The sequence below is a fragment of the Erigeron canadensis genome, chromosome 4 (genome assembly GCF_010389155.1).
Source record: "Erigeron canadensis isolate Cc75 chromosome 4, C_canadensis_v1, whole genome shotgun sequence".
NCBI lineage: Eukaryota > Viridiplantae > Streptophyta > Magnoliopsida > Asterales > Asteraceae > Erigeron > Erigeron canadensis.
Genome location: NC_057764.1, coordinates 5,421,179 through 5,493,267, shown reverse-complemented (window position 1 = coordinate 5,493,267; position 72,089 = coordinate 5,421,179). Strand labels below are relative to the sequence as shown.

The 72,089-nt window shown below is 33.9% G+C and overlaps 7 protein-coding genes and 1 pseudogene across 7 annotated transcripts; 3 read left to right on the top strand and 5 right to left on the bottom strand.

Annotated features, from left to right (window-relative positions):
• The first annotated feature begins 4,846 nt into the window (after window positions 1-4,846).
• On the top strand, window positions 4,847-5,835 carry LOC122596679 (glycine-rich protein 2). The gene has a single exon (XM_043769299.1). The coding sequence runs from the start codon at window positions 4,939-4,941 to the stop codon at window positions 5,509-5,511; it is 573 nt and encodes a 190-aa protein (XP_043625234.1). The 5' UTR covers window positions 4,847-4,938; the 3' UTR covers window positions 5,512-5,835.
• A 7,990-nt stretch (window positions 5,836-13,825) lies between these two features.
• On the bottom strand, window positions 13,826-14,986 carry LOC122596884 (proline-rich receptor-like protein kinase PERK2). The gene is made up of 2 exons (XM_043769528.1): window positions 14,839-14,986; window positions 13,826-14,655 (listed from the first exon to the last, which is right to left on the bottom strand). The coding sequence occupies exons 1-2, from the start codon at window positions 14,984-14,986 to the stop codon at window positions 13,826-13,828; spliced, it is 978 nt and encodes a 325-aa protein (XP_043625463.1).
• A 485-nt stretch (window positions 14,987-15,471) lies between these two features.
• Window positions 15,472-18,419, bottom strand: LOC122595719 (eukaryotic translation initiation factor 4B3). Its single transcript, XM_043768147.1, has 2 exons — window positions 17,169-18,419; window positions 15,472-15,818 (listed from the first exon to the last, which is right to left on the bottom strand). Exons 1-2 carry the CDS (start codon window positions 18,335-18,337, stop codon window positions 15,749-15,751), a joined length of 1,239 nt encoding a protein of 412 aa, XP_043624082.1. The 5' UTR covers window positions 18,338-18,419; the 3' UTR covers window positions 15,472-15,748.
• A 6,047-nt stretch (window positions 18,420-24,466) lies between these two features.
• LOC122596883 lies at window positions 24,467-28,226 on the top strand (annotated as a pseudogene).
• A 2,389-nt stretch (window positions 28,227-30,615) lies between these two features.
• On the bottom strand, window positions 30,616-33,103 carry LOC122596882 (3-hydroxy-3-methylglutaryl-coenzyme A reductase 3-like). Its single transcript, XM_043769527.1, has 3 exons — window positions 32,725-33,103; window positions 31,833-32,358; window positions 30,616-31,420 (listed from the first exon to the last, which is right to left on the bottom strand). The coding sequence occupies exons 1-3, from the start codon at window positions 33,101-33,103 to the stop codon at window positions 30,652-30,654; spliced, it is 1,674 nt and encodes a 557-aa protein (XP_043625462.1). The 3' UTR covers window positions 30,616-30,651.
• A 2,070-nt stretch (window positions 33,104-35,173) lies between these two features.
• LOC122596881 lies at window positions 35,174-36,349 on the top strand. Its single transcript, XM_043769526.1, has 2 exons — window positions 35,174-35,925; window positions 35,995-36,349. The coding sequence occupies exons 1-2, from the start codon at window positions 35,174-35,176 to the stop codon at window positions 36,347-36,349; spliced, it is 1,107 nt and encodes a 368-aa protein (XP_043625461.1).
• A 3,098-nt stretch (window positions 36,350-39,447) lies between these two features.
• On the bottom strand, window positions 39,448-40,207 carry LOC122595648 (peptidyl-prolyl cis-trans isomerase). The gene has a single exon (XM_043768061.1). The coding sequence runs from the start codon at window positions 40,155-40,157 to the stop codon at window positions 39,642-39,644; it is 516 nt and encodes a 171-aa protein (XP_043623996.1). The 5' UTR covers window positions 40,158-40,207; the 3' UTR covers window positions 39,448-39,641.
• Window positions 40,208-53,168: 12,961 nt separating this feature from the next.
• Window positions 53,169-69,543, bottom strand: LOC122596031. Its single transcript, XM_043768531.1, has 32 exons — window positions 69,379-69,543; window positions 69,090-69,263; window positions 66,216-66,305; window positions 65,123-65,195; window positions 64,525-64,658; window positions 64,225-64,365; window positions 63,979-64,136; window positions 62,874-63,042; window positions 62,702-62,800; window positions 62,536-62,613; window positions 62,384-62,443; window positions 62,136-62,293; window positions 61,765-61,966; window positions 61,515-61,634; window positions 61,289-61,347; window positions 61,040-61,150; window positions 60,849-60,947; window positions 60,625-60,713; window positions 60,373-60,521; window positions 59,268-59,411; window positions 59,078-59,182; window positions 58,821-58,931; window positions 58,613-58,720; window positions 58,374-58,484; window positions 58,141-58,256; window positions 57,634-58,063; window positions 57,296-57,403; window positions 57,099-57,157; window positions 56,592-56,976; window positions 54,652-56,088; window positions 54,051-54,255; window positions 53,169-53,543 (listed from the first exon to the last, which is right to left on the bottom strand). The coding sequence occupies exons 1-32, from the start codon at window positions 69,484-69,486 to the stop codon at window positions 53,443-53,445; spliced, it is 5,691 nt and encodes a 1,896-aa protein (XP_043624466.1). The 5' UTR covers window positions 69,487-69,543; the 3' UTR covers window positions 53,169-53,442.
• Between the last annotated feature and the right edge of the window lie 2,546 nt (window positions 69,544-72,089).

Here is a 72,089-nt window from a genome sequence, read left to right as displayed (position 1 = left end):
ATTAGTCCAAATAGTTCCTTAATCCTCTCCGGTTTTATGCGGAAAAGATATACTTGTCATCTTTCCGAAAATACAAGATATGCATTTGTCAAATGATTCATCATTTGATTGTAAGATCCCTTCACGTTGAAGTTTTTCAATGCTTTTCTTGCTAACGGTAATTCGTAAGACACGCATTTATCAAACGATTCATCATTTGATTTGTAAGATCTCTTCACATTGAAGACTTTTAATGCGTTTCTTGCTAATGATAATGCCAAAGACACGCATTTATCAAATGATTCATCATTTAATTAGTAAGATATCTTCACATGGAAGTCTTTAAATGCGTTTCTTGACAAAAATTAAACAAGATGACCATGTCAAAGATAGAGTCCAAGTTAACTTGACTTTTTTGCTATTGAATTTATCATTTGAATCTCATCAACACTTATAATTCAGTTAAGAAGATACTTGAAGAACTGGTTAAACCAACTTGCTTCTTCTTCTTGTTCAACTCAGCTAGATACTTAGGACAATTCCTCTTCCAGTGTCTCACTATAGCATGGTGATGACAAGCCTGGTCTTTAGCCGTATGCTCCTTTTTCCAAAGGGTCTTTTAAGGTTTTGAGACTAAACACTTTGTTTTCTCTTACCTAAGTTCTTGCCTTTAGCTTTACGGTTGTTTTGCTTTCTAAACCATTCCCCCCTTGATCATAAGAACTTAGGGTATCTCAGATTTCTTGGAAGGTTTTCTTCATACTCAATCAACTTGATATGAAGTCTAACTATGAAAATCTGCAATTATCTCTTATACCAATAAGAATCGACAGAAGATACGCATAGTTTAATCCTTTCCATAATGCTCAAAGTGACTCTTCATCTTGAGTACATGAGCACTTACCGGTTTCCCATACTCGTGTTCAAGTTATAGAGTGACTCAATTAGCTCAAGTAATTTCATCTCCAGCTTGTTTTCCGTACATAGACTTGAGTTATTTGATCATATCACATGGATTTTGCAATCCGAATTGCTTTTTGAAGCTCAGGAGACATGCTTCTAGCATCAAATAAGCAACCTCAATATGTCTATTGTACCGAGTATTTTATGCTTCCAACTGCAAAGCAGTGGCATTCGTATTAGGAATAGCAGTATCTGAGTTTCAATGACATCGGTTTTCTTTTCAACTCTTAGAAAAATTCTCTATTGACAAAAACAGTCATTGAAATTGGTTTCAGAAAGTTTTCTCTTTCTAGCATCGACCTGAAAGCCGATTGATGTATGTTTTGTGAAGGATTTGTTGCCATTTACAAAACAGATTCAAGTTCAATTCTCGGTATTTTTGATAATAAATCCTTAAGAAATTAATTACCTAATGTTTATAGAATAAACAATTAATTTCATTAAGGCTAGGATCCAATTGACATGCAACCATTTCATCAGTTGATCTGCTAAAAATGATCACACTCAAAAGGTAAGTGGCGATCAGTAATTGCAATACAAGTGCAATTTCTAGAAAGTATGGGACCTACGTAAGACACTCGATTCATCAAGTGATCCTTTGTAGTCATGTTTTGTCCCATCTTTTGCCACGGGTCAAGGTCTCACCGCTTAACTCGCTTTAAGTCGTCCAACTAAGAACGCGCAAAATTGACCACCACTGTGTACCAATGAATGGGTTTCGCCATGTAATCGTCATTTCACCACTGTGTACCAGTGAGTAAAACAACGACCTCATGTGTCCTTGACAAATTGGATGGCAAATGACTTAAGTTTATTGGGTCATTCAATTTGATATGTGATCAAAAAGTTATGTTTCGAAGATTCATGCATATCTTCTAAACATAATATTTAATAAAATCATTTGTATAGTCTTACCAACACAAGAGAGCTCGGTAGCTCCATTTGAACGCACAAAGAAGCGCAAGGGTAAAGGTATGCGATGAACGCGATTTAAAAACCCGCCCTTTTAGAAGGCTAGCGCACTCCGGCTTATACCTCTCTTAGAGTTTGTTCAAATGGGTGAGCCGGTGTATCTCAAGGTTATAGGACTCCAATTTTATTAAAAAATCTTATTTCGATATTGCTTAGTCAAGTTTATCTTTTCTCAAAACAATTTTACATCACAATTTATATCTCAATAAATATGCAAAATTATAAACTATAACTATTAAGCATGCAACGAGTTATGGTAGGCCACCTAAACATGTCACTATGGTTTATTTATGTCTAATCCGGCTCCCCCTTCAAAGAAGAGGACCACCTACATCAAGTTGCCTTGATTGCGTAAGCCTTAAACATGTATATCACAAACAATTATCATATAATCACATAGTTAGCTTTCTGGAAATTCCAGTAGCTTCACGACCTGTTTAGACCTGTTTCTGGTCCGATTCAGATTTTGACCAGAACTACAAAGTTTTAGCCCTATGTGTTGAGAATCTACAGTTCAAAGCACGACCTATAACTCATTACGGATTAAAAGATATGAATTTTTTTAGTAAACTATCGCAAAACAGAAAGTTTATACGAAAAATTCACATTGTCACACAATTAATTATACAATTAACTAGCATAATTAACCCTAATGATCAAGATTTCATATCAATATATCTAAGTAAGAATCATGAATGATTTGCATGAAAAATTCATGATTTTTACTTCTTTTTAACAATTAAAATTAAAGGTACAACACATAATTACAAACAATTTATCACATAAACATGTAATTAATCAAAACTTGGATTAGGAACCCTAAAAAAAACTTTTTTTTTTAATTTTCTGGAAAATCTCGAACCATATATATATATATATTAAATAAAACTTTTTTCTATTTAAATAATGTAATTAAATTACAAAATCAATTTACTATATACATATATATATATATCCGAAAAATTCAATAATCAAGAACCCTAACCCCCCCCCCCCCTTCAAGTTTTGATCTTTTGGTAATCAAAAAATATACATAGTAGGCTCGTGATACCACTGTTGGGTTATATAACTATTTATCATATTAAATCACAAAGCACGCAACGGAAGACAAGATCTATGCAGTTTAATTAATTAACCAAAGTATAGAATATGTACCTTATAATGGAGAGATTAAAACAAGAACAAGGTTTAAATTAACCTCTCTACGATTGCACACTCAACGTTGGAACGTATGTATGCTAGTACTTGATCACGAACCGAACAACCCTTTGTTTCTTGCTATAATTTTTGACCCAAATAAAAACCAAAACCCCCTTTTTTTTCTTGTTGTAGTCGAACGAACCAAGAGGGAGAGAGAGAGAAGAGATTTTTAGGGTTTTAGAAAACCTAATTAATTGTGTGTGAAAAACAGTTAACCTAGGCTTCTATTTATAGTGTTTAGGAAACTTAATAGCCAAGTTTAAGGGTTTTGGAACCCTTGGTCGACCGTCCCCCCTCATAGAACATTCTAGAGGGGTTTCCTAATTGTTTCCTAATTTCAACTCTTCTCTGTTAAGTCCGTTAGTTAAGTACCGTTAACTTTTAACTCTTTTAACGAACCTCTGTTAGTTTTTCGTGATCAAATTAATCAATAAATTACATTTAATATATTAATCAATTTATAGTTACATTCACGTTGAGGTGTAACCCCGTAGACTTAAATACTTTTCGGACATACGTTCATTTTACGTGATCATATTTCAACAGGTTTTATATAATGTAATCAATTATAACCTATTAAGAAATATGTTAAGACAGGAATAAACTTTTAAAATACATGATATGACATGTATTGACCTCTTAAAATCCATCACTACTCGTTGAAATGTATAATAATAGGTTTGTTAACCGGTCTTATCATATCACATTCACGTTTGACTTAATAGATATGTGTCTTAATAGGTTTTGTGTCTTAACAGATTTACATAATCTATTATGTCGGCTCTATGTGGTACCATGGGAGAGATGAAAACACAAACAACATGCTACCTGATTGTGATTTCTTGGCTTTATATTACCAAAATCGATGCTACGTGTAGTTGCTCCCAATGTTTCACTATATCGTCTTTTTTTCCTTTACGTGAGTTTGCTTACCAATTGGGGGTCTCCAACGAGCTATGCTTAACTCCGATGGGGTTTTCTCTTTGTGATGAGCTAGAGTATTTGGCTGGTTCATATCATATTTAAATTCATTATGCTTCCCGAATAAATTGCTTGGAGAAATGGAGATATAAATGATTTATGTTGTGATTGGTTGAAATACAAACTTGTCAAAGTGAAATACACAATCTGTTAAGAACAGATCATGTCATGTTAACAAATTTGGTGTTAAAAATGCTAGATATAAGACTATCTCCAATGGGGATGTTTTTGGGCGCCCTTAGGTGCCCTTGGATATCCTTTGCGGTTGCAGCTTGTCTAAACCTAAAGATTTTTTGATGCATGCCCTTACCCAAGGGCATGCCCTTAGGTGCCATAACTTATATTTTTTTGTTTTTAGTGGAGTTAAAAGATATGTAAGAATGTTTGTATGGTTGGAGCTAAAATTATAGGATTTTAAGGATTTATAAGGATGTGTAAGGATTTGTAAGGATATGATATAACAGTTCAAGTACATCTAAGAACATCCTTAACATTAGAGATAGCCTAATTGTTAGGGTTATGTGTTGCAATGTGATTTAGATATCACCATGTCAATTTTTGGCATGTTGAGAAAGACCCCATCATTCCTCAGGAATCCAACGGTGTAAAAGGAATCAACTACCAACGATTCATTATCCCATCCATTTATCAACTAAACCAGTCAAATTACAATCCTACCCTTATGTAAGAAAATCCGATAGTGTGTATATATATATGCTCAATCACAGAACTAGTGTCAAAAACAAGTCATCCCAAAAAAAAGTCTCTAGAGAGAGACTAGGGTTTCCTTGTGGGGTTTTAGGGTTTCATCCATTTTCAAAACACTTCAAAAAAAAATAAAAAATGGCAGATGATGGTGCCAGGAAAACCGGAACTGTGAAGTGGTTCAATGACACAAAGGGTTTCGGTTTCATAACCCCAGATGACGGCGGCGAAGATCTTTTCGTTCACCAATCGTCTATTCGAACCGACGGCTTCCGGTCTCTTGGTGACGGCGAGACGGTGGAGTATGTGATCGAGAACGGATCCGACGGCCGAACCAAAGCTGCTGATGTCACTGGTCCTGATGGTGCTCCTGTTCAGGGTAGCACCCGTGGAGGCGGAGGCGGCGGCGGAGGCGGCCGTGATGGTGGTGGGTATGGTGGAGGCGGAGGTGGGTATGGCGGAGGTGGTGGTGGGTATGGTGGCGGCGGTGGTCGTGGAGGCGGACGGTATGGTGGCGGTGGTGGTGATCGTTATGGTGGAGGAGGAGGTGGATATGGTGGCGGCGGTGGAGGTGGATATGGTGGAGGTGGTGGTGGGTATGGTGGTGGCGGAGGACGTGGACGCGGCGGCGGCGGCGGCGGAGGAGGATGTTACAACTGTGGTGAAGAAGGGCATTTTTCAAGGGAATGTCCTAACTCAAGCAACCGTTAGAGGAGGATGATGAAGGGGGGTAAATGTGTCTTTTCACATTTTACCTTTTTTTAATTGTTTTTACCTCTATTGTGTTTAAGTACTGTTTTTACTTTGTGTTTGAAGAAGAATCAAGGGGTGAATATACCCAAATGCTTGTTTTTGGTATCAATGATCCACTCTTACAAATCTTGTTAGGGTTAGATTATTTAGGTTTTTAGAATGTTGTGTTAATGGGAACAATCCAAAAGATGTTATGAATGGTATGGTATGGTATGATGACATACATGTATGTATGAAATTTTCAATATCAAATCAATGATGAACTATTAGGGGTTCCCTAAATCTCTGTTTTATTTTTAGTTTTTTACATTTTATATTTTGTGAATTGATTGCTTTGGTTAGATTATCTGTGCTTTGTGTTATTCAAATTCTTTGTTTTTTATGATGATGATTAATTAGATCACGTGACATTGCAAAATGTTTCTATTTGTTTGCTTTGTGCTTAGGATGTGACTTTACCACTTATAATTAGGCGATGCTTGCTAACAAGTTATTGGTCTAGTTGTAGAGGAGGGTTTTGCGTTTTTTGGGGGTCTTAATTTCAAATCTGGTTATTGGGGTTTTATTAGTAACTTGAGGAAAATCAATAACTAATACAGTTACTAATATTTGCCATTAAAAAAAATTTAGGTGATAGTTTGCATTGGGTTTCATATTAAGCCTTATGGCTTGCTTAAGCTTTTTATCTTTCAAGTTGTTTGGATGTAGCTTACTCACAAAAGCCTAAAAGATTATTTATTTTTTTCCCAAAAGAAAGGTTAATAGCACAAGCCAATCACACACAAGAAAGGTTACTTCCAATTTATTCAAGAGAAGTTTAAGCTTATTCGAAAATACTTCAAGCCAATCACTTAAACACTCCCTGAATGTGCTGAATTTTGTTTGTGTTTATAGCACATGCCAATCACTAAAGAAAGGTCACTTCCAATATTAGTTGAAGCTTATTCAAGAAAAGTTTAAGCTTATTCAAAAATAGTTCAAGCCAATAACTCAAACACCTCCTTAATGTGCTGAATTTTGTTTGTGTTTTCTTTGAATTTTAGGCAGGTGTAGTACTACACTACTACTAGTCTATTTCTTTTCTCTTTGTTCAATTTGAAATATGCAAGTCTGTGTATAACTTTACTCTGACGAGGTTCTGTTTGTTTGTAAACTTGGGTTTCCTATGTAAGCATTCTTGTTTTTTTTGGCAATGGGGGAAAGCCTGTGTATCAGACACAACATTTTTTTTCTCACAGGTTTTCTACTTTGAATAGCTGAACAACATGTGGAGTTGTGGACCAAGTTTGATTTTAGCTAGTTTGAAACTAAATAATTGAGGACATCTTGAGAAATGAACTAGCCTTTGCTTAATAGGGGAAAAAAATGTAATTTCCAAAGAGAAATAGGGAATGGTGAAATAGTGAATCATCAGAGAACTGGATTGAATTGCTCATACATGATACGTATGGGTCTTTTCACAATAAACATTTTTATAAAAGGGAAAATTATCTACTTGGACAAATTTAAGAGGTTAGTTCTTGAAATGGACTAGTTTTAGTGAATTCCCCAATTTGGACATAAAATTCGTGAGGAATAGGAGCTAATCACACGGACTCATGATGCCCACTTCGAAAATGACATCTGGCTTTTCTTTTTCTGTTTCATCTATTTCATCTTTCACAAAAGTTCATTTTCTCAAAAAGTTTCCTCCAACCTTCCCATTCCAAAGAAAAAACCCACCCGTCCCTTCATCTTTTCCCCACAATACAATGTCATATTTCATTAAGGTTTAATGTCCCAAAACCATAAAGTCGGAAAAATCAGCAACACAATCCCATGTGAGTTTTGTTGTTTAATGTTCGGAAACCAACTCATGTCCTTGATTAGTCCTTTTCGTTGACGAATGTAATCAAAAGACTTAGATGGGTAGGAAACTAGGATGTAACCATAGAAGCCACTCAACAACACATTTCATTTACTTAAAACTAAGCAACGAGTGCACTTTTGTTTTGGTTCAAAAATATATCTTTCATGTCCAGGTTTATACACCTAAATTGTAAAATATATATTTTTTTTTTAAAAAGAAGCTGAATTTGTTAGTTTTACAACAATATTCTAGCCTTTTATACTGATTAGTAATACCTGCCAATCAAAATTAGACTTCATTGAGAAGCAGAGAAAATCAACCAACATGTGGGTTTTAAATAAGGATGAAGAAAAACCTTTCAAGAGTTTTATTTTTGTTATGTAAAAAGGAGATAAAGAGAAGAATAAGAAAAGGGTATGGAGAAAATCTTGAAAAGATGATTTAGAAGAGACGGAAAGAAGAGGACATGTGTCATCTTGTGAGTTGTGAACTTTCCATCCGTGTGATTTCACACTATTCCTCACGGTTCTTTTGTCCAAATTGGGAATTTTCTAAAGATTTGTCCAAAGCAAGAAATACCTTTAAAAATTTGTCCAAATAAGTAATTTTCCTTTATAAAATCATTCAAAAATTGAACTTTTTGACTATAATGCGAGTGAAAATGTGCAATGGTATGGTCACTCAAAAGGCTTTATATTCCATTCATCTAGTCCATCCAATTAGCTGATGCTATCATTCACTTTTTTGTATCAAAAGACGACCCGTGGAACCGACCGTTGCAATGGTATCGCCACTTAGATCTCCCGTTAACGGCACCTTCTTGGTTTGAAAACAATAAACTATGACGGCATGGTTTGATGTGGATACTGGGAGATCTAAATTCCAGTAGTGGTTAAACGACATTTTTTTTTTTTATTTTGTAATTGTTCTGTTATGACATATGAGATGTAATTTTCCAAAATCAACAAATTAGTTTGAAGATTTTAGTTTTTGAGCATAATGAAAACTGAAAAAAGTGCATTTTGTTGAGCTATGGCTAGGAGGAAACAATAATTTATGAACATTGTACACGTGATGTGTCTAGTGTTTTAATATCTTTACAAACCATTGACATGTGGTTTCTTTGCTTCTACTAGAACGTGGATATTTACACTTTCCTACTTTGTAAGCAAACAGTATTAGGTGCCCTTTTCAAAAGACAGAAAAATTTGACAAAGAAACCTAGCGTTAAATACTTAAATCCAATCTGAAATGGGTCGTATCTCAGTGAGCTTCTAAGGGACGGGTTTTCTGCATAAGCGTTGGCTTAGGTTGTTGTTGGCTACCCGACATTGTTTGTCGTTTGCTCGGTATGAGGTAGCTTTTGCCATTGGGTTGTAAACTCGTAAGTTATAATAAAAAGTAAAACATAAAGTTATCTTTTTTATCTTTCGAGATGTTTTGTTACATGGAAGACTTAGGGCAAGGGTGTAGGTCGGTTTTTTTATCGGCAAAAAACATCGGCAAGCATCGGCTCATCGGCACGTGTATCGACTAGTTTTAGTAAGTTTAATCGGCTAGTTTTGGCATACTTCGGCATGTTTTGGTCGATCCTTATGAACGTTGGGAGCGTTTACTTTGTGACCCTTTTTTTTTTGTTCTTGTGCCACTCGCCGGAAACCTAAAAAATCAATTTGGGGGTTTTCGATTTTGAGGTTTGATCTACGTTTTTCTTGGCTTCTATTGCCGGAATACGTGCCGATAAAACTTGCCGATGCTCCTAACATGATATATCACCCTTTCCGGTGAGATCCGAAACCCCTTTTTGGGGTTTCCGGTCGTTGTCGGCCAAAAACGTTCACTTTTTACGGCCAAAACTTTGTTTGGCTTGTGCAAGGGTGTAGTTGGCTATGTTTACTACTTGTTGGTTCGGTTTTTCGGCGATCCCTTTTTTTAGATTTCCGGTTTAATCGATATGGTTCCTATTGCTTTGGTTGGTTCAGTTTTTGGCGAGCCCTTTCTTGGGTTCCCGGTGAACTGCTGGTGCTCCTGCATGTTGCATCGGTTTTCCGGCGAGCCCTTTCTCGGGTTTTCTGGTGAGACTGCTACTGCTGTTGCTACGGTGGTTGTGGTTATCCGGCGAGCCCTTTCTTGGGTTTGTGGTTAACTGTTGCTGCTGCTGCTACTTACAGCGGTTTGTTTTCCGGCGAACCTGTTCTTGGGTTTATAGTTATACTGCTGCTGTTTATACGTATATTTATGTATATTTATCTTTTTACATTGCCGTTAATTGCTTGTTTGTGATTAGCTTGGTAGTGTTAACTTAGCGGTAGCGTCGCCGGATTTTTCCTTGGTAGCGTTGCCGGATTTTGTTCCATTAAAGCAATAGGTAGCCTGAAAAAGTAGTTCTTAGCCGATGATAATATCGTTGAACAGTTTTTTAGGTTGCCGGTTAAATAGGCGATGATGATACAAATGTTCGTAAAAATGGGACTCGGATGATCCGAGACGTATCTTGGTGGGGTAAACCTTCGGGTTAGCAGCCATGGCGTTTACGACTTCCGAAATTCCCGACCCCCAAATTCTGAGCCCAAATTTTATTTTATACTAAAAAAAGGTATTTTTTAGTTTTCCGGCAAGTTCGATTTAATTCCGGTTACCTTTGCTATGTTATGAAATTGGCAAGTTTTGGCTAGTTTTGTTTGCTATACCACCTCTTTTGGCTAGTTTTTAGCAACGCCACATGTCGATTTCTTATTCGTCAAAACTTGCCAATTTGTTAAAAGATTGACACTACACCCTTGCCCCTTATGCATCAAATTGTTGTACTTATACATTGGTCCAGTCTAATTGATTTTCATAATGGCTATGATTTTCATTGTAGTACATACGGAATGAATTGATGAGCAGATAGACTCTTTTTTTTTCCAGTTTGAAACTGGTGTACTTACACATTGGTCCTGTCTAATTGATTCACTTATTATATTATTGAATTAATGAAGCACTCAACGGTCATTGCAATGTGCATTGCTCCTGGTAGTCTATCTACAAGACTTTACGTGGATAAAAAATTTCTTTAAATTGGATTTCGTGTGTAGCTGGAACTAAAAAAAATGAAATTTTATGGACATGCTTAAATAATTGTAGTTGATGTTTTAAATTTTATTTGTATGTAATCAGTGATCTTACATTAATGATTCTAACTACTTTGTCTAATAATTTTACACAAACAAAAACTTCGCTAATAATCTCTAGACAAAAAGTCTAAATTTAAATTATATATATATATATATTGAAATGTTATTTTGAGAACATTTTTTTTCGAGAACCTTTGAGAACTTTTCAAATCAAGCCCAACCGATGATTATTCTTTACATGAAAATTGTTTTTTGATTGTTATCTGAATAACGTATGTGTAATTTTGAAGTTTCTAATTGTGTGGAGGCATGGATTATCATTCGTTATACAATTATGTGAAGATTTGGATTCTTGATCACATGTGCACGAATATTGCTATGATTACATGTGATCGACTTGCATACATGTGATCATAGCAATATTCGTGCACATGTGATCAAGAATCCAAATCTCCACATAATTGTATAACGGATGATAATCCATGCTCCACACAATTATAAACTTCAAAATTACACATAAGTTATTCAGAAAACAATCAAAAAACAATTTTCATGTAAAGAATAATCATCGGTTGGGCTTGATTTAAAAAGTTCTCAAAGGTTTTCGCAAAAAAATGGTTTCCAAAATAACTTTTCACTATATATATATATATATATATATTGTTGGTAGAGAAAGAATGAATTTTCTCGCTTCTGATTGGCTGAGAGTTTTATTTCTTGTATTATGATTGGTTGGATTATATTTAGGAACTATTAAATATCATTTTTGTATTTGGTAACAAATGAATTTAAAGAAAGACTAAAAAAAAAAAAATAGATTCAAATTCTTAATGAGTTGGAAATCTTTTAATATAACTTAATATTCATAAACTTATACTTTTGTAATACATCTGTACATTAAAAAAATCAAAAGGCAAATTATATTTTGTTTGTAGCTAAAAAAATTATCAATTTATATATACTGTTTATTTATCAACAATGATTATTTATTTTCCCCTACTAAAATTAACATTAAATGAACTAATATTAGATACATTATTTTCTGTTTTAAGATTATAAAATTAATTAAAAAGCCTTTAATCTAATACGGTACGTGTGTTTCTAAAATATTTATAAAGTTGTTTTTGTTTAAACTTTATCCTCGTGACATTTTACACTTTAGTGAAAAGGGCTTAATATAATGGTACGTGTCTTTCTAAAACGTTTATAAAGTTTTTTTTGTTTAAACTCCATCCTCGCGACATTTCACATGTTAGTGAAATCGGCTATCAAGAGTTGAAGAGTTAGCTCTAGTTGATTAACGACCGGGTATTAAATTAGGGCGGGTTAAAATTTACCAAAAATGGAATGGGACAGTCATTCGAAAATGAGCTGGACCCTACTCCGGTCGACCCGAGTCGACCAGACTAATACATGGATTGGCGAGTTCACAAGCCAAACTTATTTTAATTTTCAAATAAAAACATCAAATCAACTTTTTTGTGGTTTATAAAAGGTATGTAGATATGTAAATAACGACTATTGTTAGTAAAGTTGTCAATGAGTTCGAGTTGGCATGTTAATGGGTAAAAAACCTGTGACCCTGACCCAACCCATTAAAAATTTCAGGTCAAAATTTTCAATTCTTACCTGCAACAATCAACCCAAACCAACCCATCAACTTGAAAAAAAAAATGGTTTGGCGTGTTAGCAGGTCGAGTTTTAGGTTGTCGGGTCAAATAGGCTGGTAGGTTGACGGGTTGGCGACTTAAGGTTAGGTCAAATAAGTCATATGAGTTATGGGTTGGTGGGTTGATTTTAGGTCAAATGGGTTGATAGGTCGACCTGTTAAAAAAAATATTATATAAACTTAAAAATATTTTCACGTTGGAGAGTCGACCTGTTAACCCAATAGGTCAGCCGCAACCTAACTCGAAAAATAAGGTTAGTGGGTTGGTGATTCGAGATTTCACAACCCTAACTCGGTTATTTTCGTGAGGGTTCCAGTTCTGGTTTCGGGTTGAGTTGAGTAATGACGGCCCAAATTATTATGGTTGTCAATCGGGTCGATCTGTATCGAGTTGACTTTGGGTCAAGTAATCAAGTGGGTTTGACGGGTCAAGTAGGTTGTTTTCGGATAACCCGGTCTCCGACTGGGTATTAATCTAGTTCAACTTTGATGGTGGTTGATTTTATTCAAATATGTGATTAGAGAATCATAAATCACATGCCAATTAAATTTCATACAATTTGATTACATTTAGGTCAGAACATAAATTTAGATGGTCACAAGTTTTGTAATGGTCTATAATGAACTCACATTTATACAGTTATACCTATGATAAATGATAACCCATAAACAATAAGCGATTGTCATAACAACCTGACTTGCAATTAACTTGAACTCATTTCCATCTCTCAAAAAGTAATTAGCTATTAACTCAGGTTTAGAACAAAGGGGATAAATAATACGCGATTAACTATCAGCCAATATAGCGTTAGACACGGTAACTTTCATGATCAAGTCGTATTCATCATCATAAGTTCATGGTAATAAAGCTAGTTAAAACTGTCATCAGGCGCAAGTACTAAATTTACAAGTAGTATTTCCCATTTGCCCGGAATTTGCCTTTATGAATCGATAGGCTGTGGTAAGGACTTGAAGTGTAGAATTTCCCTCCAAGGCTGAGTTTAAGCGTTGGATGATATCTTGAGGTTGGTAGACGAATTGGTTGCTAGCGTAGGAATTCAAGAGGGCAGTCGTTCCTTCTCTTAGAAGTGTCCGATAAGGTTCTGATCTACCATACAAGGTTTCAAGTAACGTAATGTTTGTCCCGAATTTTGTTGAAACAATTGGTCCGAAAACAAGTGCCACCGTCAAGTTCGGGGCTAATACGTTCCAATAGCATTTGTGTTCGGGCATCACCCACATCCTTTTCAATGAACATAAAAGAAATCATGTACAATATAATTTAGAATAATTACATGGATGGTTCCGGTAAATTTTACAAAATAATGACTAGTCTTCTAGTTATTGAAATTATATAAACAATTTGTACATTTGAAAAGTACTAAATGAACTTTCATTATGTTGGTCTACACTTTGAACAGATGATTAGTCATAAATATATATAAAACTTGATGTATGAACTATTGGTTATTGAATATAGGGAAAATGACATAGGTATCTAGTCAGATATGTTAAACATCATAGTGTAGATAAACTATTGGTTATTAAATCTAGGGAAAATGAAAATGTTTATGTAATATTTGTAGGTAGAATTTGATGTATAAAAACCAAATTAGAATGACAAATAGATGATCACACTTACTGATGTGAACAAGCTGAAGAGTTGAAGAAAGGCTCTATTGGCATTGGGGGCAATGGTGGAAGTGCATGTGACTCAGGCAACGGAGGCATGGAAGGTAACTCGGGTGGTGAAGGAGGCAACTCAGATGAGGGAGACACTGCAGGCAGCTGATCAGTCATTGGAGGTAATGGAGATGCTGGTGGCAATGGAGATACCGGAGGCACTTGAGGTATTGGTGGCGCTTGAGGCACTGGTGGCGCTTGAGGCACTGGTGGCGACTGGGTAATGGGAGGCAACAATGGCGCCAATGGTGGCAACTGTGTAATGGGAGGCAACAATGGCGGCAATGGTGGTAACGGGGGAAGCTGAATCAGTGGTGGCAATGGAGTTGTTGGAGAGGAAGGCGGATATGAAGGCAACGGTGGCATTTGAAAAAATGGTGGTAACGGCGCCATTGGCGTTACGGGAGGGAATTGAGGCAATGGAGGCAAAGGAGGAAGTTGTACTGGTGGCAGAGAAACAAGGGGTGGAACGTTGGGAGGAGGTCGTGAGTCGGGCAAGGGCGAAGGTCGGCGACAGAAGGGAGAAGGGGTTGCAGGTTGAGCAATCAAAGGTTCCACCCTATACATTTGATTATCAAACAACTTATACATGAGTACTAAGTTCTGGGCAGGGCCGCCTGCTGCCCCACAGCCCTGCCCATTGCCGGAAATTTGTGCCCGGCAATTACCCATGTCTATCAAACCTGGAAATGACACTGTAAATGTTCCTAGCCAGCTTGTAGTTTCCTCTCTCATCACTGTGAATTGCCCATGCTCCCCAGGGCAAGCCAGCAATACTCTAACTCCTACACAAGTTGTTTAAGCATCTATTAACAAAACAAATTATCATTTGCATTTTTTCATTTTTCACTATTTTCTGTATTGATAATCTGGTGTATATGTTCGATTTAATAATATAAGGGTGGGAGAAATCCATATAAAATATCAGTCTCTTTTAACATTTGTGTTAAGAGTAAAACAAAACTAACCACCAAGAGGGTAATCGAGAGTGCCAATGTCTCCATCTTTGCATTGATCACAAAAGACGGTGCCGCCAATCATGGTATCTCCACGAGCTCCATCAAAGGTTGCAGCAACAACCAATACGAGGCTTGTCAACGCCCAATCCACCAACATCGTCACAAATACATTTACGTAAACTAGTTAATAAAGTCTGCAGTTTTCTAGACTTAAAATTGATCTGCACAACCCTGTGACGCTCAAGTAGTATATATTTCGTACCGCAAAATTCTTGGATATTAAAATTTAAAGAAAGACTTGTGTTATGGAAGTCTCAACTACCCAACATAAATAAGATGTTAAGTAGCAATGTAATTAAGAATGACAATTTATAAGGAGATGCTATATAGTACTAGTGTTAAATAAAGGTATAATCCTTTGTGTGATTCAAAGAATCATACTCTTTGCAGCCAGAAATCTTGGAATGTTAACAAGAAAAGATCGGTTAAAGAGTACCAGATCAAAAATAGCCTAATAAAACGCAACACACAAGAATCATGTTTACATAACAGATGCTGTTCAACGCAATAGTAAGTATGCCTAATGGAATCATTAAACCATATAACATAAAATACCACCACTGTCTTAGTCGATTCAAAACATGACTCAAGAATGCACATACATGTCCTTGAATAAATTAGAAGTTTGATACATGCACTCATGTTTGAAGAATGAAAAACACGAACAAAACTGAGGTCATAACGACAAATAGAAAAAACATAATAAGTTAACACAAGTATGCTTTTTAGTCCTACAAAAATCACTCTACTAATCATCAGGTCTATCAAAACTTGTAACAGAACCAACAAAAACATGGAAGAACAGAACAAGACTTGCCATCAATCCCATTTCTTATCACTCAGCTGCCCGTTTCTCCAATTACTTCTGTGCATCTTCCTTTTCTTCTTCAGGTTCTTCTGTATGTTGTTCATTTTCACTGTTCTCCCCACTACATATCAAGAAAAAACTTTACCATAAAATGAATCAAAGGGACTTTATACCATAAATTAAAATTAAAAAATAAAGAGTGTCTGATGTTAAAACAATAATAGCTTTCATTAGATAAAACTTAAACATTCAAAGCCAATGGACACTTAATAGGTAAACCAAATGCGTATCTAAACTAATTTCAGCGCTTACCTTTTTCACTCGCTACATTAATAGAAAAACTAAAATGATACTCAAGTAACATCACAATTCATCATTGAAAGTTCGGCTAGATCATTATATAATCAGAACAAGGGACTGAAAAACAAAGTATCCGGGTCCAGTTATACGACCATGATGAAAAAACATTAAGGAACCTGAGCATGTGAGTCTAAGCATATGCAAAATGTCATAAAGAAATTAGTATTTAGTAGTGGATGGTCAATTGGTCATATCGAAGTACTTTGTTATAATTACAAACAAAATCATATTTGACAAGATAGAACACTCTGAATACAACAACATCCAGCTTTGCCCGATGGAGGTTATCAAGAAAACTAAATACACATCAACGCACCTTTCATATATATAAAACAATCATCTGGACAGCTTATTTTACATAAAAGAGACATGTCTGGTTAAAAAAAACATCCAAGCGACACAAAAAAATAAACTTGAAATGGAACTTTGCTATTAATAACTAACCAATTAAGAAAAAGATCAAAAGAAAGAAAGATATTGCCCAACATGTTAAGCCGTTAAGGTGTCGACTATATAATAGATAGAGAGATGCATCCACATGTCTAAAGTAGCCACAACACATCCATATTTCTTTTAGTTCAAGAACGCGACAAAAAAGATTCATCAAAAAAAATTAAAGTTATGATTGCAACCAACCATCATTCTCATAGAAGTGCCAACTAGATATATATTATACTTAGCAAGACTTAATGATTATGGGACAAGTTGAAAAATATTGCAAAATCAACCATATCATCCTTGGCACTTTCTTACTCTTCCTTCCAACACAGAATGCTTGTCTATCTATTTTCACCGTCATAATGATACGTTTGCAATGATTTCAAACAGTGAAATACTTAATCAATCATATACCAAGTAGACAATTATTTCCAAATTAATAGTATTTCATGAACAAATAGCTGAATCAACACAATTGCTTTTAATGGTATTTCTTGCTTATAACACATTAGTTTACCAAAGCTACAAAATTCATTACACATACATTCATTCGCATTCCATGTCCCCAACTTTAACTAAGAACATCAATGCATATCACATTAATAACAACGGCGACATACTATGCTAAACATAACAATATTCGTAATCATCAATGTGTATGAATTAGGCAAACCTTGGAGGAGGAACATCAGCAGCAGCAGCAGCAGCTTCAGTTTGGTTCTTTCTCCAAGTCCTCTCAGTCGAATCCTCATTAGACCTCGGTTTCCCACCACCACGTTTAAACCGATCACCAGAACCCAAATCTTTAATTTTCGTAGCCTCAAGCTTCTCATCAATTTCCTTCCAATCCTCACCCTTTTCCTTCAACACCTCTTCCCTTGGCCTAGCATCTCCAAACGGATTAGTCCCTTTACTCGGTTTCACAATCTCGACTTCCCCAACTGGCAATTTCCTTGGCTGCAAATTCAACTTTGGCCTACTATTATTCAAACTCACATTATTATTATTCACTTCCTCCCTTTTCCTTCCCCATGTATCCGAATCCGACGATTCGTTCCCAATTCTCCTATCTCTTAAACTATCAAACGAACTCCCACCGCCACGTGGCTTCACCTCCACATCTTTTTTCCTCGCCCACGTATCGACACTATCCGCAACCCCACTCGACTCGAACCCGGTTTTCCTCTCCACTCTATCAAACCCGTTCCCTCTCCTAACCTCTTTCTTATTCGACGCCCAACTATCCACTTCATCGGCACGTGAATTCCGCGTGCCATCAAAAAACCCACCCCCACTATCTCTCCTTCCAAACCCACTTCCGGGTTTCTTAGTAGCGGCCCAATCGTCATTCTCATCGGCCCGAGACGGGCCCAACGGTTCCCGAACCGGCCGTCCCCTACCTCCATCTTCATCATTAACCCGACCCTGACCCTGACCCGGTCCCCACCTAGAAGAAGAATCACTCCTATCATAAGATCTAAACCCATTACTCCTAGCCCGTTCCATCTCTTCAGCGGTCCGTTGTCTTGGACCGGTCGGCAGATTTATCATATCTTCAACGGTCAAACCCTTATTAGCCTGATAAGTATTATTATTATTAGATTTGCCAGTAACGAATTCACTTAAGGAAACGGTTTGGGCTTTTTTCTTTTTTGTTTTTGTAGCCGCCGCCGTCATCAAATCTGGGAAATCAGACATCGCCGCCGCTGTTGTTGTTGACGATTTGCCGTATGCTTGTGTCGGGTTTTCTTGTTGTTGTTTGTTGAGTTCTTCTTCGTGTTCTTCGGAATCTAATGCCCATGCGCCAGCTTTCGGCCACGCGCTTTTTACAGTTGCCGCCATGTTTGCCGTTTGTTGGTTGTTTTCGTGTTGTGTTTTGGTTTCTTTAAAGAGATAGGTTTTCTTCCTTTGTCTTAGAAGTGCGTTAGATGAAAGCGTTAAGGTATTGATGTACGAATATATATATATTTTTATTAATTTAATTGATGGACGGTCGAGATTTGTTTGGAGGAATCCTTGTGTGATCCGAATTCTTATTGTATAAACCGAGTGGTCATGGTTTTGGGTTAAGTGTTTTACTATGAAGATATAAGTTAACTTTTAATTTATGAAGAGTATAAAAATATTTAAGGTTTTTAAGTCTAATTTATTTATTAGATAAATAATTTCAAAATATATATATCAAAAATAAATATTAAAATAATAAATAGCAAAACAAGTTATAACAAGATAAATTTAAAATAATAAATCCTTTTATAATAGAAAGAGAAGTCATAATCAAACTACAAATGACAACAAACTAAATTAAAAAAAATAAAATAATAACAATAACATAACAATTCAATATCAAATAATAAATAAACACGAACAAAATATCAAAAATAAAACTAAAGTGATATAAAAAACCATACTTTTTTTGAGAATTTTACTGAACTTGATTTGTATATTAAAAATAAAAATGAGATATATAATATGAATGAGAATGATTAATAGAAATTTAGGTTGTATACAAAATAATTTATTGGGAGAATTTTAAGGATATTATATATTTTTAAAATTTTAAAAGATTTGTTGTGATAGAATAAGATTTGTGTGATAAATTTTCAAATAAAATTATCTATTTAATATACAAATAAAAAATTTAAGAATAAAATAGAGAGTTCTAAAGTAATTAGGAAAGAGTTTTAGGTTTAATTTTTTTTTTAATGATGTCACGTTTACTCCAACCTTCTCTTTTAGTTATAATACTAGATTTTAAACCCGTGTCCAACACTGGACACGGGTTTTACGATATTATCAATATTAAATGTTCATACATTTAAGTCATAAAAGCTTATAATTTTGAAGAAATACGGTTCTAAGTGTTATATTTTGCAAGTTGTAGTACAATAATTATATGTTTGTTACTGTCATTATTAGCCTCGACATATTGATGGAATTGTTTGTCGTAGTCATTCCACAAGCCACATGCTATATATAATAGTTTCTCAATTATAGAATATTTTGAATCAGTTGTACTCATAATGTGATATTATTATGAAAGATAATTAAGAATAAAAGATATAAACATATTTGTGATCCTGTACTTAACATTCAAGTATATGTATTTAATCATGATGCGCGTCCATAACACGCATAGGTTTATTTTTAATCACTTGTTCTATGATAATATGATAACAATTAAGATTACTTTTATATTATTTGATAACAATTATGACTCTTGATTTGAGTGACAACTGTAACTTTAAACATTAATATGTAAAACTAATATATAAAAAAGAAGAAAATTATGCACCTTTTTTATTGAGGGATATAATGAATTTTGAATGGAGTTTATATTGATTTGGATTTAGGATTCAAGTAACCCGCTGTTGTAAATCGTGTTTGGGATATATATCTAGAGGTCACATTGTATTTATATCAAATATTAAACTAAATCTTAATATTTATAATTATAAAAATTTAATCTAATAGTTGTTAATAAGTCATTAGGTTTTAAAATAATTTTTTGTAATATTTATAATTATAAAAATTTAATCTAATAGTTGTTAATAAGTCATTAGGTTTTAAAATAATTTTTTGTAATATTTATAATTATAAAAATTTAATCTAATAGTTGTTAATAAGTCATTAGGTTTTAAAATAATTTTTTGTAGAAAATATTTCATATGTTGAAAAATTTTCTATTTAATTAAACGATTGCAAATTTTTTAAAAAAAGTTGATGGCTAAAAATAAATATAAATTAAGTATTCAGGGCTAAAAAATGTAAATTATTGATGGAAAACAAAAAAAGTGTAAATTAATGAGACTTTTTCTATAAATTAATATAAATACTAATATAATTATATATTTGGATAATGATTATTAGAATTTTTTATTTGTAGTTTATCTAAATAATGACATCATCAAAAGTCAATTTGATGAAATCGAACAATATAATTGGTTGATAAGTCATTAGTTCAACTGTCTTATAGTATATACTAAAATAAATTTTTATTAAATATTAGTCTCTTGCAAAATCAATTAGATGCATCATATTAATTTCTTATCAAGATTTTTAAAATATTGAAAAGATAAAAAATTTTAATCTAGCATGGTGTCCGTGCAAATGCAACGGCGGTGACGACTGATAGTGGTAACGATGAACAGTATTGTAGACTATTGATATGAAGTAATTAATATAAAGGTTAGTACAATTATTTTAAGAGTTGAGGAAATAATGGTGTAATTTATTTTATTAAGAGTATTTTAGATATATTAACGGAAATAATTAAATTGTTGAAAAATGAAGAAAATGATTAAGAGAAAAAAAACGGTATTTTAGTAATATTTTGCATCGAGTTACTTTCAACATTATTATAAATAAAATGGGATATTTGTTTTTATATGTAGGTATAGATATAGATATAGATTACTAGATTTTAGAGCCGTGTCCAACACTGGACACGTAGTTTACGATATTATCAATATTAGATTTTCATACATTTAATTCATAAAAGCTTATAATTTTGAACGTATACGATTCTAAGTGTTATACTTTGAAAGTTGTAGTACAATAATCACAAGTTTCGTTACTATCATTATTAGCTGAGCCATATTGATGGAATTATTTGTCGTAGTCATTCCACAAGACACATGCTACAATAATTCTTCTATTATAGAATTTTTTAAACCAGTTGTACTCATAATTTAATATTATTATTAAAAATAATTAGGAATTAAAATATAAACATACTTGTGATCCTGTACTTGACATTCAAGTATATGTATTTGATCATGATGTAGACTCATAACACGAATATGTTTACTTTCAATCACATGCCCTAAGATAATTAGGTACAATTAGGATTGTTTTCACATTCTTTGATAACAATTAGGATTCTTGATTAGAGTGACAATTGAAACTAAAAATCTAAATATAAATACATTTTGTAACTTTTTTAAAAATCTCCTCAAGTTGATGCTAAAAATAAATATAAATTAAGTATTGAGGGGTAAAAAGTGTAAATTATTGATGAAAAACAAAAAAATGTAAATTAATGAGATTTCTTTTTACAAATTAATATAAATAATAATATAATAATATATTTGGATAATGATTATTAGAGTTTTAAATTAATAGCTAATCTAAATGATGATATAAACAAGTGAATAATTTGATGAAATTAAGTAATTTGATTGACTGATAAGTCATTAGTTCAACTATTTTATAGTATATATTAAAATTAAAATTATGATTTAAGCACAAAAATATACGTAAAATCGCAAAGATTGACATGACTAGAGTGAAACCATGCGATTTGACAACATAATCAACAAGGTTATAAAATTGCCGAACTATCACATCTAAAATCTTTTTCATATTTTTGTTTTTAACGTTCGAATGACAACATCACATTCAATTCTAATCACATTAGATTTACTTTTTACCTCAACCAATCACATTATAATTGTCACATTTTAAGCAAAAACAATAAATTTTTACTACTAGGTTTTCGATATGATACTAGATTTTAGACCCGTGTTTAACAATGGACACGAAACTTACAATATTATCAATATTATATATTTATACATTTAAGTCATAAAAGTTTATAATTGTGAAGATATATGATTTCAAGTGTTATACTTTGCAAGTTGTAATACAGTAATCACAGGTTCTTCACTGTCATTATTAGCTGAGACATATTGATGGAATTGTTTGCCGTAGTCATTCCACAAGACACATGCTGCAATGATTCCTCTATGATAATTTTTTTTAAAACCAGTTGTACTCATAATGTGATATTATTATGAAAGATAGTTAAGAATTAAAATATAAACATATTTGTGATCTTCTACTTAACATTCAAGTATATGTCTTTCAATATGATGCGGGCCCATAACACGAATAAATTTATTTTCGATCATCTGTTCTATGATAATTAGATAACAATTAGGATTATTTTTACATTATTTGATAACAATTAGGATTTTTAATTTGAGTGACAATCGTAACTTTAAACATTACGATATTTATGATTACTAAGAATTAAACATTATGATAGTTAATAATGTAGTCGACATTGATATTTATATGTCTAAATTTATATTTATTTATATAATAAAAAGTCAAAAAAAGTTAAAATTAAAAATTTGAGAAAAGTTGAGAAAATCGAGAGATGTGATTACGCGAATAGTTTATAACATTTTAAAGATAAGATAAATTATTAAATACATAAATTTAAATGTAAAAAATGTAAGTAAAAACAAATTAAAAAAATATACATCTAGAACATTGAACACATATATTGTATTTGAACCTTTTTAAATAATTTTTTGTAGACAATATTTCATATGTTTAAGTGTTTTTAATTAATTAAATGATTAAAAATTATAAAAAAGTTTTCTCAAACTGATGGCTAAAAATAAAAATAAATTAAATCTTCAGGACTAAAAAGTGTAAATTATTGATGGAAAATAAAAAAGTGTAAACTAATGAGACCTTAATTTTAAAAAAAGTTTTCTCAAGTTGATGGCTCAAAATAAATATAAGTTAAGTCTTTAGGGCTAAAAAGTATAAATTATTGATGAAAAACAAAAAAAGTGTAAGTTAATGAGACTTTTCTATAAATATTAATATATATATATATATATATTAATATAATAATATAAATGGATAATGATTATTAAGATTTTTAATTTATAATTACATTCAATGATGACATAAGCGGAAATAAATTTGATGAAATCGAGCAATATAATTAACAAATAAGTTATTAGTTCAATTGTCTTGTATATATTAGGATTTGGAAACCTTAAATTCACAATGCAAACTTAAAGACGTATGGAGTGTAATTAGTCGATTGGTACTTGTAGCTTCATATTACTCTACTTGGAAGGCAAGGGAGAATGATGGCATGATTGATTGGCTCAAAGAATTTAGTGCTAATATATGTCATCAGCGAACAAAAGTAGCCAGTTGATATTCAAGAGATTGATTCACTTAAGCGATCAATAATCACTATAATGAGAAAATAAACAAGTTTGAGAAATACTTAATTATTAGCAAATGTGACTATTCCTTACTTATTGCACTACTTATGTATGTAGATGATATTCTTGCAAGGGAAATAATATTTTTGAAGATTATAAGTTTGAACCACATTTGAAGTCTAAAAATTAAATTAAAGATATTGAAAAACTTAAATATTTTCTAAAAATTTTAGATACCAAAAAAGAATTGTATTTGAGTAAAATCTTTTTGTATTTTATCAGATCTTTTACTTAAATTTGGTTTACATGCTAGCAAGCCTATTAATGTTTCTTTAGATCTTAATGTTAGTATTACTTATAGAAACTCTTGATGACCCCATATTAACTAATATCAATGAGTATCAAAACTTATTGGTAAATTGATATGAGGTCTCACACATGATATACTATTCACCATTTATATCTGTACATGCATAGATCTTTTTAATCTCATCTAAAGAGATTGATGCAAATTCTAATAGATTTATGTGTTCTAAAATAAATATGTTAGATATGTTCAAGAATAAGATTAAGAAAAGGCGTTAAAATGTGGATATTCACATAGACGAGCTTCTGAACAAAGCGGACGACAATTAAGCCACTTGCATTTGTGGCCTAGTGCAATGAGTGTTTAGATTAATCCACATGAGGTCATTCCTTTTATGTTTAATCAGTATCCTTTTTAATCTAGTAGTTATCGTTATTTTACGTGTATGTCTCTTTAATAGTCATGTTAGTGTCTGACTTTTGAGCTCTTAGCTCAAGACCGGACATCGTGTTTCTTATTGTATCGGCTAGTTTCTTACTAGCATTTTTATCTTTAATATAATAAAATCTTAATGCCGTTAAAAAAAAAGGCGTTAAAATGAATGCTAAATTTTATTCTTGATCCACAATTCCACATCCGTTGCTTATTATCTCTAGTGTAACAGTAGATTCAGATACACCGAGTGGAATGAAGTTGAGGGGCCGTATGCACAAATATTGGAAAAGACACAAGTGCAGGGTTTATTCTGTAATTAGGTTAAAGATTAGTTGACATTCTTGATATTCTGTATGTCTTCAACAAAACGTTTTCCAAACACGAGTTGTCAGAAAACAACAATAACATAGTTGAATCATGGAAAAAAGCACTTGTTGATGCAATTAATATTGCTGGATTGGAAACCAAGCAGGTCGCCAATGGGTAATCTTTTCTTCATTGTGTTTGTGTAAATCATTCATCATATTATCATGAATGTTAAAAAGTATTTGCAATGTGCAGGCATGAAGCAAGTTGTATCCAAGAGATTGTTAGTTCCATTTTAGATAGATTGTCATCTTTGGATTCAGCAGTTGAAGATGAAAATCTCGTTGGAATGGGTACTCAATTGCAACAGTTGAGATCCCATTTAAGTATTGGATCAGGTGGTGTGCGAATGGTTGGGATATGGGGTCTTGGAGGTAGTGGTAAGACCACTCTTGCTACTTCTCTTTACAAGTAATTTTCTCCCAACTTTGATGGTTGTTGCTTACTTGGAAATATACGGGAAGAAACCAAACAACATGGTTTAAAAAGCCTGCAAGAAAAAATTCTCTCAACAGTTTTTAACAATAAGATGCAAGTTGAGAGTATTGAATTAGGAAAAAACAAGATTAAACAAATGTTACATCGTAGAAAAGTACTGATTGTCCTTGATGATGTCAATCATCTTGAACAGCTCAGGGCATTAGCCGGATGTCATCAATGGTTTGGTGGTGGAAGCCGCATAATAATTACAACTAGGGATCAACATTTGCTAATAACTCATAGAGTAGATGAGGTCTCTCCGATCAGTTTATTGTCACATGATGAAGCTATTTGGCTTTTTAATAGGCATGCATATAACAAGAATAACCTTGTACCAGATTATGAGGTGCTTTCACAAGAAGTTGTTACTTATGCCGCTGGGCTTCCCTTAGCCCTGATTGTTTTGGGTTCTTTTTTGTATGAAAAAGACAAGGATGAGTGGCTTGATACATTGGATAGACTACGATTACATCCAGAAATGGATATTGTGGAAAAGCTCAAAATTAGCTATGATGGACTTAAAGAGATGGAAAAAGAGATATTCTTGGATATTGCATGTTTCCATAGGAGGAAGGGCAAATATGAAGCAATGGAGATACTTGATGCTTGTGGTTTTCACCCTTATACAGGGGTAAAGGTGTTGATACAAAAGTCTCTCTTAACTGACTCAAACGATGACCTTTTTGATATGCATGATCTGGTTCAAGAAATGGCACACTACATTGTTAGAGGGGAACATCCTTACAATCCTGAAGAACATAGCAGGGTTTGGCGAGAAGAAGATATCAAAGATATGTGTTTCAGAAATGCAACAATGGTAAATATTATATATACTAGCTCCTCAACATGTAGACTCAATGATACACACACATATCGATAAGATACTTCAAACCCATCTTTAATTTCCCTTTATTGCAGGAAAACAATAAGGTTGAAGCCATACAATGTTATGCTGATGGTTGTTCATTCAACTTCATTAGGCTTGTTTCGAACATGAAGAAACTAAGATTCCTCAAAGTGATTACTACTTCGTTTGATGAAGGGCCCAGTTTTCTTTCAAATGAGTTGAGGTATTTAAGCTGGTCTCATTATCCTGCAAGTCTATTCCCAGAAAGTTTTCAACCAACAAAGCTTGTTGTTTTAAAAATGAAAAGAAGCATGCAAAAAGAGCTTTGGAAAGGTTATAAGGTACTTCAGTTGCTCTTGTTTTTAACATAAAAAGTAGTGCATGATCCTGAGACAAATTTACACCTTGAGTGATTTGTAGATATGTTAATAAATTCAATTTACATAACAATAGACTACAAAGTTCTACTTCTACACTCTATTAGGTTTCCGTTTACATAATAATTAGAGGGACCACAAATCAAACATGGAAAAAACCTATTTGGCATAATCATTATCTCCATCTGCTTATAGCCATTCTTATCATATAATTAACACTACTATTGACTTAAAAATTTGGCTTGTGTATGCATCAGTATCTACTATGTTTGAAAGAGATGGAACTCTTTTACATGGAAGCACTAGTCAGGACACCTGATATTGGAGGACTCGAATGTCTTCAGAAGTTGGTACTCGAGGGATGTGAAAGTTTAAAAGAGATTCATGAATCACTTGGAAATCATGCAAATCTTGTTAACCTATCTGTAAGTTATTGTAACAAGCTTAGAAGGTTTCCGACCATTGTTAAGATGCAGAAACTGAAGACTCTTAGAATTTCAGAATGCAAAGCACTTACTGAGTTTCCAAAGATTAAATCAAACATGGATAGCTTGGTAACATTATCTTTGACAAAGGTTGGCATAGAAATCCTACCCTCAACAATTGGAGAATGTTGTACCAACCTTAGTTTGCTGAGTTTAGAAGATTGTTCTAAGTTAAAGAGCATAGACGGCAACTTTCTTTCCTTAAAAGGTCTAAAGAATTTTGAATTAAAAGGTTGCAAACATTTTGAGAAGTTTCCTAAAGATCTATTCCATGAAAATCTAGATGGGCTTGGTTTAAAGTTGGATAGTAGTAGCATTAAACAGTTTATTCGTTCTTCGGAGCCACATTTCTTAACAAAGTTGGATCTACATTGGGGTGGATTGGAAGATGGAGATATACCCCATGAGATTGGTGAGTTATCCAACTTACGAGAGATGGATCTATATGGTAATTATTTTACACGATTAGATTTCAGCCTCTCGCGACTTACTCACCTCGAACTCCTCAACTTAAGTTGCTGTGGGAATCTTGTTAAATTGCCCGAGCTCCCATCAAGTCTAGCTATTCTCAAAGCAGACTGGTGTGAGTCACTTGAAATCATCAAAGGTGATGCTCATAGAAGATGTAAATGGTTTTGTGACGTATCAATAAGGGGATGGAAAAAGAATATGACTGGTGGGGAGAGATTACTAGAATCCATGCTTCAGATATATATTTTATTTGTGGTTCTTACTCAGTATATGTTTTGGAGTTCTCAAGCCTATGTATATAGTTATACCACTAATAATATTTATATTAAGCAGAATTTGTGTTAATTTTATTAGGGAAATGCAGTTAAAAGTGGGTGTATGATCTTTCAACTAAAAGGGTTAGAGATTCCGAGGGGGTTTGAACCTTGTGTGGTAAAAGGGGGAAGCTATAGAATGCAAGTTCCAGATAATTGGTATAATCACTCTTCTGGATTCTTATTCTGCACAGTTCTTGATTGTTACAACAATTACTTTGATTTTCCAAAGATAACTGTTACTATGAAGCATGAGAAGTTAACAGGTGATTCAATGAGTATTCGAGATTCTCAAGATTACATGTATTGGGAGGAGACTGTTAATGATAAACATAAAAATACATGTATAATATATATTTCATTACGGTTACTAAGAAACACTTTATGGTGGAATCCAATGCCTACTGCCATTCAGATAGAAATCGACTCACTTTATGATGGATATAGGGTTAGTTGGTGTGGGTCTTAAGTCATTCCCATGACAAGTGAAACAACCATCACAGATTCCTCCTTTAATGACTATACATGTGAATTGAAGATCCTACAAGATTCTGAGTCTGCTTTCAAGTTTTATATTAATTTAGATAAAAATAGTAGTAGTGACTAAAGATGATGTAACCTTTTTATTTATTTTGTACTATTATGATGATTATGCAAGATGAAACTTTACAAGGTGAGCTTGTTGAGTTGTTGCCACTGCAGTAAATGCTTCCATGGTTCAATCTGAGGTACTACTCGAAGCTTAATATCGAATAGGTAGAATGGACAATTCTGTCACCTCTACTTATGAATGTGTCATTCATGGTATGTTTATATAATATAATAGGTCAAATTAAAAATCTGCATAAAAGAAATGGTTCAAAAAGGTCAGAACTCTGTAATGCATAACACACCAACACCTAGTTCACTTTTGAAGTATTAGAATAATACTGAAACCATATAGTTTCTTTCATCATCTTTGACGCACTCATATGGACAAGTGTTTCGGGAACCCTACATAGCCCATTTCAATCTGCACAAAACATTACATGTTTTGACCCGTTACCAAGCTGCCAACCTTACCTGATTTGCATCCCATACTTTAGATGTATCTGAGTGGTGATCCCTTTAAATTAATGCCGTGAGTAGATTTCATACATATGCAATAATTTTTTTGTGTGTGTGTGTAAATGTATTTAGTTACTGCTAGGACACCAAGGGTTATCAAAAATGATTGTTGATTCATAAAGTTTGAATCGTGCCTGATGCCCTAATGGTTAAAGGGGACTAAAAAGTTAAATAATCAAATATATTTATACCAAACATCGTGACAACCTAGAAGTTGCAACTTGAATAGGACACGGGAAGCACAGATGAAGGAAAGAATTGCTCCAGAGCCACATTTCTTAACAAAGTTGACATAAATTCTGAAAATTGTGGTGTGAAAAGAATTGCTCTACCTCGAGTGCTTCAACGACTTTTGTACGGTTGCCCTTGAATGCAATTGCGAGCTCCATCATACTACCTACAGATACACGATTAGCACTTTCATCCTACGAAAAATATGTAACTAGAACGCATAATATTACACGAATAGCTTAACATGTCAAATAACTTTCAGGCACACAAATACGCTACATCAAGTCAAAAAAGTTTGGGTGCTGATAGCTTACCGAGTCTGCATGCAAATCATATGCAGATTTATCAGTAATCCCGACAAACTCAATCCAATCATAAGACGACTGGATTTCAGCATGCCACAATCTGTAGTGTAATGTGTCCATTCATTTGAGCGATGCTGTCTAAACCTTAAACCTTAAATGTTTTTCATTTATACCTGATGTGTGGTGCGTGTGTCAAAAGTAGATATACTCACCCTATGAAGTCTGCAGGTGTTGACTTATTGACATTTCCCTAAAAAGAAAAAGAAAAATGCAATGTTTAATAACAAAAATAACATATGTTAATAAGTGGATTGATATTTAATGATTTAATGAAATCCGCTTCGCCGAGACAAATTCGTTTTGCAGACATGTCAATTGATATCAGGATCGACAACATGCTCTATCTCTGCAAGTGTGAATTCACAGACTCTTAACGAGACCTTGTCTGGGAGATATCTTAAAAGGTGAGAAACATATATGCGTCAATTTCTAGAACCCAAAACTACCCATTTTGACCTATCAATTTACTGCCTCCGGTATAGCAGTGGATGTGAGACCAATAATAATATCTTTGATTTGCAAATTATAGGAATGTGATAAAATAGCATTAGCAAATTTAAAAAGATGCAAAAATCAAGCTAGAAACATACTGTATAATAGTAACCTCAAGTTTTCGAGAAACCGCATTACCTCGTTTCTGAAAGCCTGGCCAATCTGTGCTGCAGCAAGAGTACTTTTTTCCATTCATGTAGTATAGTTCTGTGAAATTAACGAACATACCTTGTGCAGTTTCAGGGCACATGTACCTGAAAGACATCAAATGAAAAGAGTTGGACGCCATGAGTCAATGCCATGTGCGTCACATGTACCTTAAACATGCTTTGAAAAGCTAGCATTTTTTGGGATGAGTGCTGATTTGTTGCTGTTTTTCAAGTTTGAACTCAATCAACATAGTGCTACAACCTCAAGAAATCTATCAAATTGGATTAAGGCATTCTACATTGCCCCATTGTTTGGAGGTTTATTGCTGATGGCTATGTTGGGAAATATTGGGCTTATAATGCAACTGATGATCAGACTGTAGTTATTGGCGGTTATCTAGTAACAGTTACTATAAATAGCAATTAGCAACTAGTGAGATGTCTGATATAATCAGCGGTTTGAAAAAAAATGTCTGATATAATCATTTCTTATATCTCTATAGTTTTTTTTTCTCTATCGATATAGATATCAACATACTATAAAGATGTAAAGGTTTAATCTAACCAGATTAATCGAGAAATTCTATAAATCAATTCAAGACTCGATATTGCTATAGTGACAAATGAGTGGCAGAAAGTAAGAAATAACTATTTGCAAAATAAACTTTTAGAGTATTATATATGTACAAGTGCAACATATATACTATACAGAGCCCTGTTACTTCAATTGTAACAACTCATGGTCTCGAAGATCTATGCTTTTAGGGAAAAGTCTTTGTTCGATCTATTATACTTCATATGACTCTTGACAAGTTGGCCCGCAGCAATTGCTGACATTAGAGATAGTTCTCCAGCTAAAACTGATCCAGCAACCACCTTTGCCAACTGCTTTGCATTGGATCCAGGTGACTCTCTATTTGCACCTTTCACACCAAGCAAATTCAAGCACGCAGATTGCGAAGCCAACTGAGTCCCACCACCCACCGTTCCCACTTCAATCGATGGCATAGTCACTGAAACATGAAGATCTTTGCCACCATTCACCGCCTCCATCATGGTTATACAATGTGAGCTTTCAACATTCTGTGCCGGATCTTGTCCTGTTGCTAAAAACACCGCGGACACAATGTTACTAGCATGTGCATTGAACCCGCCTAATGCTCCAGCCATAGCAGATCCAGTGAGGTTCTTTAACATGTTAAGTTCAACCAATGAAGCCACGTCGGTTTTTAACACTTTTTTCACTACCTCTTCCTTTATGATTGCTTCACACACGACTGATTTTCCTCGGCCTTCAATCCAGTTGATAGCCGCAGGTTTCTTGTCAGAACAGTAGTTACCTGAGATGCCAATGATGTCCATGTCTGGGAAGTCGACTTTGAGGTAATCCAAAACATTTTGAACTCCTTTGGAAACCATGTTCATCCCCATAGCATCTCCTGTGCTACAGGTGAATCTTATGTATAGATTCTTTCCAGCTATTGCACATCGAATGCTTTGAAGCTTTCCAAATCGACTTGATCTGTCAATGTACATATCAAATATGGATTAGGTCGTTAAGTATTTACAAGTTTCTCTGTTGATTGTTTGTGATTGTACATGAATGGCAATATTAGTTTATAGAGAGCCATACATAAAATTATATCTATATATTAATTAGCCTTATAAAGTGGTGATTTTAAGCTCTTGATCATTGACAAAAAGGATCAATTATATGTCACATGTGAGACAGTTCCATCTATAAGGGATGATTAGTTATATTACTCCGTTTAAGGTACTATATATTCTATCTATTAAAAGCTTTTAATGAAATTGCTTAGTATTATTTTCCATACAGTTAAAATAACGTCTGTGAGATTAGTGGATAGGGATCTTCCAAAGTTGATCTGTAAAAAAAGAAAAGGAGAAAAAAAAAAAACAACAGTTCTAGTTACCTGTTGAACATACTAGCCAAAGTATGGAAATGAAGTGGTTCCTCTAAGAAAAACTTCAACTCTGCCGCCCTCTTCACGGAGGCAAATCTCACTACTGGAGCTCTAGTCATTCCATCTTTAAGTAAGACACTAAAGGCGCCACCGGAAGCATTGATGGCTTTACAACCCCTATTAGTACTAGCTACAAGACAACCTTCAGTGGTCGCCATTGGCACGCAGAATTCCATCCCATCAAGCATCAATGGTCCGGCAATACCCACAGGGATTTGAACATAACCCACTGGCATTTCGCAACACTGCCCCAATATTGACTCGTAGTTGAAACCATCTAATGGCAAACCTTCAAGAGACTTGCCTGTTGTCCTCTCCAACGCCTTTCTCCTGATAAATGTTGCGCGTTTGCAGTCTCCGAGCTTTGATTCCAATGCGTATGAAGGTGTTTTTCCGGCTACCACTTCTTGAATCACTGCCTCGTCGTCTTCAGTTATCTTGTTACAGTCGTCGATACCCAGAACTGAAGTATATTCTGTATTATTCATGTCCACATCAATTTGCAAATTAACTACTAAAAGTTTTACTTAAGTGGTAAAACTTGTATGCTAATTTTACACTTTTCTCAAATTCTACAAATATTTGAGGGATATGATGACTTAAACATAAACAATATTCAAATAGTGACATAAATATTATTGAATGCCGTAAACATTTACTAATTCTAAGTTAGCAAACCAAAACTGTTGTCATTTACTAATTACATCGAATTGGTTCTGACTAATTCTAAGTTAGCAAACCAAAACTGTTTATATCTTTGCTAGTTTTATTAATTACTGAGTTTTATATAGATGTACACCTATGTATCTTTAGTATGTAATACAAGGATAACCAAATTAACCTGCTAGTCCATGGTTGACGGTATTAGAGTGGGCGATCTCCTTGATGTTATTAATAGCGTCTATTTCGAGTTCTTTATGTTCTTCTTCTTCTTCTTCTTCGTCGTCTTCAGGAAATGGAATGGAGTAGTGTAGGAAATTCAAGCCAAAGAAGCCAAGAAAGTAGATAAAGGAAGCAACAAAGCACACGAGGGCCGCCATCTCCCATAGCGTGAGGTGAAGAGGAGTGGCCGTCTGGATCTTTTGGCGAAACGTGTAGAAAAGGTAGCTAACCACCGAGAAGAAGAACGTAAAGCAGACCGTGTTAAAGACGGGAAATGTGTCAGAAGCTTGCTTTCTGTTATCCAAGTGGTGGTCAGTAGCCATGGCAGTTGACTTCATTTTTTCTGTTATCCAAGTGCTTTCTGCTTTCTGATAAAAATTAAGTTGTAAGAGAATTGGAGTGGGCTAAGCTATTTATTGATATTGATGTTGTGCCTGCATACTATTGAGACAATTCGGAGAATGTTGTATTTATTTGCAAGAATTTGCGTGGACTTTGTCCTAAATTTTGTCCATATATACGTATATATATTCTCTTCTACCATTGTATTTGACGTAGTCTTTCAGAGGCAGTACGTAACTATGTATAATTATCTATCTACCAGTATATATATACAATAATACAATATGCTAAAATGAATCGTAAGGACCATTAGCTGAACTTGAAAAATAATTTGTAGCTCTTAAGATCGATCTTTTAGTTTTGTTCAAAATTAGTTATTTGAAACCCGTGTGAATTATCCAAAGTAAAATACTTTAAGAATAGACCATCAATCCATTGGCGATATCTCTTATTCCGGTTATATCTGACTTTACCCACAAAATAGATTATATCGAATGTTAGGACCATTCTAATGATTGGTGATTAGTTGATTACTTGCCAATAGGCCATCAACCTTATTTACTGACAAAATATATTATATGTCGATGTTAGGACCATTCTAGTAATAATCATCACATTTTTAGTTTGCTTAATCAGACGAAATAAAATTATGCCTGATAATTTGTCAAAAACACTTGTTTTGTAAATATTTTTCTAAAAACACACTATTTTGGTAGATACTTTTTAAAATAAACAAATTTAGTAGATATGTTTTCCTTGTAATCTATTGTTTACATACCATTTTGGCATTTTGGCTAAAAACTCTTGATAATAATTATAATTTGGAAATGGCGGAACCACTTGTCAAATGCTATATATTCAAATTCAAAAGGGATTATTAGGAGTTTAGGACAAGATACATTGTGGACTTGTGGAGTTGTGGTGTCTAAACCACATTTGCTCCTATGGATTAATAATCAATGGGCTTTCGGGTAGCTTGTCGAATCTGATCAATGGACTTTTGGGCAGCTTGTCGAATTTGACTATCTTAGTGTATTAGTCACTCAGTCAGAGACAACTATGTTTATACTGCTTATGTTGGTGGTAAATGGTGGATACAAACCTAAAACTTACACTAAGTTTGAGTGTTTTGACACCACAAAATAATCTATTTTAACTTTTAATCAAGATCAAGACAGGATCAATAAACAAAAGAAAATCAAGTTAGACTTTATGTTTGTCTATGACTATGACAAAGGTATTTGACAATCTTGGAAACAGTAAACGAAAGTCACATTTTTTAAAAATAATCTATCTTACTTGTCACAAAAATATGTATTCTATAAATCATGAATCATCACAAACTCAAGCAGTTAACTTAGATAAGTTAAGATCATTTTTCAATATAATTGACCTTTTTTTATTCCTTAAGCATGAACTAAAGGATTTTTTTTGAAAGACAAGAATAATTGATTCGGCTTAAAACATAAGAAACATCTAAATTATGGAATTAATCAATAGAAAAACTGATACTGCAATAGTATTCTATCGTAGCGAAACTTGTTATTTACTTTACTTTTTACTACTTGTGTTGGTGGTAAGAGGTGGATATAATAAACCTATAAAGTTCCAACTTACACTAACTTGACCGTTGACACCACAAAATCATCATTTGTTTTAATGCCCACTGCCCAGCCTTGATTAATTCTTATAACTCCTGTTGTATTAAGAGGGTAGCCAATGGTTCGTCCTTAGCCTCGTTCAACTTACAGGGATGAGTCCCCATCGTTGGGTGGGACTCGTCCGCTTCGTTCGTTCCTGCATGGACTAGTCTGTTTTTTTTTTTGAATGCAACGGTATGAATTCAAAAGGGAAGGAGACAAAAATAAGTTTTACCATTTGGCAAGTTTAGCCCCTAAACACCTATATAGTTCAAAACAGGTTCAAAAAAGTGACAACTTTAATCCTTAACAGCTAGTTTTTCAAAATGGCTATATATACATTTCAAGTGAACCACCATTTGACACCACTCTTGCATATATTCAGCTATATTATACCAAAATACACTTTCGTATACATAAATCATCATGAACAACCAGTTTCATTCAAGTTTATCAACGTACACGAGACCCGATTTGTTTCCTACTGGAGACGATGATGAAGAGCTTTTTGGCATCATGGCCGAATGTGTTGATTTGCTTGAACAAGGTGAATCATCAAGACCATACATACCCCGTATGGTCGTCGAAAGAGATCGATATAGTGCTGACGAGCGACTAATGACAGCTTACTTTAACGAAAACCCAGAGTATTCGTTGAAGAGCTTTAAGCGACGATTCCGAATGTCTAGACCTATGTTCATGCGCATTGTGAACGACATAATAGCATACCCATCTCGCAATCCAGGTCCTGTGCCTTTGCATTTTAAAAGAATGCAAGACAAGCAGCTTGATACCCGAGGAAAGCCTGGTTTCAGCACCATCCAAAAGTGTGTATGCGCCATAAGTCAATTGGCGTATGGCTACAATCCCGACTCGCTTGACGAGTATCTACAGATGGGTGAAGAAACAACAAGGTGTTATCTAGACTATTATTGTAAGTGTGCGTTCGAACTTTACAGGGATGAATACTTGCGTAGACCAACACCGGAGGACATACAACGCTTGTACGCTCGACATGAAGAGCTTCATGGCTTCCCAGGCATGCTTGGAAGCATTGATTGCATGCACTGGCCTTGGAAGAACTGTCCCAAGGCATGGCAAGGTCAGTTTACGCGTGGTGATCACGGTCATCTAACCATCATGATTGAAGCAGTAGCTTCATACGATAGATGGATCTGGCATGCTTTTTTTGGCACAGCTGGTTCGAACAACGATATAAATGTTCTGAACCAGTAGCCTTTATTTAGGGAAATCATTGAAGATCGTGCACCTGATAACTCGTTCACTGTTAATGGCACCCACTATAAAAAGGGTTACTATCTCGCAGACAGCATTTATCCCGAATGGTCGACTTTTGTAAAGTCGTATTCATGCCCTCAAGATGAGAAGCGGAAGAAATTTAAAAAGTTTCAAGAAAGTGCCCGGAAGGATGTCGAGCGTGCCTTTGGAGGGCTTCAAAACTCATGGCACATTCTAACCCAACTAGCAAGATCAAAAAGCGTGAATCGGATCACTCGAACAATGTACGCCTGTGTTATATTGCATAACATGAAGGTTGAAGACGCAGGGTATGCCATAACTCGAGGATGGAGACGACATTGATCCAATCGTCTTACGGGAACGTATGTTCGAGGAAAGGATTGCACTTCACCAACTTACCGGCAAGGAGCTTCGAGATCGCACTGTGCATCACGCTCTTCGTCGTGATCTTACGAAGCATATATGGCGCATCCCGGCTTAATGTGTGTTTTTTATAATAAACTCTTGTTAATATTTTTATTTTAATGTGTGTTTTCTTTATTTGAAGTATTGTAATGTTTTTTTTTTTTTTTTGGTGTGTTTTTTTAAATAAATTGTGTAATGTTTTTATTTTTAATGAAGTGTTTTTTATTTGTATATGTTTTAGTTTGTTATAATTTTAGAGGGTTAAAAGTGTAAAGTTTAGATAAATGGGTAGAATTAAATAATTGATGGGTCCAAGACTAGTCTTTGGTGGATAAATCCATTCGGTGCATTTTGAGGGATTTGTCCTTGAAGTGTTTTTTACTGATATGGCGCTGACAGAGACTAGTCTTTGATGAATGAATCCCTTCCACTTGGTACCTTCTAACAGTGGGGAACTAAGGTCTGTTCACCAGATTAAAATGAGGAGTTTAACAACCATTGTCTTGAAGGGTTTACCGATGTAACTTCTACTTTTGTTAGCATACATTGAAACAAAAAAAGCTATACAGTAGAATACCGTTGCAGCAGCACAAATCCTTTATCGTTTGTTAACAGAAGGGTAAATGGCTCCACATAGGAGATAGATCGGACCCAGACCGAATCGGTCAAACAGGAAGGCCAAAATAAGAAACCCGAGGACTAGACCTAAGTTGGGCCGGGCAGACACGCAAGACTGGAAGGCCATGTTGTTCTGAAATTGTTATGTTGAAAAAACTTGGTTCTTCTGGAATTCATATCCTAAAATGTTGAAAACCTAAGACAAAAAACCGAACGAATATATGAGTTTTAATTGTTAGATTTGTTATAAAATAGTGTAATACAAAGAATTCAGATTCTGTACACGTATTAAAAAGGATATTACAATTTACAAACTCCAATACGATTTCTAGATCCGACATTGAACCCTGGAACCACATACAACCAAAAGTTTTACATTTTCCGATTCCTATTACACCAACCATGATATACAAGAGAAAATCTATTAAAATTACTCTAAATAGCTAAACACCAAAGAACATGTAACAAGTGATTAGATACCTAAATAATTAAGTCTGCAGAGTATCAACTAGGACAATAAAATAGTACCACAAACAAAATAGCCATCCAAATAAACAGAACAATATTATTACCTCAAGATCCAACCATTGTCACACTATACTTTTCCCTTTGTAACTAGAAGATCCAAACCCTGATTGTAAGTTAACAATAGAGTAAATGGCTCCACATAGGAATGAGATCAGGTAAAGACCCAGACCGAACCGACGACTGGAACTAACTTGGGTCAGGCGAACAAGGAAACCAGTGTTTTGGATGTTTGGTTTTTGGGGGGTTTGCTAAACCATACACCACATATAATCACAAATAATCACTAGTTTTACACTAAATAGCTAAACAAGTGATCATGCACCCAAACAATTAACTCTACAGTATCAAATAGTGCCAAAACAAGATAGCATACACCAAATAAACAGAACAATACTAGTACCTCAAGATTCCAACACCACAAGACAAAACAGATATAATTCTGATCCAAAAACCTGATGTTTAACACAAAGGGATAAACTAACGTGCATAAATTAATTGTATTCTTGTCATAAAATTCAAAGATGAGCCTTTTTACATGAAAGGTATAATGTTTTTACACTCTACGAACAGGCTTGTAGTAAGCATTTTCCATAAACCTAATAAGTTACAACATACACTAACTTGACACCACAAAATAATTTTATGTTATAATGCCCATGGTCCAGCCTTGATTGATTCTCATGGCATGTTTAATGAACATTGGGGAATTGGGGTCTGTTCACCAGATTCAGATGAGGAGTTGACAACCAATATCTAAAAGGGTTTAACACGGTAACTTCTACTTTATTTGTTACATGCTTATGCTTTTGTAAGATACTCCATAACTAGTTCACATCCAATCCTATGGCATTGTGATATCTCTATCTAGAGGCATTAGTAGTTCAACCTAAGAGGACAATAGGACTTTGTACACGAAAGGGCCAGCTCGAGTGTAATGAAGTGGCCGGTATTGGCTGATGTTTCTTAATTTGTGGTATTTTGCATCCAAACAATTCTGATGTTTATATATTAATGCAAAATCTGTAACTACTTTACATTATTTTCAGAGAGATGTTAACATGCATTGAAACAAAAAAGCTATACTTTCCTGATACACAGTAGCACAAAAATCTCATCTTTAGTTAACAAAAGAGTGCTATATAGTAGAATACCTTTGCAGCAGCACAAATCCTTAATCGTTTGTTAACATAAGAGTAAATGGCTCCACATAAAGATGAGATCAAAGCAGTGTTGTAAATCTCGGTACTCTCGGTCAATAAATCCCCGATATATCGCTTATTTGTGGTCGACCGAGACGATACCGAAAAGCGATATTTACAACCTTGGATCAAAGAAACCCGAGGACGGTTACCAGTGGACATGCAAGATAACCCGAAAAGACTTGTTCTTTTGGAGTTCATATTTAAAGGGCAAAACCAATGACCAAAATGTTGAAACAAGTAATACCAAAAACAGAGCGAATATGCTCGGACTGGTCCAGTTCCAATCTGGATTAGGAGACTTGCATTCAATTTACGGGTTGTTGCAAATCTATAGCTAGGACGAACTTACCTAAAATGGCGTTTGTTCAATAAACAAATAGAACAAATACAAAGAGAATGTACACATGTAAAAAAAATATTACATACTTGACAAATTTCTAAATCCACCAGTGATCCACGCATAAACAACCAATAGTCTTAGATTTTCCGATTCCTATAACACCAACCATGATATATAAGAGAAAATCTAAGAAAATTACTCTAGATTCCAACAATTGTCACAATACTTAAATCCCATTTGTAACTAGATCCAAACCACATATAATCTGATGTTTAACACAATATATATCCATCCATATCGAAATCATCACACACAAAACATAAACATAAACACAAACACTCAAAATAGATGATAGAAGTGAGAACCTAAATTTTATTTAAAAACCAAACCATTAGATAACTTAATGACAACCCCATCAACAATCAAGTCAATGAAACCATCACAAACATAGTAGATTCTTCATAAGTCATAAAAACATAGAAATAAGAAAGAGAAAAACCACACAAATTGAAATTGCAATTGACCCAAAAAGTCAACCAAATCAAAGTTGACCACAATCAGCAATGACAACAGGCTTAGCAGTCTTTCCACTCTGAGATCCAACTTTCTCAATAGCCCTCACAACTTCCATTCCTTCACAAACTTGTCCAAAAACAACATGTTTCCCATCCAACCAAGCAGTCTTCTCAGTACAGATAAAAAACTGTGACCCATTAGTATTTGGGCCAGCATTAGCCATAGACAAAATACCTGGCCCAGTATGTTTCTTAACAAAGTTCTCATCAGCAAACTTAGCTCCATAAATAGATTCACCACCGGTTCCATTACCTCTGGTGAAATCGCCCCCTTGACACATAAATCCAGGAATCACACGGTGAAAAGATGACCCTTTGAAGTGAAGTGGCTTTCCTGATGCCCCTTTCCCTTTTTCGCCGGTGCAGAGTGCACGGAAGTTCTCGACGGTTTTGGGTGTCGTGTCGGCGTACAGCTCCATCACGATCCGGCCGGCAGGTGCGCCGCCGACGGTCATGTCAAAGAAAACTTTTGGGTTTGCCATTATTTTTGGTTTTTTGATCTTGGGTTGAAAAAAAGTTAGGGTTTTGGGGTTGGTATTTGGGGTGGTTATATAGATGGGTGGGATCAAGGGGTTAATGGTTTGGTGGAAATCTGAGCCGTTGGATTGGTATACGTGTCATGAGATGGAGGGTGTTAGGGAACTAGGGTTGGATTGTTTGATTTAACTATGGTTTGCTATCTATGACTTTGGTTTATTTGTATTTTCTACCTTCTAATGTAACAAAAACTAATTTCCGGCTACTTACTTATTTAGCATAGCAAGTGACATTTTTAAATGACATGTGGTGTTGGATAATCTAAGCCTCTCAACCTTATTTTTCTATATAACATGTTACCCGCGTAATGTGATGATAGTTGTGGCGGTAACGGTGTGGTGGTGAGGGCGACTATTGGTGGTGGAGGCGACATCGAATGGTGTAGATAATTAATGTAAAGGTAAATGATGTAAAAGGTTAATGGAGATATTTTGAATAAATGACTTATGTTATAATTTAATCATTAATGGTATTTTAGATAATTCCTCCATAACTTTTAAAGAGTGGTTGTTTTATTTATTAAATAGTATAAAAGTATAGATTAAATGTATAGGGAAAATATGATTAAGAAATAAGAGTATTTTAAGTATAAAAAAGTATTAAATTTCCTAAAATATAAGAGATCAATATATTTTATAAGGGTTATGGATAGTTTAGCTAAATAGTTTGTTTATATTTGACTAAATCTTGTTATCAAACAATTGAAATTTGTTCATCATTTAGAAGTAGAATAACATATTAACTTTTGTAGTTGGTTTGTGATTTACAATTTGTTTAGTATTATTGAGATCGACATCGATTCAACAAATTATGATATTATTAAATTATGATATGTACTCTTTCTATATGTTTCCTTCGTCAAACTAAAATTTAATGTTTAAACGTTGACTATTGGTTTAATCCAATGGTTAAAGTTGATCAAACTTTACTTATACAGTTGGATCAACGTTAGAGAATCCCAATCCAAAATATTATACCTTGATTTTTAATAAGCAATGTTTAGGTTAACTCGGCACCTCATTACTTTGTTCGGTATATCTTAATAACGAAGTATTTTAAGTATACCATAATAGCCATAATGAACTATTATAAACACAATACAACAATTTTTTTAACACGATAAGTTTAGATCACGGATGGGTTACAAACCCACTTGATCATCTGCATACTAACACAGACGGACACTTTGGATAGATGATCGAACCTGTTGATTCTTAAAAATACCATGAACAATTTTTCTAAAATTCGTTGATTCAAATAGAATACCAAAAATTAGGAAATTTCAGTCTAAAACACATACATGTGTACAGGGGAATGAATTTTTGATTTCTTGAAGTCTAATTTCCCAGGGTTTACATTCATATAAATAAGCAAGCAAAATTTCGAATGAGCCTAAAAACATTAGTGGGCCGAAAATTATAATAAAGAGAAAATCCAAAAAACCTCGAAAAAACATATAAAAAGGTCCATAACTCCTACAAAATGGCGTTTTTGGGCTTGAAGACTAGCCCAAACCACCTTTAGCGTTTGCAACTTGGTGCTCCACTTTCCAACGCTTGTTTCGCCTCGTCGTACATTAAAAATGGAGTTATGTAGCAAAAGTTATGACTATTTTAGTGAATGCCCTATTTTGACCATGTCTTGGGCTTCTAAATACATAAGGGTTTGATTTTCAACGCTTAGGCCTATATCACATACCAACATGAAGAAATCCACTGACTTAATACATATTACAAAATCTAATAGTTTAATTTTAAAGTGTGGTTTAAGTCAAATTCTGGGTTAGATTGACTACTGAGAAACCAACTCTTTTTATGCAACGCCAATGGTATTTTATAAATCCACTATGTGGTCATCGGAGATGAGTTTTTCCCAAGGTTTCAAGTTCAAGTCTTTGGTTTCTCATCTCAAGGTATTTTTCCTTGAGAAGAAGGTTGGAGGTCCAACAAATCGCTGGTTATAATTGTCTACAACACATCTGAATCAAAACTAATTTTACAAAAAAAAGATTTACCGTTGAGAGCTCGGATAGTGATAATCGTACCATCATCTTTAATATTTGCCATAAAATATAACAATTTATACATAATGTACAACTACATAAAACACAATATTAATAAATGTATTAAAACATGTGATATAAATATCAATATTTTTGCAAGCCCAGATTAGATTTATAGTCTACTGTTATCATAATTAGCATCTACACACGTTATACATTTGAATTAAGGGATTTGCTATTGGGATAAAGGTATGGGAATATACCTAACTATGACAAAAAGGCTATGTAATGTACCCTACTACTCGACTTGCTATTCAGTGTAATAAACTACGTTTTTTGGGTTATTCAACGCAAGCAACCTGCTACAATAGGTCTCCATCCGGTTTCCGTCATCATCATCCTCGCTAGTCCAACACTTGCCGGAAAAATTAAAATCGTGATAACTTTGTTGTTTCTTCGAATTAAGACTTGAAACTACCACCAATGGACTCAAAATTTGATCCCGCACAAACCCTGACCAAAAGTTTTTGAATCCATCACTCGTCGGGAAAAATGGTGATTCGCTGAAAAAAATTACAATCGCGATAACTTTGTTGTTTCATCGAACTAAGACTTGAAACTACCACCATTCGACTCTGATGTGTGAAATCGAGTTTAATAATTTATAACAAGATCTACCGCTTACTGTCTACCACACACTTACGGGCAGTGTACCCGTTCGTATGTAATATAGTTAATTGGTAAGACCAGGATCGAACACAAGGACTGAATGTTGTACTTAAGGTTGTAAAAATGTAAATCAAGAGAAAGTTTGATTTGTGACCGAGTTGTCACTTTGCGTTTCAGAAAGCTAATGAATCGACAAGTAAAATAAACTAAATACTCAATCGGTGTCAATCGAGAGTATGCGAAAATAGTTTGAGTTGTAACAAATAATTAAAAAGCCATCTATGTCGAATCCGCTACACAAGAAGTTTAGGTTGCATATGGTTTAAGCTAACAATTCAATAATGTTGGTGACAATAATCGTGACAAGACTAAAACACACCCGGCGTGCACTCCGGTTGTAAAATCGACTCAATCACCTAATCAATTCAATTCCTTGCAACAAGTGGTACCACCATCCTTATTACACTTCCTTGAACTAACTAGTTTGTTTGACTACTTAAATAACAATTTTATCTTTGTGAAAGAAACGTGGTACCAACAACCGTTAAATTCACTTAACAAAGTAATTTCTATTAAACTTATATTCTTTACTATCATACCATGACCTAGCAAAAGTTGTTCATAGACAAACAACTAAAATAATACTTGTATTCAACTAGTACCACTATTGAAAAACACAAATTAAAGTGGATGAAATCACTTCATTAAGATCTTGACAAAATGTTAAGTAAAACCAACTTGAATTCAAAATACTATGCAACCATAACTAATTGTTTCACTTCATCTTCATAGATGTATAAGGATTTAGCTACTCATAATGTTAAAAGCTAAAGATTGAAGTAGAAAGGAAGACATAATGTACCCAATATAGAGAACAAATCCAAACCGAAGTTACAATCGAGCTACAATGAGTAACAATAGCTAAAATTAATCTTCAAGTCTTCAAATGATGTTGGAGTAGTGAAAAACTCTTGAAAACCTTAAAAAACGGCTGAAGTATAAGTGTGAGCTGAAAATGTCCAAGACTAGGATTTGGGTGGAGTGGTGGATGGTATTTATACCCCAGGAGAGAGAAAATGGTGATGTCAGATAGAACTCGCGCCGCTAGGAACTCGGGTCGCGCCGCTAGCTCCTACAGGCCAAAGTTCTGACTTCGAAACCCCCAAACTCGCGTCGCTATTATCCCTCCTCGCACCGCTACTAGGCTGAAAACCCTGGCTCGCGCCGCGAGAGGACCTAATCGCGCCGCTAGTTCCTTCAGTGAAAAGTTCTGTCCTGAAAATCCATAACTCGCGCCGCTAGGGACCATCCTCGCGCCGCGAGGTCTTGCAGGGAGTTGCCGTTTCAGCTTCGTTCTTCTTCGGTTAGTGCATATGGACCACTTCTGAGCTATTTTCTACCATTTGGGGCAATATACCTGCTGTAGGCCTGAAACCACTAGCAAATACCATAACGTACCACAAAACAAGTATAAATGGCTATAAAACCAGTACAAAACGTCCAATTCGGTGTAGGGAAACATGTACAATTTGAGGCTTATCAGACTCAAAAATTGATTCCTCACAAACCCTAACCAAAAGTTTTCAAATCCAACACTCGCCGGAAAAAATGGTGATTCGCCGAAAAAAAAATGGTGTTTTGTTCTATGGTATTTTGCTTGTTTAGGGGGATGGAGTTTGGGTGTTTTAATCACTTTCCCCCAAAATCACACGTACATACAAAATTACAAATTTACAAACCCTAACCCTAAAATTGTAGCCACCGCAACAGGAGGAGGAGAGAGATGGCGGAGCATCTGGCATCAATATTTGGAACGGAAAAAGACAGAGTAAACTGTCTGTTTTATTTCAAGATCGGAGCTTGCAGACATGGCGATCAATGTTCACACCTTCACACCAAACCTTCCACAATAAAGCTTCAGATTTCGAACACCAGAACACTAGATAAAGCTTCAGGTGGGAATTTTTTAATAAAAAAGAAATAAAAATTAAAGTGGTAACCGGTAACTTGATGACTAACCGGTTGCTTACATTGCATAACCCAAAAAGCATAGTTGGTTACACTAGATAACAAGTCGAGTAGTAGGATACATTACATATCCTTTTTGCCATAATTAGGTACATTTTCATGCCTTTATCCCTTTGCTATTTGGTGTCTCTGGGGCATTGCTTAACTCCAATTAATAAACTGATAATTTTCATATTTTTGTAGCTTTAGTATTTAATGAAATTTAGTATACCAAAATTGCCTGTAACTAGATATTATAGCCATGACTTTCGTCCACTTATATGTATAGATCTTTGAATTTACCCTCGATTTCAATATTACATTAAACAAAATCAACAAAATTGAGACCTTAAAATAAAATATTATTTTTTATTTGGTTTGATAGGATATTCAATCTTATTGATTTGTGATTATCTCTAGCAAAAGACATTTTGTTTACTCTTTAATATCGTTAGGTTGAGTATTTTTTATAATATACGAGTATATAAGAAATATTTATAGTTGAACTTTGATGATTTTATAAACTAATTATATCTTTTTTTTTTCTCTACCAAATCCTTATTTTTGTTCGTCTATAATGAAAAATTGTGTATATATATGTCATAGGAGCTTCAAAAGTAAAAGTATTTATGGTTATGTGTTGTTCGTTTGTTTGCAAAGAGTGATATTGTGTGTTTGTTTATAATTTGTTTGATATAAGTTATCTTTTAAAAATATATAATCGTTTTTTTTTAATGTTTAGGTACTACTTACAAAAGTTAAAAAAGTAAAAATTCATTTACATAACATAATAAAAGACATTGTTGTTGGTTAATTAATTGGAGAAAATTAAACAACACAAAATAACCACTAACATGTATGTAATGAGCTAATAAAAGGAAAGGGCAAATTCAATACACAATGCGTATAATTTAAGATTAAAAGTATTATATTAATTTCAATTAATGCTACATTGCTGCAACAATATATATATGAAAGTTATACTTACTAGTTAGCTTAAGTGGTTGAACACTTGTCTTACAAACAAGAGGTCATGGATTCAAGACTTGGGAAGTACATAGGAAGTCTATCTATGAAGGCTTGGCTTGAGTATTCCCAGATTGAAGTCTGAGGAGACAGGGTTTACCCCTATTGATCGTCGTGTCTTCGGGCGGGTTAGTAGGGGGATTTCCACCATCGGGTATTTGAAATAGGCATTTCTACTTCTAACGCGGACCCGGTTAAGACAACGTATGTTAGACCTCCCGTTATCGAATCGCGACACGAAGTTCTCAAACGAAATTCACCTTTAAAAATAAATAAATAAATAAATAAATAAAAATGAGATAATTAATTAAAATTAGAAAATGACCCAGGGGCATCCAATAACAAATCTTTTGAATTAAATGTCATAAAACGTTAAAACGATCGCTATATCGATAAAGACGACTCAATCAACGATCAGACACTTGGCTTATGACCAATAGCTGATGATAATTAAAAGTGGACTATATATTATAATTAAAAAGTAGACTAAATGATTAAAAAAGTTGCTAAGAGGAAAACATACAGAATTTTTCACATCTCCATATCCATGTATAGTATTCATAACTTAAAAGTTAAAAGTTGATAGACTTTCATTCATTTGACCGCTTACACACAAATAAACTTGTAATCTATATAGCTTTGAATAAGATTCCTTTCCTATATGAATGATGAGGGATGGCCTCGAGCTCGTAAACCCAACTACCAGTACTTCAAAAGTAGGATTTTTACCTTAAACAATTACTCGTATAAGAAAAAGCACATGCTAGCAACTTTAAATATTTTAATTATTTATACTATTATATAAAAGAAATAATAATCTTTCATCAAATGTTGAAATATAACTATGCGAATGTATGAAAGTGTGTCATTCTTTTATTTCAATTCAAATGCATTCCTAATTAAACTATTTTCACTTCAATTGAATGACCACTTATATTGTTAATACATGTATTTTTTTTGTTAATGTTGGCTGATATTGAAAAAGCTACGGTATCATTGTGGTAGCTCGCTTAATTAATTGTTCACTTATACTATTTTTGATAATCACGACATCGAAAGCATTGTCAATAGTATCCGCTGTAACGCGCGGTACCATGCTATAATTATAATTTTAATATATTTAAAAGCAACTTAACTTCAATTAACCAATCACAACTTTTAATTTCTCAAAACCAATTAAATTAACACATGTTTAAATTAATTTACACTTTTTGCTTTTTTCATCATCAATTTATACTTTAACCTAATTTAAAAATTCTCAATAATTTATTGCATAATGTCTATGTAATAACAAATATAGCTAACAGTTAGAAAAGTTATAACATTTGAATTAATATGAATTATGATATGTCCCCGAGGAGATAACATGATGGTAAAAGATGTCTCAAAGAGTTGTTGAGGGAAGGAGGGGGGGGGGGTGAATACAACTTTTAAAACTTTGGGAAAATGATATATGATGTTAACATCATCTAAGTTAGATGATGTTCCCTCATATATCCACTCACATCAATTTTCACACATGACAAAAAACCTCCCATGAATTTTTTGGTTTGTGAGAGCAACATCATCCAACTTAGATAACATCATCTAACTGAGATGATGTTAGCATCATCTAAGTTATCCCCTTAAACTTTTTAATGCAGAATGTTATTTTAATCAAACTAATTGTAATTTTGTTGTTATTAGTACCTGTAATCAGACTATAAATAGAATAATCATTGTTGTAATTAGTAATTGAAATCAAACTATATTTAGGATACAAATTCTTTTTATATAAACTGAACCTTACAAATAAAATCATAACACACGAAATTTTTGGAAACCACATAAACCAGCCGCAACTTTTATTCTTCTTAACAACCATAGCTGACGAAAATAAAATTATTTTTTTTGCAAAAATATGAATGAAAACCCGGTCAATTGTGTAATCAAAATTAAGATATTGGTTATCTAGAAGAGTTTGTATAACAAAAACTATGCTACACCATCCAGCCTTTATATGATTTAGCATTTAGTATTAACATTTGAATATCTGAACGAGCATATATTTTTGCATTTAACGTATAAATATATTTTTTTTCTTCATATATTAATTCCTGTATTAATAATATTGTAAAACACGTGTATTTGACACGAGTCTAAAATGTAGTATTTATATTTATATTATATAATAACTAAAATAGTGCTCACATTGAAAGTTAGATTGAGAGATTGTCTAAAATACCCTAATAATTAAACTACACAATCAGTTCTTTATATTTTAAAAGATCTTGATCACATTCGTTACTTTTACATCAATTATCTACACCATTCGACACCGCTTACACCATCAACCATCTGACCTACTATCACACTGTCGCCGCCATGACCGCCGCCGCCTTACGCGGGTAACATGCTAGTTATTTGATTTATGAATTGAATATGATTAATCATGTAATTGATACATATAGCTCACCCTTATTATGAGGAGGAAAGGTGATAGACTTTGATCTCGAGTCAAGCTGAAACGTTATATGTATTTTTGGTATGTCATTTCGGACCTCTCAGGCTAATGGCCGAGAAGTATTATCCGTAAATTACTAAAAAATATCTCATATTCAAAGCGTAAACTCTTGTAATAAAAGGTTGTTGCAGTAAATAAAAAATCTTTGTTGGGAGGCACAAACCTAGCAAAAGCGCCTTTTAAAATTAATTAGCCCCTACCGCAAGTTTTTTATTTACTAGAATATCATTCCAAGTTTAATCTTTATGGTCGAAACCTTCAAGGACGTTTGGTTCGCGGAATTAATTGGAATTGGAATTTGAATTCAATTACTAACCAAAATTGGAATCTACAACTTTCATCCAATTCGTTAAACCATTGAATTTGAAATTCCTTCAATATATGGATGGAATGTATTGAATACTATTTTGAAAAAAAAAAAACCCTCATTTATAATTATTTATTTTTGCCTATCTCCATCTTTTCTTCTCCATGTTAAAGAAATGAAATAACAGTAGCTTTACCACCACGTACACTTGTTGCTTATCGGATAAATAATCATCAAATCGAAGTAGCAGTAGCCAACCGCTGCTGCTTACGAAAGTAACAAGCACCACCGTCGATGCTTACCGGAGTAACAACCAGTGCCATCGCTGATTACCGGAATAACAGCCACCACCGCCGCTAGCTGTGTGTTTTGTATGTGTAAGTGTGTTAGATCCTTATGAATAAAGCTTCAAGAGGAATGAATATGGGGGTTCCGAATATGGTGATGTATGTGGTGTGTGGTGCTCAACAAAGCCGTCGGAGAAGACGATTGTGAAGCGGTTTGGTGAATTTGGTTTTGTCTGTTTGTGTTAAATGAGATCTATGCGTGTAGTATTAACTAGTGAATTTCAGACCCCGCGTTGCGGGGTTTTAGTTGTCTTGTTGAAACGTTTATACTATTTTAGTGTATTTGTGTTGAACCTTCAACCACTTATTAATTAAAAATTATTTTGTCATGTATATATTTGTTTAAAAGTGTGCAATAAATCAAAAATTAATTCGTAGTAGAAACCGAACGGGATATGATAAGTTAAGAGTTCAAGCAGATGCGATGTAATAAAATGTAAATAGTGGTACGACGTGTGACATAAAAAGGTTGGATGACTCAAAAAGGAAATAATGTCGACAAAACCAAAAAGTAACCTGTAGTAGAAAATCCGTAAGGGATGCGAATTAGCAAAGTTTGAATAGCGGTATAGGGTGTGACATCAACAAATAGCAACTCGCCACGTAGGCGGGTTACTATGCAAAAAAATCAATGAAAAAAATCAAGATTAACCGAAAGAGAAAAAACTTAAACGGAATCCGATATGACAAAATCTGAATAGTGATACGGCGTGTAAAATCAACCATTGATTAAGTGACACGTGGTGGACATTAATTGGTAACACATGGCGAAATATTAAAGGGCATGACACTATTCATAGCAATGGTCTTTAATATATACAAAGTAATTTGGAAACAAATAAATCAAAAGGTTTTATAAAAATATATAAAACTTATAAATTAAAACATGTTAAAAGGGGGGAAAATAATAATAATAACAAAACAAAGTAAATCAGTATACCAAATCTGTAAAAGATTTAAAAAGTTGAAAATGAAAAATCCAAAAAACTTAAAAAGAAGCTGGTGGTGGGATTTGAACCCACACCATTTGTATAAAAGCTAGAGTCCAAGACCACCTGGCCTAACTTAAGTCTTATTAATGGTTTCATTTTTCAGATATATGTATGCATCTCTTTTGTATACAGAAAAATCCAAAAAAATTATTGTTCATAATCTAATTTTTGTTTTGAAAAGTCGTATATTATTGTTATTTATATTTATTATTATTGATTTTATCATGTGATAAACAAGAGATGTTTGTGAGAGGAAGATGATTGCTATTAACAGCATAGTATACTATCTCAATTATTATTATTAAGATTTATGAAATAATATGTTATTTTAATGAAATAATATAAAAGTTTGATAAAGGTTAATTTAGTCATTTAACAAAATTTATATTCGAATTCTTTAAGTTGAGTTCCATCGAATTCTGTCAATTAAACACAAGATAATTATTAAAACTTTCAAATTCCAATTTCTTTAAATTCTAATTCTTTTCACAGATTCTAATTTCATTAAAAATATTTTGTGAGCCAAATTAGATTTTTCTTATCCAGTTGAGATTTTTCTTCATGATCTTATATATATATATTAATAATTCATTTCTCATTAGAATGTCTCCTTATATATATATATATATATAAAAGATTAAATAAATGCTCCATTATATAAAAACTAAGCTCATATCAAAACTTAGTTTTAAACGGTCATGCTAATTTTACATTGAACATTTTACCTTAACGGTTTGACCATTCATAACGAAACCTAGTTTTAAACAATCACATCATTAATGATATACATTTTATACCGTTAACCAAGCACACACAAAAAAACTTAAATCTCTCACCCCTCGTTGCAAACCCACTTAGCTTGGCCTTCTCGTGCCTTTAGGAAGAAAAAAAAAATACTGTTTAAGCTAGTGTAATCATTATTTTAAACTAGAACGTTATAATTGAACATGATCTTTGTTATTATCTATGGCAATTAAGCATGCTTAAGACAAAACCGATGAATAAGGGCGTTGGCAATGGTTGGAACACTTTTTATCTCACCACTCACTTTCAACAAATCACCTTATGCAACCTCATCTCTACCACTCACCCACCACTCATTCAAATTTTGTTGGCATCCGAACACTCACTTCACCACTCACTACCTTTTTCTTTTTTATTTAAAACTTAAAATTATATTTACAACTTTCAGTCAAAAAGAGCCTTTAATTGTGTCGATCCTCACGCACGCACAAGTTCACTTGCGTGGTCTGACCACTCAAACCAACGCCACCACTCGTGGTGGAAGGTAGGCGGCGGTGTTCCAACATGGTACCACACCCACCACTTGCCTATCTTCCACCCGTTGCCAACCCCCTACCAAACTTATGTATCTAGCATAATTGTCTCCCGCAAAAGCTATATTTACATAGGGTGTTTCGTGTATAGACACTATTAGGCGTATAAGTGATTTTCAGCAATCACCTATACGCAAGTATAGACCTATATGTCGGCATATAGATGATCGCCATGTAGCATTAACAACAGTCAAAGGCCTATATGTGGCGTTCAAGCAACGTGTGGTTGGAAGAAATGAAGTTTGTGAAATAACCTCCTTTTTATAAACAAATAGTTCTAACCATTTGTAGTTTTGTACCATTTCAATCTTGATGCTACACATGCAAAAAAGATGTAGGAGTGTACTTCAGTGAAAAAAAAATTACTCCCTCCGTCCCATTTTAATTGTCACGTTGACCAACTTTGACTGTAAATAACTTTGTTTGTTTCATGTAATATTTGTTATAAAATATATGAATGGATTGGGCTTTTAATGTACTTTTCGTCCATATAAGTTTCATCAACTAACATATAGTATAAACAAAGTTATTTACGGTCAAAGTTGGTCAACGTGACAATTAAAATGGGACGGAGGGAGTAGTAAACAAACACCATTACTTGTATATATATACAACCATCATATGGGCTATATATAAGAAGATTTAGCTTTTTATTTTAAATAAACGGACGTCATTTCTTCTATACAACATAACAATATAACATAGTCATTCATTTTGACAAACTGAAAGTGTACATGCTCGATAGATAGTCGTAGATGATTTAAAAAAAAGTAAAATATAACTAAAAAAATGTATTGGTTATCAACTTATCATTGATAGATTATTATTATTATTTATTTTTTCTATTATTATTATTTTTTAATTATAATGTAAGTATTAGTTAAATGATAAAGTAGATAAGAAAATAGTTAAAGATTTCAGATGTAGTATAGATATTTTGATAGAAAGATGTAGTTTCATATTCAACATCAAATGAATAACTTTGATTCTTCTTGTTCCTTTTTTTTTGGTTTTTTTTGGTCCTATATATATTTTTTTATATTATTATTGTAATTATAATCGAGGAAATAAAACATATATAATGTGCAAAAATGGCTAAGGCATCATCACACTTTACATATACACCATTCACGAAAAGCACCTCCCCTCAACTCCAAACGCCATAGGATCTGATTCTCAAGCACTCCCAATCTCCCAGTCCAATTTTTGTTCACATAATACCGAATAATTTGCACAATATAATGTAAATAAAATAGGTTAATAGGGTGGTAGCATAGGATTACAAGAGGCAAGACCCCCTGGAGGACTTTCTATTTCTCGAAAAAGAGAAATACGAACAAGGTAAATTGACCACCATTTACAAGTGCTAACAATCTTATTAGACAAGTATTGGGAAAAAACGGAAATTTATTAGATGGATTTTGAAATTTATTGCTAACAAACTGTAAGTTGGATTTTGAAATTTATGACCATTTAGGTGATGCATCAATTTAGAATAACTAAATGGTATATTAGATAGATGTAACTGATTGCATAACAAGCTTCAAGTTGGTTAGAGTTCTAAATGACCACCATGGCACCATTTACGTTGCCTTTTTACCTGCTTGTATGTACCCTGCCCTATTGTAATTAACATACCATCTCACTCACCTTCCTCTGATCTAGTCTTCAACACAATATGCAAAAGATTATGATTGCCATAAAAGTTCCAACAAAGCTCGAAGGTTCGGCAACATGCTAAAGACAAATAATAGTGTAAACACTTATTACAAGCAAACATTAAGCTAAGCGTAAATCAGTTTTTATCATGTTTCATACAATTTAATTTAAAACCATAATAATATGCAAAATTTGATGTAAAAGGGTGAGTAAAGATTCATCGATCTTACCACACAACTCAAATCATCACCCGATTGAATATCTAAACTATCCTAAAAAAAACAGACGATCACATAATCTTATTAACCAACAACAATGACAAAGAAAATTGTACATGACTACATGAGCAGCTTACTACATTTACAAATCTATATGTTAAAATCAGAAGTAGCCTTCGGTTTGCAACAATCCTGGGTAAACATATGACGTTATTTGTTTCAAAGACTTTACCGATTCTTCAAGAAAGGTGTGCCCTTTGGTTGCTGCACGAATTCCAAATAGTTAAACTCAAAAATGTATGGGAAAGAAATACGAAGTGATAAACAAAATTAACTAAAAATTATAAGAATCACAAGCATAGGTCCTACTTTCTATATCCCACGAAGATGTAAGCAATTAATTTTCCTTGTTTTCTTTCTAAGAAAGTTTCAAGCTTAAATGACAATACTGACTATGATAACATCATAACTAGCTTTGGAGTAATTTCCTCTTCACTATTATTGCCAAATTATATTCAGACATTTGATTACAAGTTACATGGACCGTTTATATTGCAAATTGCCTTTTTAACAACGTTGAAACTAAGTAGCCTTATCAATTAGTCCATAGTCACCATTATTATAAACAGATAATCATATCGGTTTTGGTCCCCCAGAATCCCAGTACTTCAACACTACTGAAAGGATATACTGGCCAAACAAGTCATCTACAGTACTATATAAATTCAGATGTTTCTTTTGGTAGACTACTAGTAAAGTAAGGAGGCGTACCTCTAAACAATAACTTGAGTTCCTTTGAGAAATCTTCAATCCGACCCATTACAGGTCTTATACCGCAGACTTGTGAGACACATAATTCCAAGTATAAAGACTTTTCAGTAATTTGTAGAAGCAAGATGCAGACACCCTCAACTTCTGGTGTTAACTTCAACCGGTTGGTTTCACATAACTCACTAACAACACCAATTCCTTGATCCTGTGTTGAACAAAGAATGATTAAAAAGAGCCAAGATCTGATTCATATCATATAGATACAACTAATAGCCAACAAACTTATCTATTTTGTTGTAACTGTATTAGTTCCCTACTTACACGTCAAAGAATCCAAAATTAAGTGACACTATTCTTCTGATTACTGAGAAACTAATGCTTCTTTTATTATACATGCAACTTGAATAATTAAATTGTTTGTGCTCCACACACAATCTCCTAATCTTAAAAAGAAAGCTAGAATTGTAGATATTTGATGTAATGTTGTTATAGTATGATTTGGTAATGTAATAAAGTTTGACAGATATGTTACTTTTATCTGCAAGTGTGAGATTATCCTATGCAAAAATTTAGAAACTGGATGGAAGAACCAATATTTTACCTGTAACCCATGTAAGATATCAGGCATGGGCATATCGGGAAAATGTGCAACATCAACAAATCCCACTTCTTCGGCTCTTTTAGAAGCAGAATCGGCTTGCAGGCACAAAAATGTCAAAAGATAATATGCAACTTTATACACCTCTATTGCAACCATGTCTGAAAAACATGTTTGGTGAGAAACATTTATATTTTCAGCTGATAGGTCTTTAACAACAATTGCTGTTGACGATGATGTTGATGTTGAAAACCTAGAATCTAACCTGCACCCAACAGGAGAAAGAGAAAACCAACCGCTTTTACTGCTTATAAACGACGGTTTCTTGTACCATTCAATCTCCTCTTTAAAATCAGGATGACATAATAGTGGAGTAACCCTACTGTTTTCTCCAATATGTGGGCACCTACTAATGAAGGCTAGTAAATGGATACTTCTTTCCCTCAGATGTGAATCCATTTCTTTCATAGTTTTAGTCCACAAGTTGTGATGTTTGGCCAATATGCATATTAGCATGAGGGTATGCTGCGTTTCCATGAGAGCAGTAAAACTGGTTTGTTTTCTCTGAGCACGAGCTCTCTTCTTTCTATCGTTATCAGGTGGAAAACTTGGCGTGTCTAAACAATAAAATACCAAATCTGATTTTTCAAGCATAAAACAAGAAATCGCATCATCCATGATTTCAGAACATGCAGAACTGTCTCTTAACGTATTAATAATCATTGATACCACGGCCAACCCGAGACCCCATATGTGCTCAGTCTTTTCCTTTTCAGAATTCTCAGATTCATTACCATTTTCCAACAATTCCCTTAGAGATGAAAAGAATCCAGTACTAGCAAGTATCTCAGCACCTTCTCTTACATGAGCAAATGTCAAGAGGAACTTGAGTATCACAGAAACTGAAGGCAAATATTTTTTATCGTGAAGCTTTTTAACAATACTTTGAACATGCAGATGCTTCTGGATGACAGGAAACCATAAAGTGGGTGCCATGAAACGTTTCAGCAGTAAATCAATAATAGCTAAAGAAAGGGTACAGTATGCAACCGGTTCAACAAAGTTGCATAAAATCGGTAGAAGCCTCAAACAAACATCTGAAGCCTCAGACTCCTTGTTGATCGATCCAAGGGTGGAGAGAAGCAGGGTAAGTAAAAGCTTGAATGTAGACTTTAGATCAACAGATGATGGCTTCAAGTCTCTTAATACTTTTATCATGGAACCAACTTTTGTTATAACGAGTATAGAAGAAGGTAAAGGCAGTCTTCTCTTTACAGATATGATAAAATGGTGAAGTAATTCTGCTTGAGTTGAAACAAAATCAAGGACCTCCTTGCAAGCATCAAATGAGACTAATGATTCTGTGGATTCATGTAGAGATTGACACATAATTTCAATGCACGGACTAACGAGTTGTTCAAGAAGTCCTCCAGAAATTGCCTTGCATGTAGAACATTATGTTGAAAATTAGTGCTAACCATAGAACATAAGATCAGAGGTGGCAAGTAGGGTGGGTTGGGAAACACAGGTTTGGGTTAAAATTGGTTAAAAGCATATATTGTTGCTTTGATATGTAAACTTTCTATTGCCATTTTGAATGAAAATTAATTACTGTGTAGATTACAAAAACCGAAGCAATATGTTACAATAATAATATTTTAATCTTTAGGTATAAACAATTTAAGAAATTATATACATTAAAAATTAATTTCCAGGTGACTTTCAACCAATTCTACCCATCGGTACCATTCGACTAATTTGGCCTGATTCCCTTTTAGCTAATTATTTTATTCAAACCCATTTGAGATGGAAACACAACCTAAATCGAAACATTCATAAGTAAAATGGGTCAAACCTGTCACCTCAATTTAATGAAGCTTAGAAGAAAAAAGGTTAAATCTTATAAGGAAAGACTACAAGCTATTTGAGTTTTGTTGACTTACATCTTCATTATACAAAGGGAACATGGCTGCCAATGCCTTCAAAGCTAAAATTTTGGAATTACTGAGCAACAACATAGAGTTCACATCTTTCAACTGAGCCAACATTGTTTCTCCAGCTGTTTTTAAGCTCTTCCACTCAGAGCTACTCCATAAATCTATTCCTAAATCCATTTCTAGGCGGTTGCAATCAAATAACAAGATATCCTTAGCATGAATTGAGAGGTTCCCACCATCCTTATTATGGTAACTTTGCAAAAAATTGGATTCTAGAAGAAACTGAAATATCTCTTTAAATAACTTGTGTTCTATCTTACGGCCTTCATATTCTCCTTGTATGTGGTAATAAAGGTCACTCAATATCAAACTCTGTGGCTCTTTCCCTTCACTGCCAAAAAAGAATAGCAGTGATGGTATATATCAGTTTTCTCGTATCGTATAACATAGAACAGACGGGAAAATCACTCTAACTAAAATCAAGCTTAAATAGGAATGCTACTATAATTATACCTGTAACCTTGTTGTCTGTATTGAGTTACCAATTCAGAAAAGGCAGGTAGATCATGTAACTGCAATAATAAGTAAGCTGTTACGGACAACAAGGGACTACAAAAGAAGAGGATGTAACTTAAGTAACAACATAATAGGTGCAAAAATGATCAAACTGGCATATGTGATTAACCAAGCAAACATGAAACAAGACAAACCTTCGTTCCCAAAATATTTAACTTTTCAACAAGTGATACAGACAAACTCCCTGTGCAGCCATTTCTTAATTTCTCAATAGCTTGAACAGATAATAGAGCAGCAGAAACCTGCAAAAGTTCATGTATTAAGCCATCAATTATGATACATACACGTGATATGTTTTAAAATCTTCAACAAAGAAATGTAAGATACTTCAAGTTCTAGAAGATAAGTTTTGAAATCAACCATCACAAAAATCAAATCACACAATCTCCAAATGTAAAAAGAATCATGTTGTATTTCACACTCATGCAGTAGCAAATGAAACTACACATAAAGGGTGAAAGAGTGTGAGTACCTGTGTTTGAAGATACTTATAATTGTCATACTCACAGGAAGCATACGACTTGATCAGATTGCTTAGAGCTGAGCTCTTGCACCAGCTAGATAATATGTCTATCGGACCACCAGCTTTTTCAACATTACGAGATTTTAGTAGAATATCTTTTGATAATTCAGAACCTTTACTAATATTCTCAGTATGTAATAACTTCATCTGCAAAAACATCTCTAGAGACATTATTTGCAATATGTCAGATTGACATTGATATCTGTATGATGAGATTAAAGAGTCTTCAGAAGGATGATCCTGCATTGTAATACAGGTGGACAGCTGCCTCCAAAAATCATCAGACTTCTTCAGGCGCTCCACTATATTAAGGAACTGTGAAGCTCCTTGCCACAATGCCAATAAGAAGTCCAGAATATTCACCAGTATTTTGGAATGGCTAACGAAAAAGAATACTATTAAAATTTGAGAAATTATAACATAAAACTTGGCACGTGCAAATATTATACGATGTACCTTTCTAACAGTTCTGAAGATCTACCAATATACACCCCAAGAGCATCAATTATATTTTCTCCTTTGGAATCAGTTGCAGTATCCTTTAAATCAATAACTGCTACAAGAAAGGCAGGCTGCAAACTCGAAATTTAACACAGGAATAAACACACAAAAAAAAGTATATATTCTATCATGAAACAGAAACCATAAGTGACTAAATGATTTTTTTTATTAATGCCTATAAAGCAGACCTGATAATATGCTGCTGATGTGAGCATTTTAAAGGTATTGACAATGAGATTTTCATCTGAAAGTGATTGCTCGCTGACAATTATAAAGATTGAATCCCTGAATTCTGCAATCTAATAGCAATCATACCAGAGTAGTTATTATAAGTGTAACTCTGAAGATGATCAGAACTACCCCTTTTACCAAAAAAAAATATCAGTTGAGATGATTCAAAGAAAGAAAAGTTGATCAAGTGTTTTACCTGCTTGTCATCCATACCAAAACATGCGTTCCCAGACATGTATGGTTGTATATCATCAGCAGCCAAGAGTAACATAGAAAGAGCACTTACAGCACCAAGTTGAATCTTCTGTTTAAATAGGTACATACATTTAACACTTTAACATAATCAAAAATAGAGAAAAAAAACTGACGTTTCAATATTATTCATATTTGTATTTTTCCCTTACAGGGTTTCGTGAGAATGATATCAAAGATATGATAGCTGTAACAACAGGAATTGGCTTGGTTGCCGATGACAGCAGTGTTTGATGGAAGACTTGATAGCCAGGCAAATAATCCTAGAGATATATATAACCAATCATTAGTTATGCTCACATGCTTGTGAAATATTTGCATATGTCAACATCTTGAAGAAATATGAAGTATCAAATGGAAGCCAGCTTATATAAAAAACTAATCTACGCAATTATAATTGCGAGTGCACCTTCGAAAGATCAGAAAGCATGTTGAAAATATCCAAAACCGCGCAAATTGCCAGTTGTAGTGCTTCAATTTCCATTAGCTCATACAAGCGGCTAACATACAGTCTCTGCAAGATGATGATAAGATTATTATTAAAATTAAGCATACAATGTTAGCCAGAACTAGCAGATACATGGTAAAAAAAAAGGAACCTCTAAAGTCGGTGTCGTTACACAGACGATGCGAAACAGGGAGTTGTGAACTGAAGAATCGCAAAGCAACAAATCATGAACAATATCCCCTATTTTTGGAAAGTTTGAGATCGATAAAATGCATGTCTTCACTAAATCAAGTGCCTATAAGAGCAAGTGGGAAGACAAATCAGTAATTCCGACTTTTAAAAGTTACAGATTTAATGCAAATTAAAAAAAGCGTTAGCCATTGTTACATAAAATTAGATTAGCACGATACCCGCGCAATGCGGCGACGATAACGGCGGTGTGATGGCGGCGACGGATAGTGATGGTGGTGGCGGCGTCAAATGGGGTAGGTAATTAACGTAAAGGTGTTTGATTTAAGGGGGTAGTGTGATATTTTATAAGATAAAGGATTGACGGTGTAACTTAATATTAAGGGTTGGTGGTAATTTAACTCATTAAGGGTAGTTTGGTCCATTCACGTGTCTCATTTTTCTGTTAGATCCCACATCGGCCAACTATGATATGGTTGGTGGTTTATAAGACTAGGTGTCCCCTTCTCCTTTGAGCTAGCTTTTGGGAGTGAGTTACACACTTAGCTTATGACATGATGCGAGCCTATTATGGGATGGATTCGTATCAATTGGTATCAGAGCTAGCCCTACCTTTCGAGGTTTCAACGCTCGGAGTGGTGGCCTATGGAGTGGTGGCTTGGACCCAAGGAGAAGGGGTGCCAACCGTGACCAACATAGTGGTGACCAACGAGGACGTTGGCTCTTTAAAGGGTGGGGTATTATTACGATCCCACATCGGCCAAGTATGGGATTGGTTGGTGGTTTATAAGTCTAGGTGTCCCCTTCTCCTTTGAGCTAGCTTTTATGATGCGAGCCTATTATGGGATGGGTTCATATCATTTTCTAAACTTTCAACATGGGGCTATAATTTTTATATAGTAGTATAGAAGTATAGATATAGAAGTATAGAAGTATGGATGTGAGGATGTCCTGAAAATTAATCGCGCACGGGCTTAATGCAGAATAATAACTAAAGTGTGACAATGACCCATTGCAGTTATGCATATTACTTGCTTTAAAGAGTTCATCAGAAGATCAAGATATACCTTCAACGTCACCTTCCAACGGTAATGCTTCACTTTGTATTTCCAATACTCATGATTTACTAGCACATACTGAATGGAAAAAATAACAAGAGCTAAGAGAAAGTCATTTTCTATTCCCTTTTCCAAAAGCTGAATGGTGAACTCAAGCACTGAAAATTTGATAGCCAAAAAATAAAGAAGCTGACTGTTAATTTAACTGTTAGCAAAGAAGAAAACTGAAAACAGGACCTTTAAGAGGATCATTTAGCATGCCTGATACAGCAAGTGGGTAGGAACTGTCATTATGTGCACAGTCGATAAGAAGTAGTTTAGCAAGCCTTCCAGAGAGCAGCCAAGAGCCACTAGAGCAACAAACGTATATAAATATGAAGCCAAATAGTAGTAAAGCCACAAAGTAATATAAGCCACTCCATGATGGCAATAATATTATTTAGTAGAATATCTGATAGATATCTGAAAAAATCATGTTAGCAAACCTTGAGACTCCATCAAAGGCAGTGTTAAAAGAATTCACCCTTAAAGCAACATCAAAAATATCAGTCTTCAGAACAGTTGGAGTGATGTGAGATGGGGAGCTGCAAGCAAGAAAAGATACTTGTAAACCTTTAGCAGCTCCATCCAAATAGGTGAAACTATTAACTCACAAATAGATAAATAATCCGCTTACCAGTTTAACATCATAGCAAGAATGTGAACACCCATTGACATCATCAGTGCTCCACTAGCATTAGGCGAAAGATTTTTAATCAAGGTGCATATGATCTCAGTCATGTCTAATCTGTACATCAAAAAGACGGGAAATAAAATGAGACAAAAAATGCTGCTAATAACTGACAACAGATTGCTGATCAGCTGACACTAAACAGATATACGATGTCACAACAGAACTTCAATAAAAGGATAGTTAGCTCTCTACCTGTTTAATTCTTTGGCATGGAATGTATCACCAATACTAATTAAAGAATAACACACAGCCTGTTGATAAAACACTTCTGATGACATAAGCAGATTAAAGAAACATTTCTGAAATACTAATTTTCCCTCAAATAATACGCTTAGGATACGCTAAAATCTATGGTGGGGATAGTATTTCGAGAATATGCCTAACAGGTGTATAAAGAAACATAAGGAGACTACCGTACCTTGTTAAAAGAGACCAGTCGACTAAACAAATCAAGGGTGACTAGGACTTCCTCTGAGCCATCAGGATACATCTCTTGTGCCATGCGCAAAAGTAGCACCAGAACTCCAGATTGTGGGTACTACATGAAAATAAAAGCAACAGTGAGAAAAAACCAAGTAACATTACAGCAGGCATACCTTGGTACCTTACAAAGAAGATTTGAACATAAACTACTAAATAGTGAAAACAAGTTGGTAGTTAAACTTTACCTCCCAGCGTACCAGAGCAGTGTTATTATCGGTGATTTTTAACACATGGCCCTGAGTATCCCTAGGTATCATGAGACCTTCAAGTCCAGGAACCGGCAATGGCAACCGAGTCTCAACAATTCCAGAATTATTATTAATCTTGGGGTTGCCTCTTAGCTCAACCAAGGTAGACAGCCCAGCAGATTTATCAAGAAAATTATACCTGTTCACAGGTTAGAACGATATCACAAGTCAACAATAATGATCAATATCATTAAAAACGAACAAACAACTACCATAAAACATAAAAAGAATTAACAAATAAAGCATATATAATTTATTTTTTTAAAAAAACAAGAAACTATTGATGCAATAGTAATTTGGGTACTCACACACATTCTGCAGGCCAAGCTCCTTCAGAAAGAGCTGATAATAAGGAAACAAGTTCCACAGTCCTGTAGGGGAATTCACCTTCTAAGTTATAAAGAAGGCTGCGAATAGGACCATCTATAAAACTGTCTCGGTCCCAAAACTGAACACAAAGCGACTCCTGTACAATTATGGTTTTAATGAACTTAGAGCATGAAGAAATAGTTGAGCATTAACTAACATATTTATAATGAACAATGAATAGTCAAACCTCTCCCCGGTAGATTTGTCCAAGAATATTCAATATCAATTTGAGATTATTGTCCCCCAACTACAAAAAGATTAAAAGAGCAACTGTAGATAAAAAGGCACATATATAAGATTTTGTTTATTAAACAAAAGATGCTTATAAAATCCTGATACCTGCAGGCTAATCTCATACGATGCTATGAATGCAGAAATAAATGTCCTCAAGACACTACGAGAACCAGCAATTGAGCCCTAACACAATTGTAATGCAATTTTATATATTAGTGGGTGTTGATTGCTATAATCACCAGACATATCAAGAAAGTTAAACATGACTCACCTCCGAATCCTTCAATATACTACTGTTAAGAATTTCATGAAAATAATTTAAAGATGCAGCTCCGATAGCTTGACGAACGTATCCCGTATGATCAATTTCCTAAAATATTGAACTAAGTATGGTTACATTTTAATAACACGGTTGATAAGAGAAGACTTCTAACAGTCGGTACCATAAGCACGTTATGTTCCTCTTTTTCTGGAAGAGATGCAACGAGACATAGAAATATGGCCCAGGTTAAAATTAGTGGGCCTGCCTCCTTCGTCTCAAATGCATCAAGGCCAGAAATAATCACATCCACCTCTTGAATATCAATGATGGCAAAAGAAATATTGCCATTCCTGCCCATAGTTTGAATATGTTACTGTTAAAAAAAACTGGATATAGATAGAAGCATATATGTTAAAAGAAATACAAAACAGTATAGTGCTGAAACAATACAACAACTTATTAAGCTTTATATTTTAGACTTTAAACCCTTCAAGTTCCTAACATGATTATGAATGAGTATTTCCTGTCTATCACTCCTCGTTTACACTATCCACAAGAATGTCCCGTGAAAATTACAAGTGTCATTATCATCATTACAACTTCTTGGTGATATTAATTGTGAATTTATAGTCTGTAGAAAACTTTTGTTTGTCATTGTTAAAGAATTCAAGATATTTGATACATTCCTACATTTGATAATACCATAGCGTGAAAATTTTTTAGAAAATCAGTCAATTTACCATCATAAGCTCTTGAGCGAAGTTCATCAAAGAAAGAAACATAAGCTCTCAGATAAGCTTAGACACACACCCCCTCGATCATCTTCACAACAAAATATGAATTACGCCTATCTACAGTGTCTTAAGCATGAGATCATTTTGATCTCTATAATTCATACAAGTTTCACTCATTAGTCTCGAGCACTATCAGCTTTATCAATTAACAATTAAGTAACAAGTCATGAGGCAAGCTGAATTACAGCGATCAGAACAAGAGGAGTAGAATACAAATATAGCACAAGTGCACACAAAAAATGAAAACGATAACCCCACGAAACAAATATCAAGAATTTGGATTACATTGACCTTGGCTTTTAACCAGATATCTAATGATAAAGTAAGTCAGTAAATGCAGATATACAATACTCCATAGCATAAAGCATTCCATGTAAAGTATTTAGCTTGCTTTCCTAATATGAAATTGAATGCTATTATAATTTCTCGAAGCACATACAATAAGCATATGGAACAAATAAAGAAAATATGGAAAGATTAAGAAGTTTGAACCTGAAAGGGATCTCATCATGGACCATTTGGAGAAGTCTTTCCAGGTGAAGGGTTTCTATAAGGATAAGTAACATCTGTACTTTAGCATGACTAATAGATTGCACAGCTTCTGTCGATATGCCAAGTTTGCCAAAGTTACAAGACCCGTATATCATACTCTGCATCAAATTGTTGTTGAGTAGTTGAGTTAATAACCAGACAGGACATGTACCAGAAAGTAAAATGACAATAAGAAGAAAAATGTACCTCATAAAGCAGGCACAACTTCTTCCACTGTTTACCATTGCATGTACAAAATGACTCGAAATAAGCAAAAAAAAGAATATCTAACACCAGATTGTCTTCAATTAAAATCTCCTCAGCCCATAAGGTGAAAGCATCCACATCCTACAAAAAAGTTCACAGTTAACTTATTAAGTATTCACAATGAAAAAATTCATATAAAATGAGAAGAGAGAGTTTGGAGTGACAAATGCAGCAGACTATATGCTGTTGTCCGCTAACTGAAGCTTTAAAGGTGATGATGAACATTTTTAATGAGCTTACCATGCTTTCGGGGTATGTGGCAGACAATAGACTCTCAATAACAGACATTAATCTGTTTTCCAGTCCATCCGAAATCAGCTTCAAAGCCACCTCCCTCACAGTACGGCCTGTTGTCGATCCATCTTCATCATACACTGAACAAGAGGTAGAAGTTACAAAACTAGGTGATCGTACATTTCAATGGAAATCATAAGCCTTTTTACCATGTTTTGACCTATGAAATATACGAAAACAAAATAAACTCTTTATTGACACTGCCCATGGCTAGAGAAACAATATATACAATGCAAGTTAAAATGAGAAAACTAAATACTATAAATTAATAGGATAAATGAGATGTGAGGAAAAGAAACTGTAAAAAATTCAAGGTAAGGGTGCAAGACGGTCCAAATGACAAAGTGGATCGATATTAAGGTAGCTAATATTTCAATATTGTACATAATCAACTCAATACAGCCCCTTTGTCCCCAAATCTTTGATGCCATGTATCATTATGTATGGATGACAGTGACTACATAAGAGTGTATATGTTCAATTTGAGCTAATGATATAATGAGAATAAAAACTAATTTTACCAAAGAAGATATAATGAACTTACAAGATAACATGAGAATCTGAAGAGTGCTCTTCAACACGCATTGTCGCTCAATGTAATACTGTAACATAACTTTCTGGACAGTAGAAAGAAGAGCAGGGCATAAGAAACTGAAATTATTGCTTTTCACAAATTAATATTTTATTTATGTTAATTAAATTGTGAGATACACAATACGCAAACATAACTATAACAGCATAACCCCAAGTCTTCGCTAGACAGAGCTTGGATAGTTACTCTCTTAAAAATGCCTTTTAATAACTCAAATTTATTAGATTTTATGTTTGGATTTTTTTGAAAAGAAAGTGCTACAGACCACACATTTGTCCTCAAAGGGACTAGAGCCCATAACTCTTGGCTCTTGGTTGTTAGGCCACCTCAAATACCGTTAATCCAAAGCTCACTTCGTAGTAAAGTTCAGCAGTAAATGGTAATATGAAACTATTCTTTATATGAGTATTTAAGCTTTTATCTTAACATTCTCATTGACTTCCATTTGAATAGCATATTTGATTGGTGATAGACCAGTGGTGTTTTCTAAGATGAATTATATGATTATAATTACTTTTGGAATGGAAACCACACTAACTTTAGCAATTCATGCTGAGCTAACAAACATAACATGAGTTTTTTGGCAAGTTTCTTAATTAGAAGCCTTGAAATAAAAAGGCGGAAAGCAAGATAACGGCTTCTTTCACTCACAATTAGAGGAAATTTTAAAGAAAGACTCATCGCCCCGTGAAGCATAATTTAATGTTGCGACCTAAAGCTAAGTGCTTTCAGTCACGTTCTTTATAACTCTAGGTGTCCCCTCCTCCTTTGAGCTACCTTTTTTGGGCTTAGTATGGGATGAGTTCGTATCATTTATTTGTCAAAATTCCTCTCTGTTTTGCTTGCTAAAGTAACAATGATTTCTAATCTATTCCCAACTTGAGAAATTTTAATAAAAAGTTTTTTGTGTAGACTCATCTAATATACTTTGTGTATCCAAAGTAACCCCTCACCTACTAAAGCAGTGCTAGCTTTCCATGCATATGTACCATAGAGTGACTTTGTATTTACAAAATACAAATACCACAAAGAAGAAAGAACTAACCAAATGAAGTGGTTCAAGAGCTAGAAGATCAGTTGTGTCACATTCGCACGATCTTTCAACAAGTATATAAGATTGCACTTCATCTAAATGCTGCAAAAAATACAATTTCATATCACTACTAAAACAAATTGAAGCAGAACTCAAGATTGAGCGTGAACTCTGAATTGCCATCATAAGATAAGAAAAAAATGCATAAAATGTATCATCGTTTAGCCTTTGTTTGCTTAAAAAAGTATACCTCATTTAAGAATATCACTGACCTCAATTAAAATTTAAAATTGTAATATAAGTCAAGTGGTTATCACATGTACTGTATTGCTGTCAAAGCTACTATGAAGTTAAACGAAAGTTTTGAATACAAGAAAACATATACATAACCAATGCTGCAAACTCATGGTGTGAGAAATGTACAAACATTTAAATTATGCAGATCTAATAGCTCGGGAATACAGATGGTGCACATGTATGTGTACAACTATCAAATCCACAGAACAACATAGTAACGTGATACAAGCAGCAGCCCTCAACTGAATATGTCCCTTGGAAGATACATATGGTGCACCACCTAACACTGCTCCCCTTTTTGGTAATTGAAATCCTCTCCCAGTTGCAGAGCCCCACATAGAGCAATGAACAGAGAAACATATACCATAGCAATTATATCTGATATACTTTTTTTCAGTAAAGGCCGTCACTCCTTGCTAAATATGTGTTTAGTAAAAAACTCAAACTCCCGCAACATTTCGTCGATCAATTTCAGCATTGTGGCTCATCTAGCTATCCAAATAAAAAATCCGTCAGTTCACTTGCAGTGTTGTAAAACTCGGAATCCTTGGCCAATACTCGGCAAAGAAGCAAAACCACCAACCGAGACAATTTGCCTGCTCGGACTCAAACTCAGACAACGGGTCAACCTCAGTCAAAATCAGGCCAAAATCGGCTAAATTAGTTTTTTCCATTAGATTTTTGTTTGAAAAGTATTTAATTTCCCACTAGATATGCATATTTCTGAAGTACTAATAGATATATTTATACGTTTGAAGTATTTGTTTTCTATGTTTATGTTTCTAAACAATTATATTAATGTTTCTAGTCTATTTCTACACATATAATTTCAAAATTTAAAAACCGTTGTATAACAAAACCTCAACCCATGTACCTCCCAAGGAATCCAGATAGCCCCGGGTACTTTTTTCAATGTACCTGGCCAATCCGACTCTGAGTAGAAATTTTTGTAACCTTGTTTACTTGGTGTTCTAAGAAAATAATCACTGTACAGAAGAATGTGAACCATGTGAGAACTTGTTCATGAGAATTAATCTGTATAAGAATTTGGTCACTTCATCCAGCTTGACACTCCTTGCCAGCAATATAAAGATACCTAAGAATTTCTGTAGCTTAATAAAAATGGCGCTCCAATTTCTAATTTCAACTCTGTAAGTAAACTGGCTAATTTGTCATTAGTATGTGTTCTAGCGTTCTTGACAGGTTAAAAAGCACTTGTAAGGAGATCAACTGATCAAGTAGTTGTGAGGTTAGTTTTTAGCCTATCTGGTCAGGATTCAAGAAATGAGGTCGAAAAACATTTGCATCTATGTCTAAACTTAAAGTGGAAGTAGGACAGATCACACAAAGATTTGGGAACTTCTTCAACCCATTCACTTATGAATAAATCAACTCAGATTAATCTCTAACTAAGAAGATGGGTAAAACAAAGAATTAGCTTCGAAACTGGTCTAATAGGCTTGATATATGTCCCTATCAACATTAAAATGTACTCCTGGCCTCCCATAACAGTTACATCCAGTACATGTTGCACATGAAACCCAATACTAGGCAAGGTTGAAGAACTCATGACTCGAGATCAGCTTTTTTTCTTTTTTTTTTTTGGGGGGGGGGGGGGGGGGGGGGGTGTTGAAGAGTTTATGGAAACTCGGGCTTGGCTAGGGAGTACCCGGAGTTGATTTTCTATATCGAAAATAATAACTTTTGAAATTATAGGTAATAAAAAGTTACAATTATATTATAAGCTTCTATAGGGACTTGAAGCGTAATTATAAGAAAGATGATATAACACAAGGGTTGTTGTCCAAACAGAGCTACGACCAGCGCCACTACCATGTGACCAACATATTATCCACCAGAGCCTTACCCCTTGGATTTCCACCATCTCCGGCTACAAGATACGATTTTCAGACCTAATTTTAGACCGATCAGACCAGTTTTGACCATTTTTGAGCCGTTTACCACCGTTGATCGAGTTTTCAACCGGGTCCGTCTGACTCAACTCATTAACCTACTTATCCCCAAGCGGATTTCCGGGTATTCGGCCAACTCGGTTGAGTTTTACAACTTTGTTACTAGGATCTACCCTTAACATGTTAGTTGATTACTTTCTTCAAGTTTTAAGAAACATTAACCATGCTTACTCATCAGAATATGGCTTCTTTCTTATCAAATATCAATATCAAGTTTTCATACCCTTTAGCAACATCGATAGAAATAGCATCCTAAGTCTCAACTGTCCGTGACTACTATCCCTATATATATCCCGTGTCTATATCAACTACCTATAAACTAGTACACTTACACACAGAAAACTCACTAAAGCCTACCAGTTCCGTATCAATTTCTTTTTCACGCTTTATAACACTAACACGATGGTTTCGCTATTGCTTTCTTCAAACAATAAAATGGACCCTATCCATAAAGAAAGTCCTATGCATATCTATCAACATTACAAATCGTCCAGCATATTATAAGATTTCCGATGAGTAAATATTTGGCCCTAAGTTTTATCGGAACAATGTTTTCACTTCAGTGCTAATAATAAAAACTGGGAAATTCAAAAAGAAAAAAAGTTGGTAAACTAACCAATGAGGAACTAATCTGCAATGCCAATTCTTTAAACTTGGTATCGATATTTAATCGGTGTGAACCGACTTGAATTTGTGGCGAATCCAACGCCTCTTTGGACTTTTGATTGGGTGGCTTGAACATTGAAACAGAGTTCAATAGCCATGAGTGGTTATCTTTCAGCTTATTTTCCTGCATACAAACAAACACACATTATATATATATATAAACTCCATATATATACAGCCAAACAAAATAATGTAATAATTTATAATAATAATAAAAGGAATGAGAGTGAAAAGATTACAAGAGAAAGTGGGAGTTGAGAAGATGGAGGAAGATTTTCGAGCTGAGTAAGTAAGTCTGAAAATGGGTCCCACCATAGAGAAGCGTCGACGGATTTGGAGGTCGCCATTGATGTAATTTTGGGGGAAAAAGTGAAACCCTAGAATGAGGGTTTGGGGGTTTTTGAAGAAGGGTTTTTGTTTATTTTAGCCCGCGCTTTTAGTTTTTTACGGCCGGTAAGGGAAAATATAAGAAAATATAATCTCTACTTCTCACCTATTTAATAAAAACTATATCAATATCCGGTCGTTTGACCAGGTTACAAACAAAAACGCAAACTTAAAGTTTCATCAAAAATATCCAACTTTATATACAATGATGAGAATTTGATTAAAATGATACATTTTTTTATTATATTCTTATGTTTTTTCACCAAACATATCCAACTTTATATACAATGATGAGAATTTGATTAAAATGCATACATTTTTTTTATTATATTCTTATGTTTTAAGATTTTTAATTAAAATTATCGGGTTAAACTCGGATTACTCTATATACACAAGTTTGCAAGAATATATACACATAAACGAATGGTATCCTTGTAAATCCATATTCTAAAGTAAATTCTTGTGCAGCTTTATTTGTTTGACGGGCCTCAAAGTCGTACAATAACATTAATACGTTATGTATGGAGAAATATATATTACATAAATAATAAGAAAATTTGAGACTATCGGTATTATAAAAATGCAAAGGGTACAAAAATATAAAAAGAAAAACTAAGCCTTTTTATAACAAAACTAAGCAAGTAAATATTAGACCATCTCCAATTTGATGCATTAAACTCAATCAAACCAATACCAAACCAAGTCTTCAACTTCCTAACTACAATAAAACGTGAGAAATATGGAATTCTGCTGCTCACGTTTGGATCCAAAATTGATCCATATTCAAACCTCAGAGACCGTGAACCCATGACCCAACTGTCTTATATGCTGGACCGTGACCCGTAACTTGTAACTGTCCCGATTAACCCAACAGCTTCAACTTTGTAAGGAGCTTTAATTTTCTTATTTTAAGCTACAACACCTAATGATCTCATTCCAAATTAATTGTAAGAAAGTTACATGAGTATAAAAATTAATTGTATCACATAATTCTTGTATTCAAATGCAGCTAATAGCAATCCTTATGGGGAATTAGTACTAATATCTCAATTATGGCCTTAGAAAATTTGGACAACTAATTTACCAATACCACAATCCTTATGGGGAATTAGTACTAATATCTCAATTATGGCCTAAGAAAATCTGGACAACCAAATTACCAAAACCACAAGTACAATAAAATAAATCATATATATAATATATTTACCGTAAATAAGTAGGATCCCAAAATTTCCGTCAAAAATAAGTAGGATATCAAAAAATACAAACCCAAAATATTAATCACTAATTTTTATCAAAACAGTTTAAAGCTATCATTTTTATACCAATCATTTACTAAGTATACTTAAATTACCAAATCAAAACATCAACAAAAATACTAACCAAATGTGAATAAATATACAGCAAACATTTACACAAATTTCTTAAATGATCACACGTGTTTCTTATTGAATATATTTTTTTCACTTATGTACAATATTTCTTCTACTAAAAGTTGATAAAATTGGAATATCAACTAAATGAGAGAATAAAGAAACAACACATATATAAAATAAATGGAAAAGACCATTGCATATAATAAATCAAAAGCTCTAAACATATTCAAAGTCGGTGGAGAAGGATTGAAAAAGATTGAATATTTCAATAATGCGGCATAAAATACTAATAAACTTTATTAAATAACATCAAATATTATATATCAGTCTTCATCCTATTAAGCAAGACATGTTCTTCTTTTGAGCTCCTTTTGATTCACATTCTTACGCTTAATCAATGGGATGTCATCAAGCTTGTCCCAATCAAAATCATCTTTAAAAAATGAGATCAAAGAGAGTTAGATATGCTATGTTTATTTAATGTGTTAATAGGCAAAAACTTTATAATATTACATGTATACATAATATTATCAATACGTCCAAAGGAATGTTTTCTTCTACCGTATCAGAATCATTGGCATCGACAACATCAAACACTTGTACAGTTTCATCGTATGAATCGTTGATATTGATAACCTAAAAAGACATTTACTCAAAAATCATTCAAGGGTGTGATGGCTTCAAAATCCTAAAACGTAAACTGATGTTTATATATATAACATGACTAATAACATCAATATCTATATAAAGGTTTGTTAATGAATAGTTTTGAATTGTTTTACTACAGATTTGTTATACAGTAAAAACATGTTATTAGTAGATAAAAAGAAAATGGGATATAGACATTTTGCATATGAAGAAAACATGGAGAAAAAATATAAATATAAAACACATTACTTTGGTTCATCTTATTGTTTGGAATTGTGATTTCTACAATGAAAGGAAAATGTTTGTCATATATATAATAGTGTAGAAAACACTAATTTAGACAATATGGGGTGTAAATTTTATATTCACAGCTAATTAATTAAATTAGAAAATTAGGAAAGGGGTAAGTATGTTATGTACATACACACACAGTTATTTGATTTCTAAACCAACCATATTGCTATTAATTCTTGTAAACTTGAATTTGAAAAAAGAAAAAAGTTGGTCCAATGTTGACTTTTTAGCTCTAATAAGTTGAT

Bases quoted from the DNA above. Each gene is read 5' to 3' on its own strand.
- LOC122596679 (XM_043769299.1), top strand. From the start codon at position 4,939: ATGGCAGATGATGGTGCCAGGAAAACCGGAACTGTGAAGTGGTTCAAT.
- LOC122596884 (XM_043769528.1), bottom strand. From the start codon at position 14,986: ATGTTGGTGGATTGGGCGTTGACAAGCCTCGTATTGGTTGTTGCTGCA. The intron at 14,656-14,838 runs GTTAGTTTTGTT...CAACTTGTGTAG, and splicing joins TCTCGATTACCCTCTTGGTG to GAGTTAGAGTATTGCTGGCT.
- LOC122595719 (XM_043768147.1), bottom strand. From the start codon at position 18,337: ATGGCGGCAACTGTAAAAAGCGCGTGGCCGAAAGCTGGCGCATGGGCA. The intron at 15,819-17,168 runs GTTTGCCTAATT...CTTGATATGTAG, and splicing joins GCTGATGTTCCTCCTCCAAG to TGGGGAGAACAGTGAAAATG.
- LOC122596882 (XM_043769527.1), bottom strand. From the start codon at position 33,103: ATGAAGTCAACTGCCATGGCTACTGACCACCACTTGGATAACAGAAAG. The intron at 32,359-32,724 runs GTTAATTTGGTT...TGAATAATACAG, and splicing joins CGTCAACCATGGACTAGCAG to AATATACTTCAGTTCTGGGT. The intron at 31,421-31,832 runs GTAACTAGAACT...GTACATTGACAG, and splicing joins TTGGCTAGTATGTTCAACAG to ATCAAGTCGATTTGGAAAGC.
- LOC122596881 (XM_043769526.1), top strand. From the start codon at position 35,174: ATGAACAACCAGTTTCATTCAAGTTTATCAACGTACACGAGACCCGAT. The intron at 35,926-35,994 runs GCATGCTTTTTT...GCCTTTATTTAG, and splicing joins TCATACGATAGATGGATCTG to GGAAATCATTGAAGATCGTG.
- LOC122595648 (XM_043768061.1), bottom strand. From the start codon at position 40,157: ATGGCAAACCCAAAAGTTTTCTTTGACATGACCGTCGGCGGCGCACCT.
- LOC122596031 (XM_043768531.1), bottom strand. From the start codon at position 69,486: ATGGCGACCTCCAAATCCGTCGACGCTTCTCTATGGTGGGACCCATTT. The intron at 58,721-58,820 runs GTAAGGGAAAAA...CTATTTAAACAG, and splicing joins TATCATTCTCACGAAACCCT to AAGATTCAACTTGGTGCTGT. The intron at 57,158-57,295 runs GTTTGTCTTGTT...TTATTATTGCAG, and splicing joins TAAATATTTTGGGAACGAAG to TTACATGATCTACCTGCCTT.